This window comes from Miscanthus floridulus, chromosome 18 (assembly GCF_019320115.1).
Source record: "Miscanthus floridulus cultivar M001 chromosome 18, ASM1932011v1, whole genome shotgun sequence".
In the NCBI taxonomy this organism is placed as follows: Eukaryota; Viridiplantae; Streptophyta; class Magnoliopsida; order Poales; family Poaceae; genus Miscanthus; species Miscanthus floridulus.
In genome coordinates, this window is record NC_089597.1 from 170,037 (window position 1) to 242,125 (window position 72,089).

The window sequence follows — 72,089 nt, forward strand, 5'->3', positions numbered from 1 at the left end:
ACAGCTTCATGGCATGGAGAGGTCCGGGCTTTCCTTCAAGGGACTCCTTATTCCTCAGCTGCAGCACCTAGTCAAGCCAACTCTAGACCTCATCCTTCACCAACTCCTCTAGTGACGGGTGGTCGAGATCCGTCAGGCCGGAGTACTTCCACATTGGCCGCCTCCTCTCCACCAGCGGGGTGACCTAATGGTAGAAGAAGGTGTGGAACACCCGTAGCCCATCGAGGCCATGCTGCACTAGCTTTTGGAGCTTAGACTCGATGACCTCCAGCTTGTTTTGCCGATTGGAGGGCCCCTATGACCAACTCTCTTGTCTCTCTAGCCTCCTTTCAGTGAATGGTGGGAATGGCGCCTCCGCTGGGTTCCTGATATAGAACCACTCCCCATGCCACCCCTAATTGGAGTCGCAGGGGGAGTATGCGAGGTAGGAGCCTGATGGCCTTGACTTCTTCTATAGGGTGAAATCCCCCACCAGTGCAGTCCTGGGCGGCTTCCCCTTTGACAAAGCTCATCCGATGAAGATCCGTTGAAAGAGGTCCACATGTGGCTCCATCTCGAGGAAAGTCTTGCAGACAGTGACAAAGTCGGCAATGTGTAGAACCCTAGTAGGATTGAGGTGATGTAGCTCTAGGCCCCACTCATGGAGGAGCCTACATAGGAACTAGTGCGCGGGATATCCTAGCCCGCGTTCATGGAAGGCGAGGAAGGATACAACCTCATCAGCCTGAGGTCATAGAATGGCTTCCCTCGACGCAGGCGGCCAGCATCGCCTCATCCACATTGGATGGCCTCTAGCTTGACATTGTGCTTTGGACTCATGAATGGATCTATGAGTTCTCCTCTTGCTTGCTTTACCCTCTCTCACTTAGGAACCGCCATGGCACATGAACATGCTTGGCGAAAAGGAAGGAGGAGAAGCAACAATTGGAGAATAGGCGAAGGATTGGGACAAAAACCCTCTCCCTTCCCATATTTATGGAGGAGATGGGGCAATTGGAGAAAGGCGAAGGATTGGGGTGAAAAACCCTCTCCCTTCCCCCAATCAATGTGGATGGGATGCGGTGGGACATGTCCTGACTGATGAGACATGCCCTGCTCACCAAAACGATGCCTGGTTAGACGGGACATGGCCTGGGCATGGCACACCACAACCGCATGCCGGGCGTAGGAAATAAGGTGCAACCACACGCAGACAGCCCTCTGCCTCCCCAAGACGGACTTGGAAGGGCCCAACGATGGGATCCCCATCAAGGAGAGACCAACGGGCTTCCTAAGTTGATCGAACGGCTTAGGCAACTGCCGAGAGACAAGTAAGGAGCAGTGGGACGCCCCATGTGAGCCATGCCATCTCCATCATGAATGATGAACATGGAACCCATTCGGACATATCCGATAAAAGCTCCCCAAAACCTGTCACTCGAGTCATTAAGGTAACTTTACCAAACCATCTTACTTTATTTTTTGATGCATGATCATTCATCTATGCAATCATAATCACATTCACACATTCATCCATGCAATCATTCATTCATCCCATACATCCAAAGCATTGCATATGCAATTGATGCATCACAATGCTTCGTGTTGCGTCATGAAACGGTAGTCGCCTTATTCAACATGAGCGACGACCGATCAAGGTTTGAAGGCCGGCCCACAAAGGACTCAAGGCTGCCTCGTGTCAAATAGAGCTAGGGGAGAAAACATAGATGAGCCCTAGTGGCCCTCGGTCGATCTGCCCAAAAGCAGATAGGATCATCTCAAACTTCTCGTTCAATCCTAACCTCGAGCCATGCCCATAGAATCTCCATCGAGGGGAGGCCAACGGGCCACCTGAGTCAATCTCTAGAATGACAAAGGCATCTGCTGAGAGGCAGGTTAAGGAGCAGTGGAATGCCACATGAGGGCTATGCTGACCCCATCACAAATGACAGACCCAGATTCCGCTTGAATGCACCCGTTAGTGAGCTCACCGAGCGCGTCAATTGAGCCATCAAGGCAAGCGACGTCAGCTCAGCCCCTCTAGTTGTGGAAACCATAGATGGGGTAACGCATGGAACTAGACCTACCCCCATCAAACCCAATAGGGCTCAGGGGCTTAGGTCGCCCGACGCTGACTCGGGAAATCAACTGACCATGCAAGTCACAGGCGAGACAAACATGGGCAAACACCCTGAACGGCAAAACACAGGAGTCTATGGCCCTAGGAAAGAGTACCAAGATATTTAGCCTCCAACCGACTCGCCAGTCGGATGCACGCTCGGGGGCTACACCCACCGGGTGCGCTCACGTGCACCCATTGGCAAGTTGAAAACCCCCTAGATGATTCTACCCAAATTGCCTAGGGACTCAGGGGCTACACCCACCGGGTGCGCTCGTGCACACCCGCTGACAAAATGAAGAAATCCCCCAAACAATTCTACCTAAATCGCCCGGGGGCTCGGGGGCTCCTGTCGGGTTCATAAACCTGAGGTCCCTAATGGGTCTGCTTCCCAGCAAAAAGCTTGGCCCAGCAGATGACATTATGGACAATGCCCAACTCCTAGGCCAGCCTAGATACCTAACGATAGGTCATAAGAGTGATCCAGTCTCCACCTAGAATGCTTCCGACTCTGACCCGCCTCTCCGATCGGAAGGCCTAGCCAAGGAGGGGCGATGCTCGCTTCTAACTCTAACCCACCTCTTTGACCAGAAGGCCTAGCCAAGGAGGGGCAATGCTCACTTCCGACTCTGACCTGCTTCTCCGATCAAGAGTACACCGAACCTCTACTTATAGCTCTTCTCTGACCGGCATGGTCGGAGCCAACTGGGAAATGATTGAACAGGGACGCTCGCTCGGTAAGCACCCAAAGAATCAGGCGGAGCAAGTAAGACAGGGCACTCAAGTCAACCGCAATACCAAGGACCATACCCTGCACACCTGTAGGACAGTACCGTCAGGTCATGTTAGAAGGGTACTTTATAACCTTCTAGACATGTTAGAACAATGAACAGTGTTGTGGGTGCCAACATTTGTCCTATAGTATGGTAGGCGCCGACATTTGTCATACCAGAAGAACACGATGGAACCAACCATATGCATCTGGGCATCAACAGTATTGTGGGTGCCGACAAACCATCTTGTACCCAACGGCGTGGGCAACAAGACTAGATAGCACACACACACTCTCTCTCTCTCACTTGTAAGGTCGTCCCCTTCATCTATAAAAGGGGATGCACTCTCTCCTAAAAGGGGACAATTCGATCGATTCTAATGATGGAGAAATGAACAACAAATAGATTATTCTGACTCACTCTCTGCTACCTTTAGACATTCTAAAGCTACATAGAGCGCATGGTTGAATACCTAGCACATGTAGGAGCTCCCGTCACTCTCAGCCCTTTAATCTAGAGTTTGACAGGACCGTTTACACCCCCCACCTTACTCCCACTCGTTTGTAACCCCACAGCAAACTTCGAGCACCTGGGCTCAGGAATAAAGTCACCGATCGACTCAAACTAAACATAGGGCACATTGCCTAAACCAATATAAACCCTGTGTCATTGAGTGCTAGGCCACATCAGATCACAACGTACAGCAAAACAACAAATATTTACTAGTTGGTCACTTTTCACACTGACACTAGGAGACCTCGGACTTAGCCAAGTAAGGCTTGCCAGAAGGATGTAACGGGCTCAAGATGAAATTTGAAAATTCTTCCACTTAGGAGAAGTGTAGCCACTTAGACTCCATCAGTAAGGAGGGTAAATAAAGAAATAAGCACTACATTCACCGCCAGGTGAAGTATAGCCACTTAGTCCCTGAGCCTGCTGGAAGATGAAGAATGAATCTTATAGCAGGGTCAAAGAAAAGAAGTTTGAAAGCTTGCCGACGTCATCTGACATGCGCGTATCAAGACCCCAAATGTGCTGCCCAAGATTAGCACCCTAATCCGAACAACATGGAGTAGCTTGATAGCAAACCGATGGGACGTAGCAAGATCCGACCATCAAGGGAGTCCCCAGCTTAGCTGATGACGCTTGCATAAAGAATCCAAAAACTAAGGAGTCCTCGGCTTAGAGCATAGCTGATGATGAAGCCCATACAATGAGCAGTCCAACCAAATAGTCGGTGGCAAAGTGAATGCCTAGTAGGAGTGAGTGCCGAGCAGTCCAACTAGTTGGTTGGTGGTGAAGTCAAACGTCAAGCAGGAGTGAGCACCGAGTAGTTTGACCAGTTGATTGGCGGTGAAGTCGAACGCCGAGCAAGAGTGAGCACCGAGCAGTTCGACCAGTTGGTTGGCGGTGAAATTCATCTGATAGGTGGTTTGACCACCCGGACGATGATCATCTTGCCCAGTCCCTGAGTGTAAGCTCGTTGACCGAACCATGCCCCTAAGAAACAAATGCATAGAATGCGTAGAATGCCCATGAGAAGAATCAACAATGGTGATGAAATAGCGTATGCAGCTAGGCGATCAGTTGGTGTGAACACTAAGTGTTCTTTTGGAGATGTGTTTATATTTAATACAAACCATCCGACCAGTTAGTTTATAGCTGAGTCTCCAGCCCTAGCTAGCCCATTAACCATGACGCGGAGCGCGGAGCCCATGTGCATGTAGGAAGAACAAAGCGTTGCTAAGGAGCTGCTACCGATCACCCATAACGCAGAGGGCAGACACTCGTGCACATGTAGGGAGGAGCCAGAGATAGGGCCATCTCTGGGGACATCCGAGCATCAACATGATTGTTTGGAGATTTGCCTTTGGCTTAGCTGTATGTCATCTTTAAGATGGTATACATAAAATAAAATCATTTGGTGAACAAACATGGAGAAAACAGCTCAGAGAAACATCATAGCGATATATGAAGATTGGAGAATATTTAGAAGAATATTAAAGCATCACTTAGCTATAGACAGAAAGTCTGGCCAGTGTCGTATGGCGTTATCTGGTCAGCATGGTAGACAGTGAGGGCCAAGCGCAATGACCTGAGTGGAGACAAACTGTATGTAACATCTAGAGAGGAGAGTTAGATGCGTGAGGGCATCAACAAACATTTATGTATTTGTATAAACGTTGTATGTAGACATCGTGTGCATGTTTATGCAGTTTGCTAGCACTTTCGGTGAAAAAAGAAACTTGTTGTTAACCCTAACGCGCTTATACGTGGTATAAGTAGCGTCCGAGCAGTTAGTTCAGTACTAAGCTCTTGGCCTTGGCTAGCCCATATTCCATAACGTCGAGTGCTGGAACCTGTGCACGTGTAGGAGGAACAGACGTGACCAAGGAACCATAGCCGGCCACCCATAACGCAGAGTGCAGAGCCCATAGCACGTGTAGGGATAGATCAGAGACTGGGTTTTCTCCAAAGGACACAGAGCGGAACGTATGCTGCTCGATGGTTGGTGAAATATCTTAGAGATATTTTAGTATGGAGAAACATGGCAGAGCATTTATGGAGATCATGTATAATTGTCAGAGTTTGTTAAGGAGTAGCTTAGAGCTAGCGACCGCAAATGGAGATTAAACCAGAGTGGAGAAATAATGGAGACAAATTATGGTGACAAAAACTTTATTCATCATGGAGTGGAGAGTACATATCTAGAGCGTTTCAAGGATAGAAACGTATAAGGTGCTCGATGTGACACAAATTGGGGATATCGGTTCTATCCATGTCACTTAGCCAGTAAGACCCTAGTCGGGTAACTTCTTTAACCAAGTAAGTGTGGTAGAACCGCCTAATCTAATGCCTCCTAGGAGTGCTTGTCTTCCATTAGACACTAAGCACTCAGGGGAGAACACTAAATTACTCGGTTCCGTCGGGCACACCCCAGGAGAGAACCCAAAAATCCATATTTTTGCCATCAGGATCACAAATGAGAGAATAAAGCTTACATCATTCATAACCATTTCTTACATCACTTTTAATACATCATCAGTTGGTGTGAACACTAAGTGTTCTTTTGGAGATGTGTTTATATTTAATACAAACCATCCGACCAGTTAGTTTATAGCTGAGTCTCCAGCCCTAGCTAGCCCATTAACCATGACGCAGAGCGTGGAGCCCATGTGCGTGTAGGAAGAACAAAGCGTTGCTAAGGAGCCACTACTGATCACCCATAACGCAGAGGGCAGACGCTCGTGCACATGTAGGGAGGAGCTAGAGATAGGGCCATCTCTGGGGACATCCGAGCATCAACATGATTGTTTGGAGATTTGCCTTTGGCTTAGCTGTATGTCATCTTTAAGATGGTATACATAAAATAAAATCATTTGGTGAACAAACATGGAGAAAATAGCTCAAAGAAACATCATAGCGATATATGAAGATTGGAGAATATTTAGAAGAATATTAAAGCGTCACTTAGCTATAGACAGAAAGTCTAGCCGGTGTCGTATGGCGTTATCTGGTCAGCATGGTAGACAGTGAGGGCCAAGCGCAATGACCTGAGTGGAGACAAACTGTACGTAACATCTAGAGAGGAGAGTTAGATGTGTGAGGGCATCAACAAACATTTATGTATTTGTATAAACGTTGTATGTAGACATCGTGTGCATGTTTATATAGTTTGCTAGCACTTTCGGTGAAAAAAGAAACTTGTTGTTAACCCTAACGTGTTTATACGTGGTATAAGTAGCGTCCAAGTAGTTAGTTCAGTACTAAGCTCTTGGCCTTGGCTAGCCCGTATTCCATAACGTCGAGCGCTGGAACCCGTGCACATGTAGGAGGAACATACGTGACCAAGGAACCATAGCCGGCCACCCATAACGCAGAGCGCAGAGCCCGAAGCACGTGTAGGGACAGATCAGAGACTGGGTTTTCTCCAAAGGACACAGAGCGGAACATATGCTGCTCAATGGTTGGTGAAATATCTTAGAGATATTTTAGTATGGAGAAACATGGCGGAGCATTTATGGAGATCACGTATAATTGTCAGAGTTTGTTAAGGAGTAGCTTAGAGCTGGCGACCGTAAATGGAGATTAAACCAGAGTGGAGAAATAATGGAGACAAATTATGGTGAGAAAAACTTTATTCATCATGGAGAGGAGAGTACATATCTAGAGCGTTTCAAGGATAGAAACGTATAAGGTGCTTGATGTGCCACAAATTGGGGATATCGGTTCTATCCATGTCACTTAGCCGATAAGACTCTGGTCGGGTGACTTCTTTAACCAAGTAAGTGTGGTAGAACCGCCTAATCTAATGCCTCTTAGGAGTGCTTGTCTTCCATTAGACACTAAGCACTCAGGGGAGAACACTAAATTACTCGGTTTCGTCGGGCACACCCTAGGAGAGAACCCAAAAATCCACATTTTTGCCATCAGGATCACAAATGAGAGAATAAAGCTTACATCATTCATAACCATTTCTTACATCACTTTTAATACATCATCAGAGTATAACATTTATTAATATAATAGTGGAATGTAATCATATTATCAAAGTTATGAATAATTTAATTGAACAGCGGAATATAAACATGTGAATAGAGTTACAGCGAAAATAAACATCTATTAATGACATGATGAAGTATTGATATATAAACTACGACAACAGATTATGAAACTTTCATTTATAAAAGCATTTGGTGAGAGTTATAAATAACAACTACGATCGCAGCATAAAGGAATCCTCTCTGAGCCGAGTGTTCCTGTAGTACTAGTAAGACTCATAGGATAAAGATATATATGCAAGTGGGTTTCATTCAACTCCTTAAACTTAATGCACAAATATAATTTAAACTGCAGAAAAGTAGGGGTTATGCACCGGGGCTTGCCTGGGTAAGATATATATTAAAAAGTTAGTATCTGCATCCTCAGATCATCCACCATCAACTGAATAGAAAACCCATTGCATCATCTCCTAGAGAGAATACCCTTACACCATCTTCGGATTCCCAATCACCCTTCAATCGATCCGTTGATTCATCATCGTACCTATATGATATGCATGTGATGCGATGCAATGCAAAGATGCAATTAATCAACTGCAATCGTGACTCGTAAAATACGACGTACGTCTCTCGAGTTAATGGGCTAGTTCTAACAATGACCGTACTTAGGCTATATATCCATGTTGTCGAATAAGGCGTTATTTCCCAACAATTATTTTAGTTATATAAACCTAAGATGTTTCTTTATTGCATTCTATCGATTTAACCTTTATTCAAAATAGGGCATCATTATCTATTTAGCATGCTAATTATTTTGAAGGTACAAAAATTACAGTGAGTACCCAATATTGCTAGGAACCTACTGTAAAAATTTCAGATCCAACACTATTACCAATTAATCACAACAATTCCTACATGTTTTTATTTTTACAATATTAAGTACCTTAAATTAATTATATAGCTTCCAAAAATATTATCAAACTATGTGAACAAAATATACTAACAGGTAGATCCTGGTTTTAGAGACTCAACAAAACTAGTTTCATAATTTTTGGTCTCCTAAATTATTTTATATCTAAATAATAAAATCCGCTCAGAATTTATATTATAAACCTACTCTTATTTACTGGAAAATAGGAAGGAGCACCATGGCCCACGACCGGTGAACCGGCCTGGCCCAAAGGCGCACGCGTGGCCCAAGCGTGTGGAACCAGTCGGCCCAGGCATGGCACAGCGGCCTAGCAGCCCCAACCGGGCGCACGACCTAGGCGGTAGGCGGACGGCCCACAGGCGCGACGTTGGCAGGCCGGCCCAGCTGGGAAAAGCCTAGGGCGGGATGTTTATTTAGCAAAAGAGACCTCGTCATCATTCTAATTCGCATTACGACTGTTGATGCTATTTACTTTAGTCACATGTTTTGCACTAAGGGCCCTGAAGTTACTCGTCTTCGCATTTACAACATCCTTGACTGCTCCTAGAACAAAGCACGGCATAGAGCTGGCCAACCGACGGCCAAACCCGGCCGGGAGAGGCTCCATGGCGACAGGACGCTAGCCACGAGCGATGCAGAGCTAGCACGGGGTCCGCGTGGCCATGCAAGACTACAATGGCCCATGGTTAGGGCAGCGGCGTGCAGGGACATGTCTACCCACGTGTAGACGCGAATGGTGACCAAGGCGCACGTCTTCTGGTGATATGGCTATGAAACTAGGAGAGCAGAGGGGTAGTGAAGGTACCAGGCCTCACCTAGGTCTAGCTGCAATGGTTGGTTGGTACAGTGAAGCCACGAAGGGTGTTGGCCACGTGCGGGGTGAAGGGGCGGCGGTGCACCGAACTGGTACCTATGCGCCACTCCAACTCTGGTGACGTCTCCCACCAAACTATGACGAGCATCGACATCGGCAGTTCAAGGGCAGTCCAAGAGTGCGAGCAATGGAACTAATACCGATCATGGAGACTTACCCCCAAACGTGCTCTATAACGGCGGCGAGCTGACCGGCAGCGACAGAAATGCCAAATTGGCTGGCAACCGTGCACCTATGGTCCTCTATGCGGGTTGGGCATTTAGATAACTTAGTGGCCTAGCTACTGACGTGAAGAATCGACTCGAGCTGAACCACGCATTGCGAATTTGAACGGCGCCTACCGAAAGCAGCATGAGGGCGTGGTAGGGCACAGTGGGCAACAGTGCATAACACAGGGCATGCTTGACTTGCTGTGGCGTGCGAGTGACAAGGCAACTGTGCTAACGGACAGCGGAGATGGGCGGCTACTCGACGGGACCCCCTGGCCTTGTCCGGGTGTGAGCGGCCAAAACAAAACAGCGAGCGCGCGGGAAAGGCAATGACAATCCAACAAGGCGGTAGCTCGACGAGACGGCCACAGCGCAGGCACAGCGACATAGCATGTAGCAGTCGCACATAATGCGCGATGTCGTGACGTACGTAAATGCAGCAGGTTTGCGTGGCGCTAGCCGAGCATGGCACGATGGGATGCGACAAGACATGAGCACAGCGGCCCAGCACGACTGCCTATGTGCGCCCAGCAACACAGCAGCAAGGTAACAACGGCGTGAGAGCAACACTCGGCCGGCAATAGCTTGCGCGTAGCAAGGAGTAGCTGCGACCATGCCGAACTCGGTGTGCCATCGATGGCCACAAGGCTGACCAGCGAGGGCAAGGCACGGAAGGAGGGCGACCATGCATTCTGTGATGGCAGCGCGGTGTCGGTGGCTAGGCTCGACCAGATGCTCAGTCAGTAGGCCAGGCCACAGCACGGCCAGACATGGTAGACGCGATGAGACGCGTGGTGACCGCGGCCATAGACTGAGCAGCAAAAACTAGTGCCGTGCATGCTATTTAAAGCTGACCAAAAACCACTTAACAACCTGACTAAAGCTTAACCAATTTCACAAACCTAGAGTCCACACCACCAGCTATCCAGCGAAGTAATACGCACAATAAACGGGCCACCTGAGAGGAAGATATAAGCGCGCCAACTTGGGTTCGTCACTCGGGCACTGTGGGGGTATTAACCCCTATACCCTTACGGCTAGGCTTGGGCTAGCCTGGATCAGGGGGTCCGATCCACTGGAAGACGATGCGTGGCCTGGCCAACCTGTTCGGAGTCCCGCACAAGGAGTCAAGACAGATTTGGAGATCAAGCAAGATCCTGGTCTGTTAGAATAGGAATCCTTATCCAGCCACCTATGGCAATTATAACTGACTAGGATTAGTTTCTAGATCTGAAACCCTGCCCCTGGACTATATAAGGCGGGCAAGGGACCCCTCTAAAAAACATCTCTCATTGACATACAACAATATAATCAGACACAGGACGTAGGTATTACGCCTTCTTAGCGGCCGAACCTGGATAAAACCTCGTGTCTATCTTGCGTCACCGTCTTGTTTGTGGCTTGCGCATCTGTCTGCCAACAATCTACTACCTTAGGCATACCCCTAGGTAGACTACTGACCATATTTCATCGACAGTGGCACGCCAGGTAGGGGGTATGCGTACTGCTCTCTAAGCAAACAAGATGGTCATCATCTCCGGCTCCGTGGCTACGCCGAACGGCCTCACGTTCACCGTCGGCTAGATCACCTGGACCATCAGCTCTGATGACTTCATCGCCATGACCATGGAGGAGGTGCGGATTCAATATGCATCGACCACTGCTTCACCTACATCGGCTATGGCTCCGACCACGGTGGATACGGCTCCGACCACGGTGGATATGGCTCCAACCACGGTGGATACGGCTCCGACCATAGTGGACACGGCTCCGACCATGGTGGATACGGCTCTGACCATGGTACATCTGGCTCCGACCATGCCTGCATCATCTTCAGCCACACCGACAACCCATCGTCCGCTTCCCCGCTACAAAGGGAAGCAGATCGATAATACTGACCTGCTCGACTCCATCGATCAGGTTGGCACCAAACTCGCTGAAACCCTAGCTCTGGTAAGTGCAATTCAAAGTCAACCTAATGAGCAGGTAACCACTCCCCACAACAGATCTACCTAACCAGCTCGGGCCAGTCGTCCTACATGACTTGGTACAGATCTCGTAGTCATATCTACTCCCAAAGGGCGCTCCGCTCGTTGCTGGCCAGCCTCCGCAACGGGTCTCTGGCTCTCCAAGTATGAAGCCTCGATAGAGAACTACCAGGCCCAGCCCTATGGCCTATGAAACGCTGCCTCCAACTACGCGTATAATATACAATGCTGCTCGGATCCGTGTTTTATACATTGACCTCAGCCGAAGCCACGCAACTTCATCAACATGATTTGGATTGAGGATTATAAAGAAGGATCCGTCCACATAGTCCAAGAGGGTGACTCCAGCTCCTCGTCCGGCATCACATCTAATGCCTCCATCCACACCGAGCTCCAGCATCACGATGATGAAGGCGTTGAATATGATCTGGATATCCTAGACCACGCTCTGGGGTTTCCACAATTCCCGTCTTTCCCACCAAGGCAAGGGGATTTGATCAATGTTGTCAGTAATGACGAACCACCAGCAGTTGGCGAATCAGAACAAGAAAGGATTGCATGCGAAGCATGCAATATTGATCAGTTTAATCGCCGACAAATCGAAGCCGAAGCAGAAGAGGAGGCACGACGCATAAGGGTCCAGCCATGCGACCTCAACAATGCTTTCGATAGGGTGGGGGACAAACAGGTCTTTAGGACTCCAAGCGCCAATGTAGCCATCGCCATGGCGACAATGCAATGGCTACCCAACACCCCGGAAACCTAGGCAGTTCATGATGATATACAAGCTTATCTGACGGCTGCTATGGCCCAAACCGTAGAGATTGTAAATCAAGCCCGGGCTCCATCCGTCTTGGTTGAATCAAGCCACAGCCGCTAGTACTTAAGTCGCTCATAGCCACCCAACCAACATGGCTTGCGCAACAATGACCCATCAGATAACTATCAAGGCAGAAACGGTGGCCATGATGGTGGTCGGGACGACAACCGCCATCAGGAGGACAACCGCCGTGATGTTCAGGACGACAACCGCTGAGATAACCACGATAATCACCACGATAACCACGGTCACAGGGTTAATCAAGATGGCAATCGAGATCGTCGTGATGGCAATAACGATCTCTGCCATTACCTTGGAGGATGTGATCTACGTGATTGCATCAACCAAAGAGCCAACGATCGAGCATCCCACGAAAGCTATCGCCACATGGAATATGACACTGCCCACGGCCCACCAGGTTTGAAGTAGTTTACACCGCACCTTCGCCAAGTCATATGGCCCAAGAACTTCAAGCTTGAAAAACTTTAGAAGTACGACGGCAAGGAGAACCTCGAATTATGGGTCATGCTCTACGAAACCACATGCAGATCAGCCATGGCTGACGAGCGCGTCATGTCTAACTACTTCCCAGTCGCTGTTGGCCATGCAGGTCACCAATGGCTGGTCAGCTTGTTGGCGAACTACTTTGATTCTTGGTAGGAGCTCAAGCAAGCCTTCATCGACAACTTCATTGCTACTTGCAAGCAACCCGGCAACAAATATGATCTGCAACGGATTCAAGATCAGAAAGATGAGCCACTGCGCGAGTACGTTCAGCGTTTCTCAGAGATGCGCATCAAGGTCCCGTCAATCTCCGACAACAAGGCAATCGAGGCTTTCATCACTGGCCTCTCCTTCCATGATGCCCTAAGGGACAAGCTCCTACACAAGAGACCTAAATCAGTCATGGCGCTCCTGGCCACTGCTAAGAAATATGCGGACACCGACGACGCTAAAAAGATAATTATCAAAGAAGTAGCAAGGGTTCCATGCTCTGACCACCCCCACACCACCACAACTACCGTGGCAACCATGGTCGGAATGACAATTTTGACCACCGCAACTAGCGCAACGACTCTCGCGACCACCATGACCAATGTAATCAGCGGCGTAACCACCGTGACGATTACAGGGGCAAGCGTGCTCGGGAAGACAACGGTGAGGTCAACACCATCAAAAAAGGTGGCGGACATCATAACTATGAAGAAGACTATGCCAAAGCATTGAAAGGGCACTGCCAGCTCCATCCCAAGTTGAACCATACCATGGAGAACTGCTATGTTCTCAAGTCTATCTACACGCATCAACAGGCTCCGGATACGTCCGACAAGCCTAACGACACAAGCGAATAGCGCAACGAGGACAACGACGAGGAGGACGCAGATCCACGTCACAAGTATGTCAAGCCAACCGATCACGTGCACACCATCATTGGAGGCAAAGTGTCCATCGAGACCAAACGAGAACGCAAGCTACTCACCTGTGCTTGCTTGAACATGGCCAACACCGACAACCTCATCACCGATCTGCGGCTCCCTCCTTGGTCTCACCATGAGATTTCCTTTAGCAAAAAGGACCAATGGGCCACAATACCCGAGCCAGGATGTTTTCCTCTAGTCCTCGATCCTTGTATCAACAAGGTTCAGTTCAATAGGGTGCTGATTGACGGCGGTAACTCCATTGATATACTATTCAAGAACAGTCTACCAGCCCTAAAGATAACCCAGGTGGATCTCAAGCCATACGAGGCACAGTTCTAGGGTGTTCTCCTCGGACAGAGCTCTACACCTCTCGGGCAGATCACGCTACCCGTGCAATTTGGGACCCCAGACCACTTTCGCACCGACTACGTCAACTTCGTGGTCGCTAACTTTGACAGCACCTACCATGCTATCTTGGGTCGACCATCGCTCACCAAGTTCATGGCCATACCTCATTACAGGTATTTGGTGCTGAAGATGCCCACCAAGAAAGGAGTTCTAACCCTCAGGGGCAACATATACGCAGCTTATACCTGCGAGGACGACAACTTCAAAATAGCAGAGGCCCACGACCTCTCTATTCCCATGGCCGAGACCATGCTCGACGCTAAGAAGACCTCGACTGACCACCTAGAGATCCCAGAGCTTGAGGCTCCACGCAAGAACATCAAATCCAAGGAGCACAAGGTGATCCAGCTAGTCGACGGTGATCCCAGCAAAATGGCCCTTATCGGGGCCAACCTAGATCCCAAATAGGAAGACGCGCTCGTCAGGTTCTTGAGGAGTAACGTGGATGTGTTCGCATGGAAACCTGCTGACATGCCCGGTGTACCTTGGAACTTGATCGAGCACTCCTTGAATGTCAATGGCAAGGCCAAACCTATCAAGCAGAAGCTACGACGGTTCGCTCATGACAAGAAGGAGACGATTAGGGTAGAAGTTACACGGCTTTTGGCAGCCGGATTTATCAAAGAAGTGTATCATCTGGAGTGGTTAGCCAACCCAGTTCTTGTATGCAAAAAGAATAATGAATGGAGAATGGGCATTGATTACACTGATCTCAACAAACACTGCCCTAAGGACCCCTTCGGCTTACCTCGCATAGACGAGGTCATAGATTCAACCGCCGGTTGCGAGCTGCTTTCCTTTCTCGATTGCTACTCTGGTTATCACCAGATCACTCTCAAAAAGGATGACCAGATCAAGACATCTTTTATCATGCCTTTTGGCGCCTACTGCTACATGACCATGTCGTTCGGGCTCAAGAATGCCGGGGCTACCTACCAACGCGCTATACAGGCATGCCTCAAAGAAGAGATAAAAGACGACCTCATCAAGGCTTATGTTGAGGATATAGTTGTCAAAACCAAGGAAGCACATACCCTTGTTGACAACCTGGAACGCACCTTTGCAGCCCTTAACACATTCCAGTGGAAATTAAACCCAAAAAAGTGCATCTTTGGTGTTCCTTCTGGCATACTACTTGGCAACATCGTCAGTCACGATGGCATACGCCCAAACCTAGAGAAAGTCAAAGCTGTCTTGGACATGAAGCCGCCTAAAAAGGTGAAGGATGTTCAGAAGCTTACCGGATGCATGGCCGCCCTCAGCCGTTTCATATCAAGATTAGGCGAAAAAGGGTTACCGTTCTTTAAACTGCTCAAAGCATCCGAGAAGTTTGAGTGGTTGGAGGAAGCAGACGCTGCCTTCACACAGCTAAAGCAATACCTTACGTCACATCTGGTCCTCACTACTCCTAGAGAAGACGAAATACTCTAGCTTTACATTGTGGCGACTAATAGAGTGGTCTCCACGGCCATGGTGGTCGAGCACGACGAGCCCGGCCACGTCTACAAGGTACAGCGACCAATCTATTTCATCAGTGAGGTACTCAATGAATCTAAGACCAGGTACCCATAGATTTAGAAGTTGATCTACGCCATACTGATTACATCCCAAAAGTTGAAACATTACTTCGATAGATATCATGTGGTGGTCATGACTGAGTACCCTCTACGAGACATCATTAGCAACAAGGATGCAAACGGGCGCATCGTCAAATGGGCAATGGAGCTATGCCCCTTCTCCTTGGAATTTGTAAGCCGTACTATAATCAAGTCTTAGGCACTCATCGATTTCATCGTCGAGTGGACAGACTTAAGCACGCCTGCCTCTCAGGGGCCCGATGAGTATTGGAAGATGTACTTCGATGGCTCTCTCAACATCGATGACATAGGAGCAGGAGTCCTTTTCATGTCACCATCCAAGGAGCAGCTCTAGTACGTCCTTAGGATTTATTTCCCAGCATCTAATAATGCCGCCGAGTACGAAGCATGCCTACATGGTTTGCGCATTGCGGTTGAGCTCGGTGTTAAATGTCTCTATGTCTATGGAGACTCAGCTCTAGTCATCAACCAACTCAACAAGGACTAGGACACGACCAGCGAAAAGATGGATGCATACTGCAAATCGATCAGAAAGCTGGAAGGCAGGTTCTATGGCATTGAGTACACACACGTGGTCCGGGACAAAAATCAAGCAGCGGATGCGCTATCAAAGTTAGGATCATCCTGAGCTAAAATCACACATGGCATATTCATCCAAGACCTGCTCACGCCTTCCATCAAAGAGGAAGATTCCACGGTCGATAAGCCTCCAGACAAGCAATTGGTGGCTACGGTTCCGGCGTCGAGCACCACCGAGTCACCTCCGACCACTCATGAGCCTGACTGGAGAGTACCTTTCATCAAGTACCTAACAGATGGTAGCGGTTATACTGATCGAACAGAAAATGAGTGCCTGATGCATCGCAGTAAGCAGTATCTGCTTGTCGATGGCAAGTTATGGCACAAGAACACAAAGGACAAAATCTTGATGAAGTGTATAACCCAGGAGGATGGCGAACATCTCCTAGACCAAATCCACTCCGGCTCCTGTGGCAACCACATAGCCTCGAGAACACTGGTCGGCAAGGCTTTCCAAGCAGGGTTCTATTGGCCATCAGCGGTAGCCGATGCAGAGAAGCTAGTCCGCCACTATGAGGGTTGTCAGTTCTTCACCAAGAGAATCCACGTACCAGCACATGAGATCCAGACAATACCAGCCTCTTGGCCCTTCGCATGCTGGGGACTAGATATGATCGGGCCCTTCAAACCGGCTCCTAGGAAATTTACATGTGTCTTTGTGCTAATCGACAAATTTTCTAAGTGGATAGAATACATGCCTCTGGTACAGGCATCCTCAGAAAAGGCTGTCATGTTCCTCGACCAGGTCATCCATCATTTCGGCATACCCAACAGCATCATTACTGATCTAGGTACTCAGTTCACCAGGAACACTTTTTGGAACTTCTGCGATGAAAAGAGCATAGTAGTAAAATACGTCTCGGTGGCGCACCCTAGAGCTAATGGACAGGTCGAGCGGGCAAACGGCATGATTTTGGACGCATTAAAGAAGAGGATGTACAGAGAAAATGACAAAGCTCCCGGAAGATGGCTCAAAGAGTTACCAGCCATGGTCTGGGGCCTCAGAACTCAGCCCAGTCGTAACACTGGTGTCTCACCATACTTTATGGTTTACGGCGCTGAGGCAGTCCTCCTAGCAGATATAGCTTTCAGATCAACACGGGTCAAGAACTTCGACGAAGGCAGGGTCAACGAAGTGCAGGAGCTAGAAGTGAATAGTGTAGAAGAGAAGTGGCTCGATTCTTGTGTACGTATAGCCAAATACCATGTTGTTCTATGTAGGTACTACAACAAGAACGTTAAAGAGTGGTTCTTCATGGTCGGGGACCTGGTCCTAAAGTGGAAGATGAATCAGGCTGGTGTCCATAAACTCACAACTCCATGGGAAGGGCCCTTCATGATCAAGGAAGTCACATGACCAACGTCTTACAGGTTAGCTCACCTAGACGGTACGGACATACCCAATTCATGGCACATCAACAAGCTTAGGCATTTCTATGCTTAACTACTAAGATATGTACTCCTCTTGTACTTTCGATTTCATTCAATAAAGCTATTATGATTTCTCCAACCACTCTGATGTGTCACTCCGAATTTTATGGTTATTCTAACTTAGCCAGACAAAGCCGACCACCATTCCTTCCCGGGTTTCGGAGCAGGTCCTATCTCCGGTTCCTCCCAACGCGTGCATGGGATCCACTCTCTACGCTACGGGTGATCAGCAGGTCCCCCCTAGTTTGACTTGTCCGTGTCTACATGTGCACAGGTCATACACCTCACACTCCGACCACATGGCAAATCAGGGCCATACAAACTTTTCAGGATGACATGTCGAGTAAACTGGTACAACTAAATAGAACACTAACATGTTCTCACTTAGTTATGCCAACACGAGTTGCAAGCTTAAATACGTTTTATACAAAACAAACAAGCTTATGATGATATACAATTATGTTATTACAAGCTTGCTTGAAGAGGCCCAAGTTTACAATAACACAACTACGTCCTTCTTCTACAGCTCTAGCCTATCCTATTGGTTGGTCAGGGCACGCGGCACCCGCTGCTCGCTGCTTCCGACATCCTGCTCGAGTCTTGGGGACTCTTGTACTGGTTGAGCTGAAGAGGATGGCCCTGCCGATGCCTGGCTGGTCGAGACCACAGGCTTCGCTGGTTGACTTGCAATTGATGGCCTTTCCAGCTAACTTGTTGATGGCGTACCATGTATAGGTGATGTCCCACCTCCACATAGGTTAATGTCACCAATTATCTTTGAAGACAGGTCCAGCTGGGTCTTCTGAAGCTCCTCGGCCTTGTCTGGATTTACCTCCTTTGGGTACCTAGCCTCCAGGCGCTTGAGATCGATCAGGGGGTAGTGGGCACGCACCATGCTTAGCACATGTGCGCCTGTGTACTCACCCGCCTCCATCACGAACTCTTGGAACCATCCCCATTCCTTTCAGCATCTCTCGACCAGTCCAAGCTGTGGTGTCCTTAGCACTTCCTCTGTAAGCACTGGGTCGATAAGGTCGAGGACGGGCAAGATGCCAGTTGCCACCTCCTGGCACCGGTTCTTCCATGTGTCCCGATCCTCGGTGATCTCTAGGCATCGCGCCTTCCAGCCATCACGATCTTTCATCACAGCTTCCAGATGCTTCTTGGCATTGACTTTTAAAACTGCAAACCGCACAAGACATTAAAATGTCATGCCACGACAAGATAAGGCAGGCAACAGAGTGAGCAAGGTGGTCTGGAACACTTACTTTTTAGTTCCTCCTTCATCTTGGTTGTGTGGTCCCGGAGTTGCGACTGGTCATGCGCTAGTTTCTTGTTGTCTTCCTTTAGGCAACCACACTTTATGGCCACACGGCTATTCTCCTCTTGGAGACGGACTACTTCAGCTTCTAAGCCTACGCTATAGCTGTTACTACCAACAATGCAACAACACAAGTCATGCACTTGTTGTGATAAAGTGACAACTTACTTGTTTTTTCCTGCTCTTTGTTGCTGAGCTGGACGACTAGGTTCTGGTTCTATGCCTCTTGCTCTGTCCTCTCTTGGTTGCTGGCTTCAAGTTGGTGGCGCAAGCGTTCCACCTCGATTGCCAGTTCTTTATTGCTTGCTGTGATCCCCTCAATCTAGTTGAAGCACTTCTTTCGGTACCTAGCGGTCTTCATTAAGTCCTACATGTAAAAAAAGTTAAGTCAGATAGTCTGACTAGGTAGCCGGATCAAGTGGTCAAGCAAAACATACCTGGACTTCCATCACCAGACGTTTTGCCGCTCGCTCAACTTTCACGGTCTCTTCGACCTATAGGATTTCCTCATGCATAACCCATTGGTTGTTCCGCTAGCGCAACACATATACATGTTGTCGCTTGTCCTGGGGATGGCCCAGGACCTCCTCTACTTCATCCTCTTTGGCCTCTTGTTTGGGTAGCGGTGCTGGTCCAGAGTTTGCAGCCTCTGCGATCACTATGGCCTTCCCACAGGCTGTAGCATCGGCAAACGTACTCTGTGCCACCTCTGGCTGCTGCTCCTCAATATGGTCTATTACCCTTGGCACTGACATGTCCCCCTCAGTAGGGTTAGTGCTCGGAGGACCTGTACTTGGCTCGATTCTCCCCTCGACCACCTGCTCAGGGACTGTTGTCTGGCCGCTCGTTTGCTGAGGCTCTGGCGGACTTTCTGCCATAGGTTCCTCCATAGCCGGCTGCTGGGCAGTTCTCTCTGACATTGCTGGTGGAGCCATGCCACACTCGGCTAGTTGGTCAGGATTTTTAGTGGATGCTAACCTAATATATCCGAGATAAGTTCAGACAACAACAGTTTTCAATATAAATTGTAAGCTTACATCAAGGTTACAAATACTTACAGCTTGGAAGCACGGAATGATGTGGCGAAGGCGCGTCTCCTTGGCCGCACCAGCTCCACATGCCCTGCGGGTGTCACCTGGTCTCCCTCTATGACCAGCACTGGTGTCAGGGCTTGATGCTCGACCCCTTTGTCGCTTATCCCCTGCACTATAGTGTCGGCAATGCGGGTTTATTTGGCACAACTGAGCCGCCTTGCTCCATTGACTCCAGTTGCCTCCTCCTCTTTCGAGGGACGAGTCGAAAGATGTCTGCATCCTCTATTTCATCGTCCGTCAATGTAAAGATCGCTTGACAGCGCTTGCTGGCCGCCGGCCATTTCCTAGCAGCTCTAGTCGCTGTCTCCTCCCCAACTTTGAGCACAGCCCAGTCAACGCCTTCGATCCCGGCGCTGGTCTGGGCGGTTGGGCCAGCAACTTGTGGCCAATCCACACCAGGGGGTGGAGACACAAACACTGCTGCTCTATCACGACCATTAATCTGGGAAACATAAAGGCAATAACACAGTAAGTTTCTGTTACAACATTACACTATGGGTATAAGGCAGCATAATTTACCTTTGGGGGAGGTCGGGCCAGCTTGAAAGCGTGCTCGATGTCGCTCAACCTAACATAATTTGGATCAGCTAAGTTGAATAGCTCTCCAATCCTAGCTTTGACTTCTATCTTGTCTAGCGCCTCTTGCCTGGTTCTCGTTGGGTCTGCGCTACCTTGGTACTCGTAGCCAGGATGTACCCTCCTCTGGCAGGGCTAGATCCTTCGGCTGATGAAGTTCCCGACCACGCTTGGACCATCCAATTTCTCCCATGGGATCATCCCAAGCAGTTCTACGATCTGTTCCAAGTGCTCGGGCATCTTCGACCAGCTATTCTTATTCTTCGGATTAAACCCCACATCGCACAGTGTGATCGTGTTCAGCTCTTCGTGGATGTAGAACCACTTCTTGTACCAGTCGTCCAGCGATGTGTTCCAAGGGCAGTGCAAGTACTGGGCCTTCATCCCGTCACGTAGATTGAGGTACACACCTCCGGCTATCTTTGAGCCGCCGCTTCCTTTCTTCCGCAGATAGAAAAGATGGCGAAAGAAGTCGAAATGGGGCTGGAAGCCACCATATGCTTCACAAAGATGGATGAAGGTGGAGACAAGAAGAATCAAGTTGGGATGCAGATTGCAAATCCCAATCTCGTAATACAAATAGAGCCCCTGAAGGAAAGGGAGCACTGGAACCCCAAAACCCCGCTTGAAGAAATCTTCGAAAACCACAATCTCACCTGGTTGTGGATCAGGGTACCCTTCTCCTTCCGGCGTGCGCCATCCTATGAGTGCCTTGTTGTGGAGTACTCCCATGGTGATGAGGTCTTCGATGGTCTGCTCGTTGCTTCTTGACCTCCACCACTCCTTCGCCATGACTCTGGCTTTCTTCTAGGCGTCACTCTTCGCCATGAATCCACCCTTGCTGATGGAGGTGGATATGGTGGAGGGGTGATTGGTGATGATCTCAGAGGTATTAGGTTTGGCAAGAGGAAGAAGAAGGCTGCGGCGGCGAATGGTAATGGGGATCGGTAAAAAGTAACTTACCAGTTCTATATTATAAATAACCAAGAGTTCCGCTGTTTCATCTGCCCGAGATTCTTGGGGGACATGCGCATGCGCCGTGGATGGTTGTTTTCACAACCTCGAGATCTATGCCAATATATGCACCCCTTCATTATTAGTGTATGCGCCTATTCGTTGCTAGTGTGAGAGGGTCCACACTGATGCACCTCCTTACAGGTGCCAAGCGACTGTTTGTTTGAAAGGACAAGAAGGCAGTATGACATACTATACCCGTCTGCTTTTTTGACCAGACGTGTCAGATTGGACTTGATAGAGTAAGAAGATAAATAAATACACCAAAAAATAGTACAAGTGGCATTCGTTTCTTCGCTGCATGTCTTGTGCTCAGGGATGGTCCAGACCACTACCATGCTCGGGGACTGCCCGGACCACTACCGTGCTCGGGGACTGCCCAAACCACTACTGTGCTCGATGACTACATAGGCCACTAATGTGCTCGGGGACTATTCCGACCACTACCGTGCTCGAGGACTGCTCCGACCACTACCATGCTTGGGGACTGTTCAGAAGAATGCTCGGCGACTGCTGTCCTCGGCTACATGTGAAGTGTACTCACATATAGTCAAGAGGCATTTATTTGGACCTTGCTACAAGGCTTATACTTCTCCTTCCAGCAAGCTCAGGGACTATATCGGTACGATGCACTTGCTGGTGCATCTCGTATTGATTGTACGATGACTGGATTTTTAACTTTAGTGGAAATTCTTTTTAGACCCTGGCACCACATTCCTACGTCACCTACTTCCAGGCTCGGGGACTAAGTGGGCACACTTCACCTTGCGGTGAATGTGCTTATTTTGTCGACCCCTACGCTTTGACTGATTGTCAAGATTACTACTGTCCAAGGGTCACTTACATTTCTTATTAGAAATACAAGTGGGCACACTTGATAAGGAAAGAAATCTTTTTTTCTTTTTTCTTTAAAGAGCACCATGCATTCTTTGGACAACCGAAATCTTCAGCTATAATCATGGTCTACTGCTCTCAGTTTCGATCAGAATCCTGGCGCATTTGATTGGTCAATGTTTCAATCAGTTGAAGATGACATGAAGACGGATCGCATTAGTTGAAGGAGATCCAATGGCATGTCGCAGCATAATACATGGTGCTTAGGGACTAGCTATGGGGGTATTAACCCCTATACCCTTATGGCTAGGCTTCGGCCGGCTCGGGTCAGGGGGTCCGGTCCATTGGAAGACGACGCGTGGACTGGCCAACCTGTTCAGAGTCCCACGCAAGGAGTCAAGACAGATTTGGAGATCAAGCAAGATCCTGGTCGGTTAGAATAGGAATCCTTATTCAGCCACCTATGGCAATTGTAACTGGCTAGGATTAGTTTCTAGATCTGTAACCCTGCCCCTCGGACTATATAAGGCGGGCAGGGGACCCCTCTAAAAAACATCTCTCATTGACATATAGCAATACAATCAGACGTAGGACGTAGGTATTACGCCTTCTTAGCGGCCGAACCTAGATAAAACCTCATGTCTATCTTGCATCACCATCTTGTTTATGGCTTTCACATCTGTCTGCCAATAATCTACTACTTTGGGCATACCCCTAGGTAGACTACTGACCATATTTCGTCGACAGGCACAATTTTGCGAACTGAGCTACAACGCGTTACGAAAGAACTTTGGGATATTTTTGGGGTAACATCGCAGCGTCAAACCAACCTACAAACTACACCAAGCCAAGGTACTCGCCATGAATTGTTAACTTATACCAAAAACATGAATATATTGTTTTATCATTTTATGTGAGTTTTTTTTAAAAAAAATATTAAAACACGAGAGCTTGGTTAATTAATTTCTTTAAGGCCTTAATTAAGGTGCTAAGCGAGCACATAACACCAAAGGTGTTACAACCAACCCTCCTTAAAAAGAATCTTGTCCTAAGATTCGAAGCAAGAACCAGAAGAGGGAAAAATGCGATCACATTCCATAGAGGAGAGGTTACACGAAATATTACACGACTTCGAATACTAAACCATACGGGGATCTAGAGATACATGGTTAAGGGTAACCTAGTACAACCGAAACCTACTCTAGAAGTTGAGATAGACAAGGACAACGGAGAAACAATAGGATAATGAGTATCCAAAACATGGTGTAGGTCCAGCAGATCCAGAAATAGTCGACTGAGAAGTAAAACATCTTGAACCCTAAGATTGACCAACCCAAAGGGAACTTGAACTTCTTCGATGAACTGGATCCTTTCTTCTCCTTAGATTATACCATCACATTAGACTAGTGAACCTAACTTCCCAATGTCGACTGGATTTCATAACTCTGCTCCGAATGCGAGGGGAATGGGGATGGAGAAGAAGAGCAAGTGCCAAGGGTATTTTATAGTGGCGAACGGAGGTGGGGAACAACACACAAGAAGTGGAGATAGCATGGATGAGGTACAAAGATAGGTCATGCTATGGAGATAAACACGGCCATGGTGTGCTCCCTGCACAAGCAAGCAGATGGGAAATAAAGGAGAGGAGATAGGATGGTGCGCTCGATGAGGGAGGCGTGTGGGTGGTCATGTCACCAAAAGAAGAAGGAAGAGAGGGGAAGGGGTCCTATATGGGGGACAAGGCACAAGAGTCGAGAGCCAATCGAATGTTGGGAAATGGAGAAACGCACCATGCACAAAGACGGTGAGCACGGCATGATGCCACGGCCACGTGAAAACAGGGCGATAAAGGTCCCGACATAGACGGTGTCCGTAGAACACGCAATGTAATAACCCAACATACGTAGCATGGTCAACTAAACATAAGGCTTGAGACATGACATCCACTCAGGCTTTTATAATCACTCTCTACTACTGGGGCTAACTTTTTCCCTTATGTTCTTCTTTCCTTCCCTTCCTTGTCCACAATATGTACCAACCTCTATATGAACTGACAGCACGACATACCCACTTCCTCCAAAACCACCTCCTGTTTACTTTGAGAGAACACTATTTCATTGGCCCATTGTGGATTTCCCATTTGAACACCTGAACATTTCTAAGGAAATTATTTGTAGCAAAAGCGGTATAGCGGTGTAACTTAGTAAAGGTACTTGGTCAACAACCTCGATACCAGCGTGTGTCGAACAGCGTCACATGTGGTTGTTGTTCCACATAGAGCCCTCAGTTTCGTCGTGACACCATAAGCTATTAACCAGGCAACTATTACCAATTTACACGCCAAGAAGGCGGTGGGGTCATAGACCACAGAATAAGGGGAGTATTGCAAGGGAAGATTTAAACAACAAGGGACAAGGAATTCAAATCCAATAGCGGATTTGGTTTAAAGATATTCAAGTGTTCTGTTGGGACATCCACAATTAGTCGATACAGTGCCCTATATTGTTCAATCACGGCTGGTCTACTGGCATCTGAACAGTAACTGCTCTTGTAATCCTCTTAACATCGTCCTTGAAAATTTTAAGCACGTCTAACAGGACTTAAAGTAGATGGACGCAATAAACATAGCAAAATAACAAAATGCATATTCCAACGGTCTTATACGGGTACATCATACAGGCATCTAGGCTCCCATTCATGATACAGCATTCGCCTATGGTCGAATGATCTCAACACTATGGATGACAACAATAGCAAGAGTACAATATGGAGGACAGCGATGGAAAGCACTACTACTACGGGTACAGCATCCCAAGGCAACTAATCTACCTTGGAACCACGCATCTTCATTCCCAGGCTCAGTGGATTCTTCTACTGCCCAGGCTATGGATCTACATCTTCTCTTGGCGCTGGTTGCGTGAGAGGAATCAAGAGTTCTGCTCCTAACACTTTCAAAGGTGAAGGTGTTGGCGGTTCTACATCACTGGTTCTCCTTCTTTCAGGCGGGTGGATAGGGATCCCTTCCAAGATTAGGGCATCCTGCCTTTCATCAACCAGCGTCCTCCGCTTGGCCCTAGTGAACAAATAGGCCTCACCCAGCTGATGGACATGCCAATCTTTAGCCTCCTTTAGAGCTTCCGACATGGCAATCTCCCGACTTTCAGCAGCTGCAGCACTGGCATGCGCTTCGGCAAGTTGCACTTGGAGCATTTGGGTGAAGATCTCAGCTTCCTCGGCTCGATGGAGACACTTCCTCATCTCCAAGGCTTGCTGGTCATACTGCACATCCAAAGCAAGCAGGCACGTGGTCAAGTGCACCACTGTAGGACTGTCCTCTTACGCATCTCGCCCTTGCAAAGCCTCCATGCGAGCCCTCCATGCCCACCGATTCTTGTCCAATGGTGGAAAGAACCTCATGGGGGTACGGGCAATGGGCTCTTCATAGTGGCAGAGGTACCATAAGGCGTTACGGGCCACAACCTAGTAGGTGTCGACGAAGCGAGACCCGGTTGCGGTCACACTCCAGGCTTTAGTGAGGTCGAGGAACTCTTCACTCTTCCCGATGAAGATGGTAACCTCACACCGCTCGGTGCCATGTTCCTCATACTCTCGACGCTCATACTCAGGACGTTCTCTGACTCCAAGCTTTTGTAGGGTGGCATGTAGGATTCTAGGAAAACCCTCAACGTTCAGGCAGTAACTACTAACCCAGGCTCCTGCCATCTCTGGCAGTGGTTGTGAGGAAGGCTGAGCGAAAAGCTTGCTAAAAGGAAAAGCTAAGCGAGGTAAAGTACGCTGAGTGGTGGTACCAATGGCTAAGCCAGGCTCTACTTATAAAGGCGGAGCATTCAGTGGTCCTGGCGCGGTCCACCAGGGTTCCCGCACGGGATCACTATGATGAATCAACCAATTTCCATGCGTTTGAGGCGAGCGATGTGCGATGTCATTGCTGACTAGTATGACTACAGGGCAAGGGTCCAACAAGAGCGCAGAAAAGGGTATGGGGAAATCGTGGGTCACGATAGGCATGAACAATGGGTGAATGCGGAGCACGAAGTCACAGTGTAGACCTAACTCTAGAACAGGAACGAGTCAGTCATGCACCATACGACACATGAGACACCTATGATGGGCGTATCTACAAGCAATATGAGCGCTACAATGCACAAATAGGATATGCATGAATGCACGTCCTATACGTCCTTTCACAGTTGCTAACATATAGGGCAACCGTTCTTAGATTTTTGGCACAACGTTCTCTCCCTGTAACTAGTCAATACTATCGAACTATGCTCGAGTCAGTGTACCTACAGAAAAAAATTGATTAAGCCTATCTAAGTCAGCAGAGTGCCATCTATCCTAGATATATAACCATAGTAATAGGGCTACTTATATAACTTCGTAGTTGAACGCCCTAACTTTTTGCAAAAATAGGTTGTCAAATTTTAGCTTAGAAAAGTTTTTTGAAGCTTTATTTCCTCATTTATGCTCTGATACCACCTGTGGTAGAACCGCCTAATATAATGCCTCATCAGGAGTGTTTGTCTTCCATTAGACACTAAGCACTCAGGGGAGAACACTAAATTACTCGGTTCCGTCGGGCACACCCCAGGAGAGAACCCAAAAATCCACATTTTTGCCATCAGGATCACAAATGAGAGAATAAAGCTTACATCATTCATAACCATTTCTTACATCACTTTTAATACATCATCAGAGTATAACATTTATTATTATAATAGCGGAATATAATCATATTATCAGAGTTATGAATAATTTAATTAAACGGTGGAATATAAACATGTGAACAGAGTTACAGCGGAAATAAACATTTATTAATGACATGATGAAGTATTGATATATAAACTACGACAACAGATTATGAAACTTTTATTTATAAAAACATTTGGTGAGAGTTATAAATAACAACTGCAATCGCAGCGTAAAGGAATCCTCTCTAAGCCCACCAGGAGGAATTCACACACAAGAGTCAGCTCTAGCATCGACCTGCCACCTGCAACAGGGGGAATAAAACCCTAAGTCCTCAACTATACTTAGCAAGACTTACCCGACAGGAGAAAAGAAAAGACTCCAAGGATATGCAAGGCTATCTGGCTTGTGGATTTATTGCATTTGCAGGAAGCATTACTAAGCGTGCGTCCTTATATTCGATTTTTATTAATAGCCACATTGGTTCATTAACTAACCATTCTACCTGTGCTACTTTCAAGCAGGTGGTAAGCAATCAGATTTCCTTTTCCTTCCATCTTTCATCTTTCAGTTCTTACTACGGTGCTAGACCGTAGACAAGCCGTACCGGATTTCCTGGTGATTCGCAAATCAATGCCCCCAGCTGGTGAAGGGTCGAGATGGCAGACTAGAGGGGGGGTGAATAGTCTTTTCTAAAATTAATCACGTTGGCTAACCGATACAAATGCGGAATTAAAACTATCGGTCTAGCCAAGACTATACCCCACTATATATGTTCACTAGCACCTTGCAAAGATAACATTTTATGCAACAAAGGTGCCGGGCTAGTTAGAGCTCTCCTAAACAATTCTAGGAGCAAGGTTACACAAACCTATGCCACTAGTACTTGAAGCAACAAGGGAGCTCCTACACATGCTAGTAAGCAAAAGCACAAAGCTAACTAAGCTCACTAGCAATGCTCAATAACAAGGCAACCAATGCCTAATTAGAGAGCGCAAATACTTAGCTACACAAACTAAGCAATGTGACTAACAAGGTTACTAAAACCAAATTAGCCACGCAAGGGAGCTACTTCTATGCTACACAAGCAAGAATAGCAAGCTACGTAAGCTAACTAATTATTAAAGCAACAACACAAGCTCAATGTATATAAAAGTAATTGCAAGCTTGTGTAACGGGAATGCAAACCAACGGGAAGAACAAGATTGACACGATGATTTTTCTCCCGAGGTTCACGTGTTTGCCAACACGCTAGTCTCCGTTGTGTCGACCGCTCACTTGGTGGTTCGGCGGCTAATTAGCATCACCCGCTAAGCCCGCACATCGGGCGCCGCAAGAACCTACCCCGGAAGTGAGGGTAGCTCAATGACATGCTTTACTAGAGTTGCTCTTCGCGGCTCCCGCGGGGCGAGCACAATGCCCCTCACAAGCACTTCTTCGGAGCGCCACACAAGCTTCTTGCGCGCTTTGATGGAGACCACCACCAAGCCATCTAGGAGGTGGCAACCTCCAAGAGTAACAAGCACCACCGGCTTGCAACTCGATCACCTAGTGCCACTCGATGCAACCTCACAATGCAATCGCACTAGAATCGCTCACTCACACAATTGAATGATCACTATCAAGTATGTGTGAGATGGAGGGCTCCTAAGCACTCTCAAGCATGGACACAAAGTCCCCCAAGGTGCTCCACATCAGCCATGGCTGAAGGCCACTTCTATTTATAGCCCCAAGGGCTAAACTAGCTGTTACCCCTTCACTGGGCAACGGTTGGGCCGACCGGATGCTCCGGTCATGTTGACCGGACGCTGGACCTCAGCGTCCAGTCGCCCACAGACGGCCACATGTCCTGGCTCCAACAGTCACTTGACTTGACCGGACGCAGTAGCTTTCAACTGACCGGACGCTAAACCCCCAGCGTCTGATCGTTTCTAGTAAGGTACCGACCTCGACCGGACACGTCTGGTCACACTCCAGCTTCTGCGTCATCGTACGTCAGCCTGATCGGACGCAGCCTGCCAATGTCCAGTGCATTCAGACCCAGCATCTGGTCAGTTGACCAACGCCAGCATCTTCGTGATCAACTCGTTCTCACTTCTAACTTCTTCACCCTTGCTCCAATGTGCCATCCACAAGAATTTGCATCCGGCGCAATAGAAAATAGGCATTCCATTTACCCGAAAGCGCCGAATCTCAACCCTACAAACACCACCTCCTTTGTAAATGTGCCAACACCACCAAGTGTACACCACCATGTGTATGTGTGTTAGCATTTTCACAATCATTTCCCAAAGGATGTTAGCCACTCAATTTGCCACGCCACTCGATCCTAGCGACGATGCAAAGTTAGATCACTCGAGTGGCACTAGATGACCAATATGCAAACAAGTTTGCTCCTCTTGATAGTACGGCCATCTATCCTAAACCCGGTCATAAACTTCTCTACACACCTATGACCGGTGAAATGAAATGCCCTAGGTTATACCTTTGCCTTGCGCATTCCATTCCATCTCCTCCAATGTCGATGCAACACATGCACCAACACGATCAACAATGATATGATCCACTTCATATCATCACGTGATCATATTGGTTCATTGATCTTGACTTTACTTGCTCTTCACCGTTGCTATCGTCCATCGGCGCCAAGTCTTGCTCAAGCTTCACCGCCACGCGGTCCATCACTCCAAAGCCTTTGACTTGCCCTTCACGCTTGCAACCGGTCCATCAAGCCAAGTCCTATCTTGATCTTCTCCACCTTGATCACATGACTCAATGTCATGTCTCATGTGCAATAAGCTCCTTCATCATCACATGTGTGAGCTTTGCAACATATCTAAGCCATTTTCACCTCCATGGCATATGTTGCTCACACATATGTACTTGTGGACTAATCACCTGTGTATCTCACATAAACACAATTAGTCCACCTAGGTTGTCACTCAATTACCAAAACCAAACAAGGACCTTTCAGCTGGGTACCCCAAAAACACACGCCTTGCTTGTACCCAAGGCACAAGCAGGACCAACCCATCACCCTCCTATCCTAGGGTCCTAGATCCCCGTCCAAACTAGGAGTCCAAGCCCCCGCCCCTAAGTCATGGACTCAGTGCGGTGTAAGGACCTCCTCCACCAAAAAGAAACCCTAACAGTCGATCCAAAAAGAGCCGGAACCCATGACAAGAGAGCAATAAGTCTTCCAAGCGCCCATACCCAAGTATGTGCTCAGGATAATAAGTCTGTGACTTGCCTAGAGTCTTATGCAACGGCCGGTTCTTAATCGACATAGATAGGGAAAGCAGTGTAACCAAGCCATGCCCCGCATCCATGGCGACACAACCTCTTACACCCACCAATACCCAAACCATATCCCTACCCGGTCACCATTTTCCTTTCCACCATTTATATTTTTCCAAGTGATGATAATATAGTAATATATTTCCTATCTCTCGTGAGTGACAGGCAATCACTCGACTTCTACCGGAGTCCTATAGCATAGCACTCTACACGATCCTATAGTACTAGTAAGACTCATAGGATAAAGATATATATGCAAGTGGGTTTCATTCAACTCCTTAAACTTAATGCACAAATATAATTTAAACTACAGAAAAGTAGGGGTTATGCACCGGGGCTTGCCTGGGTAAGATATATATTAAAAAGTTAGTATCTACATTCTAGATCATCCACCATCAACTGAATAGAAAACCCATTGCATCATCTCCTGGAGAGAATACCCTTACACCATCTTCGGATTCCCAATCACCCTTCAATCAATCCGTTGATTCATCATCGTACCTATATGATATGCATGCGATGCAATGCAAAGATGTAATTAATCAACTGCAATCATGACTCGTAAAATACGACGTACACCTCTCAAGTTAATGGGCTAGTTCTAACGATGACCGTACTTAGGCTACATATTCATGTTGTCGAATAAGACGTTATTTCTCAACAATTATTTTAGTTATATAAACCCAAGATGTTTCTTTATTGCATTCTATCAACTTAACCTTTATTCAGAATAGGGTATCATTATCTATTTAGCAAGCTAATTATTTTGGAGCTACAAAAATTATAGTAAGTACCTAATATTGCTAGGAGCCTATTGTAAAAATTTCAAATCCAACACTATTACCAATTAATCACAACAATTCCTACAAGTTTATATTTTTACAATATTAAGTACCTTAAATTAATTATATAGCTTCCAAAAATATTATCAAACAATGTGAACAAAATATACTAACAGGTAGATCCTAGTTTTAGAGACTCAACAAAACTAGTTTCATAATTTTTGGTCTCCTAAATGATTTTATATCTAAATAATAAAATCCGCTCATAATTTATATTATAAACCTACTCTTATTTACTGGAAAATAGGAAGGAGCACCACGGCCCATGACCGGCGAACCGGCCTGGCCCGAAGGCGCACACGCGGCCCAGGCATGTGGCACCAGTCAGCCCAGGCATGGCGCAATGGCCTAGCAGCCCCAAGCGGGCGTGTGGCCCAGGTGGCAGGCGGACGGCCCACAGGCGTGACGTTGGCAGGCCAGCCCAGTTGGGAAAAGCCTAGGGCGGGACATTTATTTAGCAAAAGAGACCTCATTGTCATTCTAATTCGCATTACGACTGTTGACGCTATTTACTTCAGTCATAGGTTTTGCATTAAGGGCCCTGAAGTTACTCGTCTTTGCATTTACAACATCCCTGACTACTCCTAGAATAGAGCACGGCACAGAGTTGGCCGACCAGTGGCCAAACTCAGCCAGGAGAGGCTCCATGGCGATGGGACACCAGCTACGAGCGATGCAGAGCTAGCACGGGGTCCGCACGGCCACGCAAGCCCGCAACGGCCCATGGTTAGGGCAGCGGCGTGCAGGGGCATGTCTGCCCACATGTAGACGTGAATGGCGACCAAGGCGCACGCGTTCCGGCGATATGGCTACGAAACCGAGAGAGCAGATGGGCAGCGAAGGTACCAGGCCTCACCTAGGTCCAGCTGCAATGGTTGGTTGGTGCGGTGAAGCCATGGAGGGGGTTGGCCACGTGCGTGGTGAAGGGGCAACGGTGCACCGAACTGGTACCTGTGCGCCACTCCAACTCCGGTGACGTCTCCTGCCAAACTATGACAAGCATCGACACCGGCAGGTCAAGGGCAGTCCAAGAGTGTGAGCAATCGAACTAATACCGATCGTGGAGACTTACCCCAAACGTGCTCTGTAACGGCGGTGAGCTGACTGGTGGCGACGGAAATGCCAAATTGGCCGGCAACCGTGCACCTATGGTCCTCTATATGGGTTGGGCATTTAGCTAACTTAGTGGCCTAGCTACTGACGTGAAGAATTGACTCAAGCCGGACCACGCGTTGTGAATTTGAACAGCGCTTGCTGATAGCAGCAAGAGGGCACGGCAGGGCACAGTAGGCAGCAGTGTATGACATAGGGTGTGCTTGACTTGCTGTGGCGTGCGAGTGATAAGGCGACTGCGCTAACGGACAACGGAGATGGGCGGCTACTCGATGGGACCCCCTAGCCTTGTCCGAGTGCGGGTGGCCGAAACAAAACGGCGAGCGCGCAGGAAAGGCAATGATAATCTGACATGGCGGTAGCTCGACGTGACGACCACAGCGTAGGCGCAGCAACACAGCGTGCAGCAGCCGCACGTAACACGCGATGTCGTGACGTACGTAAATGCGGCAGGTTTGCGTGGCGCTGGCTGAGCATGGCGCGACAGGACGCGACAAGACACGGGCAGAGCGACCCAGCATGACTGCCCATGCGCACCCAGCAACGCAGCAGCGAGGTAACAACGGCGTGAGAGGAACACTCGGCTGGCAATAGCTTGCGCACAGCAAGGAGCAGCTACGACCATGCCAAACCCAGCGTGCCGCCGATGGCCATAAGGCTGACCAGTGTGGCAAGGCACGGAAGGAGGGCGACCATGCATTCTGTGATGGCAGCGCAGTGTCGGTGGCTAGGCTCGGCCAGGCGCTCAGTCGGTAGGCCGGGCCACGGCATGGCCAGACACGGCAGACGTGATGAGACGTGTGGTGACCGCGGCCACAGACTGAGCAGCCGAAACTAGTGTCGTGCACGCTATTTAAAGCAGACCAAAAACCACTTAACAACCCGACTAAAGCTAAACCAATTTCACAAACCTATAGTCCACACCACTGGCTATCCAACAAAGTAATACACACAACAAACGGGCCACCTGAGAGGAACATACAAGCGCGCCAACTTGGGTTCGTCACTCGGGCACCATTTCGTGAACTGAGCTACAGTGCGTTACGAAAGAACTTTAGGATATTTTTGGGGTAACGTCGCAGCGTCAAACCAACCTACAAACTACACCAAGCCAAGGTACTCGTCATGAATTATTAACTTATACCAAAAACATGAATATATTGTTTTATCATTTTATGTGAGTTTTTTTAAAAAAAAATATTAAAACACGAGAGCTTGGTGAATTAATTTCTTTAAGGCCTTAATTAAGGTGCTAAGCGAGCACGTAACACCAGAGGTGTTACAGTAAGGCCCTTCTCAGGGGGAGCAGAGCTTGTGCATCCCTTCAGTTTTCTGCTTTCTACGGAGAACGAGGTCGCCGACCGCAAATGAACGACCTTTGATATTGCGGTTGTAATATCTTCGCAAGCCTTCTAGGTAATTGGCTGTGTGGATGCAAGTGATCAGGCATTCTTCTTTGGCTCTGTCAACATCCTCTGTCCAAACAGCTATGGCTTGCTCTTCATTATAATGCTCTACTCTGGGTGCTCGGAAGGCAATGTCCACAGAGAGTACGGCCTCTGAGCCGTAGACAAAAAAATATGGAGACACCGGTGTTGCGACTAGCTTGAGTGCACAGTCCCCAAACCACAGTTGGGAGCTTTTTGCGCCATCTGCCCGGATGCTTTTCCTCTTTCTAGTATAATCTCTTTTTGAGAGCATCAAGGATCATGCCGTTCGCCCGTTTCACCTAGCCATTGGCTCTAGGATGGACAACAGAGACGTATTTGACGGAGATGCATCGGTCTTCACAAAAGTCCCAAAAATGATGACCAGTGAATATAGTTCTGAGGTCGGTGATAATGCTGTTCGGGAGGCCGAATCTATGGATGATGTCTTCGAAGAGCTCGACTGCTTTCTTTGTAGTAGCCGAAACAAGCGGCTTGTACTCAATCCACTTGGAGAACTTGTCGATGGCGACATACACGTACCAAAAACCACCTGGCATGGGCTTGAAAGGCCCGATCATATCGATTCCCCAGCATGCGAAAGGCCAAGAAGCTAGGATGGTCTGCAACTCCTGCACCGGCACGTGTATTTGCTTGGCAAAAAATTGGCATCCTTCACAACACCAGACGAGGTCTTATGCGTCGATGATGGCCATGGGCCAGTAAAAACTAGCTCAGAAAGCTTTGCCGACCAGGTTTCTCAAGGCCACGTGATTGCCGTAGGAACCAGAGTGCATCTCAAGAATTACATGAGAGCGGGCGATGAATTGTTAGTGAAGACGACCTCAGAGACGGTTCCGAGATCAGATCTGCTGTTGCAGGTGCTAGAGTGGTCGGTGCAGAATCGATCTGCACCGGATCGATGATCTCCCCATCTCCATCAGCATTGATGACCTAGGAGATCGATCCGACTGTAAAGATCTAGCCAGGCTTTGGGGAGGACGAAGAGCCTGCAAAATGTACCATCTTGTTCATCATGGAAATAGCACGCACACCCCTACTAGGCACACCAATTGTCCACAAAAGATGCTCGGTAGTCCCCCGAGGGGTATCCCATGAAGGTAGATTGATCGGTAGAGGTGCGCCTAATCGAGAACAAGAAGGCAACATAGACATAAGAGTTAGATAGGTTCAGGCTATCAGCACGATGTAACACTCTACTCCTGTGGTCTGTTGGTTTGTATTGGCGATCGTATGATCTTGCGTGTGTTTTGAGGGGATCCCTGCTCGTCTTATATAGTCTGGGGGTAGGGTTACAAATCGGTTAGATCTAGATCTATTCGGCTATATGGTAAGTATTTACAAGGAATAAGATATGTATCATATCCGAACAGATCCTTCTCTATCTTCAAGATTCTTCTTATTGCCTTGTGGTGCACGCCGACTAGAGCCAAGCACCGTAGGCCATGATCTTATGGGTTGGGCCACCTCTGATGGTGCGGCCCATGTCTTGTCTTATGGATTCCAAGGGGCATACCCCCATAGTTATGATCACTGGGTGTCTCAAGGCATTGATTAGTCAGTAGGTCGAGCGGCCAACGATACATCAGCTAGCAAAAGCCCAAACGAACGAGGCCGAGCTAAGCCAAGCGGACCTGGCTAGACGACAAGACCAGGGTCAGCCACGACGCCTCCCTTCTACCTTAGCCGCACGATGCATAAGAAGACTCATGACCTCTCCGCCGTCCTGACCCTTGGGAGGAACGGGACAAAGTCAAGCCTAGCCAAGCGTGCCCACTCTGACAAGAGCAGACACGCCACACTGACTGATGAGGACATGGCACCTTCGGATATGAACAATGATTATAAGGTGTGCTCGTTCCTACATTTGCATAGTGGCTTTGGTTATAACTCACTTGGTTCCATATGTACATGTCACTATTTGATTGTAGGTCCAAATGTATTTCATAATAGAAGTTCATCAAAGTTGAACTTTCGGTTCGTCGGCAGCCCGACAGTGCCTCATTGGGAAGGCCATAACTCATCCATCCGGAGTGCGATCGAGGTCAATGAGCACTTGATGGAAAGCTTGTTTGATAAGCTTTCAAATAGATCTGGTTCCATCTCAATATCACATTGGCAAGGCCTCCAAATCACTAATATATTCTGTCACTATTTCTGACGGAAGCTACACTGTCGGCATGGGCTTGTTAGACATCCTTGGGACCTAGGCCCAAGTTGGAGCACGCCCCAAGAAGATGGAGAATGCCTAAGAGATGGCCTTTGACGTCCTCCTCCTTGGCCACCACCTTAGGAGGCCAGCAAGAATGTCCAAGCCAAGCCAGAGGCCCAGTCCAATCCGAGTTCGAGTCTACCTCGGCCGTCAGGATCAGTCTGCAATAAAATGGACACCCAGGACGCATCCGGACTCCGTTTTCGATGATCCATATATGGATGGAAAGATAATTTGATAAGGAAGTCAATCCAAGTGGTTTCACATCAAAAGCTCTTCGGAATCAATGGGAATCGTCAAAACAAGTCAGCATCCAGAATCTATCAGGGTGCTGCGACACCTTCTTTTGGGCCGTTGGGCCTTGTAACGTGTTGGGACACCTTTAGGACGTGAAGAGGGATCCTTGAACATCCCTTAGGCTATATAATCAGTAGCCACCACTTACATTAGGTTTTGGGTTTTGTTTTAGATCAATCTGTCATTGAACAGTCGCCGTTATCGGTTTGCAAGACCCCAACTTCGAGTGCTTAATCATTCATCTGCAATTGTCACTTTAATTGAGTTTCTTTTTATCTTGTTCTTGCTTGTGTTCTTCGATTCGCAGCAGGGATTAGCCTTCTTGGTGAGGTCAACTGGATTGTGACACGGTTGATAACCAAAGGAGATGTGGTGCTAGGTTGCAGGGTTTGGGTCTTTGTGATCTGAAGCCAGATCGGTGTGTCGCTCTCCGAACAAATCGTTGTTTATCTTGAACCTGACGGAAGATCGGGACCCTCGTCTCCAAAACTGACCCCACAAGGACCGAAGGGACAGCGGTCACCTCGATCCGGTCAGACGACATCCCTACGCCACGCAGCATAGACAAGACAACAGCGCCCGGCGGTGACTGATAGTACGTCGACCCGCCATCCAAATACGGTCCAACAAGACCCATGTATGATTCTACTCACTACGAGATGGGATCCATGACGGAGGCCTTGACTTAGAGGCTGTCCAAACCAGCGGGAGCCATGACCCCAAAGCTCGGGATCGTAGCCACTAGCTCCATGAGCTAACCAGGCGACCGACGACCGATGACCTAAGGGCGGCCACCAACTCCTATACGACGCCCCCAGGAGATCAGGAGGCAATGACGAAGGCCATGGCGGAGACCACATCATGCAGGACGGCTGGCGAACCACCACCGTGCCAATAGTGCCACCACGGCTGGCACAGTAGCACCACGCCATACCTTACCATGACGTGGGCACAAGACCATGATGACAACCACGCCTGAACGTGCACCACAAGACGGCGTAGCTTACAAGCCAAGTTAGATAGGCCCCTCTCTCAGGCTCATGACTCCTTGGTCAGGAGAACCTCTTCTTTGTACCTGCCCTGGCCCTGAACTCTATATAAGGGCAGTCAGGGCACCATCTCCATTCATTCTCCCATTCTACGCAACCTCCGGACTCCTGAAGCTTCTCTTCAGGCAGTTCATCCTCTAGCTTTAGCTCTCCTACCTCTACCACCATTCTTGCACACCCCATTGTAAGAACTTCAGAGCATTCAAGCGAGGAATACACACTAGATCATCTCTGAGACTGGACATAGGGCACCGGCCTAAACTAGTATAAATCCTCGTGTCTTCTAGATGCTACCATCGTCTTCCTAGAGCAGCGCAGCAATTGTATAAGTTTACTAGTCCCGTTTACAAAACACCGACAATATATGTTACTCCTTTCGTTCCAAATTATACGTCGTTCTCATTTTCCTTCTAGATACATAGTGAAGCTATGTATCTAGACATAGTGTATATCTGAATATATAACAAAAGCTTACCAGAAATGTCTGAACAACTTATAACTTGGTGTTGAAGGTGTACATTTTAACTAAAATGTTATCTGTATTGGTAGTATAACCATTACTGCATATATATCTTTTTGATAAATAAATTTAAACGCATAGTGGTAGTGCGAACCATATGTGCCTATACTTCCTTATCTTTGGGATTATTTTAGAGTGAACAATCATTATATGACTTAAATATTAAATACTCTCTCTAGCTTAGCACCATTATAGAAATCACTTCAAGCTCTATCATCGATTTTGAGTGATGTGGTGTATGTTTTAAATGATTGTTTATGTTATTGTAATATTTAAGAGTGCAATTTATGACCTCAAATATTTAGTTTAAAAGTACAAAATGAGAGTTAATAAAGATACAATAAGAATTTTAGCTTGAGAATAAAAAACCTTTAGTAATTAACAAGATCATTTGAAAAGGTTTATGGCATCAAAAGATATGGGCTACAATAAGAGGCACCATAGTTTAAGCTTTTCTTTGTAAGCTAATGTTTCAACTAAATTCATATTCAAGTTACACAGCGATGTTATGCAAAGAGAAGGAACTACGGGTATGGATGGAAAAACATATAGATTAGTATTTGATACATTGATCACAACTAGATAAAGAGAACATTGTATCCATTGTGTTGGAAAATGAACAAAATGAAAAACGTGCAATTTAATATTAGTAATTTATTTTAGATTCATGACATCAGAAGATATGTGCAACAACAAGGCCCAACATAGTTTATGCTAATGTTTAGTAATTGATACATTTATCACAATTTGATAGACATCATAATATCTATTGCGTTAGAAAGTTAACAAAGTGAAAAACATACAATTTAGTTTTAGTATTTTATTAGTTAAAGGTATATTAAATTGTAACTAATACTTATGTGCTCTAAATTTTCTAACCCGGAGAGCACGAGTTGATGAACTAGTTTTACTAAACACCTTGGGTGCTACAAATTAAAGAGATGCAAAGTAGCATTTGAACAGAGTTGTATCTATGAAACTTTTATCTAGGAATAGCCCCACGAAGATCATGCACATGGTATGTAACTCCTGTAGATACAAGACGTGAAAAGAGTCAAAATTGGGGGCAGGGGCGGATCCAGCAATCCCACACACTCACTCATGGAGTCCCCCTCAACCCCTAAGAATTCTCATCCTGGATGCACTGTGAGAAAAAGGCGAACCTGTCGCGAGGTTGAAGACGAAGACGAGGTGTACTTCCACAAATTTGGACCGGCAGCAGGCTAGGTTTCTCTGGGTTTCAACGAAGTGAAAAAGTCCCACTCGCTAACCCAATAACCCACCTTTGGCCTTCTTTGTGCCCCACTAGGCTACTACCCCTTAGCACAGTCCCAATGAAAAAAATAGTAGTTTCTATAACATAGGATACCGCACAAAAAAAATACTGTTTTTCAACCCATGGTTTCTATGAATAATAATTATTTTCTCTTTCTCTCTCCCAACTCTATCTTCTTCCTCCAATGGGAGTGCGACACGAGCTCTCTAGAAACTGGTGGTTTCTCTCCAATGATGATTTCATGGTTTCTTGGTGCATTGGGTCCAGACTAGACCTGATTTCTTCATGAAGAAACCATTTCTATGATTTTTGCTCTCTTTCTTCATTAATTATGTTGCCATGTCAGCGTTTTACCTACGTGGTAAGTTATTTAATAAGGATAGAAACCATCATCAATGCACCATTGGGACTGCCCTTATTCCCTTGATCCCTCACATGTCCTACCATAAATGGCGCACCTGATGGTAGGCAGTAGCCGGTAGGTACGGCAAAGGCAGAGTGCAAGCAGACGTGCAGACACACAACGAAAGGGAAGCGCAAGGGGCAGGCGCGGTCGAACTCCTGAGTGACTGAACGGGCTGATCATGCACTAGCGCACGGCATGGCTGCAGTGCAGCACGAAGACAGGGAGCCTTTTCCAAGTAATACCAAGTACTCCGATCCCTCCATTACAATTTATAGGTCATCTAAGTTTTATTTTTGACACACAGCTTTTATCATGTACTGTATAGACAGAGGCTATATACCTAGAAAAATCAAAACGATCTATAATTTGGAACAGAGAGTGGTAGTTACTGATAGATGGAGAGTACTAGACTACATCAACACAAGTAACCAGAGTTCTTGGAGCAGGACCAAGAAGTAATAAAAAAGAACAATATGCTATGATACATCCTTCACTTGCTAGGAGGCGGTAATACCTCAAACAAATCTAGACTGTTGATGTTTTTATTTTTGAATTAATCTATTATATTAATTAACCAAGAAAAAGAAAAAAATATTTCCCCAATTCACGGAGACAGACGTCTTGTTCGACTGGCTGGAAAAACGGCGGATGCCGATACTAATTTGTTGTCAGAGAAAAACATTGTTATTTTACTAAAACGGTGCGGTTGATAAGTTCAAACGAACAGGACAAGAGCTAAGGCGTGGCCTCATTCTTTTCTGAGCCGCATGACCTCTTTCCTTCTTGTGGAGATATTTTTTTTTAACTCTGATTGGAATAAGGATCGAAAAGAAACGGAACATGTAATTTCAGCTGCGGCCGCCGACGGACGCCGCCCACAGCCAGCCCCCGCGCGCCGGTCGCCGGAATTGCATAGGAATTTCATACGAATCAGTTTAATTTCACATAAAAATGTAGGAATGAAAAAAATTCTGCTTTACAAACAGCCCTAACATGCCACACAAGCTAACATGCCCCGTGTCGGTACAATATGCAAATCACGCTAACATGTGACCAAAAGTTGCAAACGATGACAATACGTTGAGCATTGCATGCACACGTGTTATTCACTCTTATCACGTCATTACTCACTGACCTCACACGCTTGCACACAGGAATCAGTAAAATCACATATCACATGCAAATCAAGTACTGCCACGTTGGGGCACATGCAAATCATATTCATGCAAATTCAAGTGTATTAAGTCACATGCAAAATTGCAGAATCAAAATATATCAAATCCAAAATTGCAAAATAAAAAGGGTTTTACCATATCCACAGATCACACATGCATCAATCAAATCTAGAAAAAAGATGTTTTATCTTAAAACTTTCCTTATTTATCCTATTTTACAAATATATATATATATATATATATATATATATATATATATATATATTTATATTTATATATTTCACCTAATACTTCCTGAGAGGTAATTGGTGATAATAACCGTCCGATCGAAATAAATGAACAGCTCAGAGTTATTTGGGTGTACCATAGCAAAGTCCATGGAAAAAATCAATGCACATGCTGATATACAGTACTTGCTTCGTGGCTCATGCTCATGATCTCCTTCAAACGTTATGCTCTAAGGCCTTCCCCAATGCTCCAAGTTGGCGTACTGCCTCAGTCGCCATATCAACACTGTGTGCTTTTTGCCTGGGTGGTCTTTGGGGGTTGACTGAACCAGAACCTGTCTGCTATTCATATGTCAATGAATAACAACGAACTCAAATTTCTAAATTGGAATGTGAGGGGGCTCAACTGTGCTGCAAGAAGAGAGGCAGTCAAGCTACTAATCCAGCAAGCAAGGCCACACATTGTCTGCCTCCAGGAGAGTAAATTAAGCAACATAAACTCTTTTTTGCAAGCTGAATTCCTGGGACAGCATGGATGGGGTTGGAATACATCGAGGCTGATGAAACAAGGGAGGTATTATTGTTGCTTGGAATGATGACTTCATTGTGGCAACCCAGCCGGTCAAGAAACCTCAAAGCCTGACTTTGAGATTGACTATGAAATTAACCAACACCTCTTTTATATTGACATCTGTATATGGTCCGACTGAACACAACGCAAAGAATGGCTTCCTATCAGAACTGATTAGCTGTCAGCCTGCGCAAAGTACTCCATGGATCTACCTTGGGGATTTCAATTTGATCTGTGATGCTAGTGACAAGAATAATGGTAATATAAATCGTACTCACATGAGAAAGTTCAGGAGGGCGCTAGACGCAAGCGAGTTGTTTGAGCTTAGATTGTTGAATCGACGATACACCTGGAGTAATGGGAGAGCCTCACCAATGCTGGTTCACCTGGACCGAGTATTTTGCAACCATGACTGGTCCAACCTTTTCCTGGAGATTGGCCTACAAGCTCTCTCGAGTTCCCTCTCCGATCACTGTCTGCTATTCTTATGTAGCCAAAAACAACAACCGAGGAAAGCTACTTTTAGATTTGAACATTTCTGGATAAGGATCCAAGATTTTAATGAAGTGGTCTCGCAAGCCTGGGGCAAACCTGTTGCTGGCACCAACCCAATGATGAGACTACACAATCGCCTGAGGATAACCGCTTTTGATCTGAAAGCTTGGAGCAAATCTCTTTTCAGCAATGCACGATTGCAACTCAACTTGGCAAACGAATCAATTCTTCGCCTGGAAATCGCTCAGGAAACCAGAAAGCTCTCAGCGACAGAACTGAATCTTTTGAAGGACCTAAAACACCAAGTGCTGGGGTGGGCGGCGATTGAAAGGTCAAGACGACGACAGTGTTCGTGGCTGACCCAAATAAGAGAGGGAGATGCGTGCACAAAATTTTTCCATCAACGTGCTAACGGAAGGCGAAAGCGAAACCTGATTGCTTACCTCAAAAACCAGGAAAATGTAATCGCCTGGAGCCATGAGGAAAAGGAAGAGATCTTGTACCGTTTCTACAATGACCTTTTGGGTACTAGGGTTCAGCGCACGCAAAGCATAGATTGGAACAACCTACAGCTATGCAGGATTGAGGACAATGATTTAGACACGCCTTTCACTGAGGAAGAAGTGGAACATACCATCAAGATGCTCCCTGCAGAAAAGGCTCCGGAACCCGATGGTTTCACTGGAATTTTTTACAAAAAAATGCTGGCAGACGATCAAGGATGACATAATGACAGCAATGAGCTCCTTTTACAATCTACGGGCAGGACCTCTGGAACATCTCAATGGAGCCAATATTGTCCTCATCCCTAAAACTGAAACACTTGAGTATGCGAAGGACTTTAGGCCCATTAGCCTAGTGCACTCCTTTGGAAAGCTGATAACAAAGACTCAGGCCATCAGGCTATCAAGGCACATGGACCATTTGATCTCATCTTCACAGAGTGCTTTCATCAAAGGACGCTGCATACATGACAACTACATGTACGTGAGGAACCTGGCGCGAGCATATCACAGAACTAAGATGCTGGCGTTGCTTTTCAAGCTAGACACCTCAAAAGCATTCGACACGGTCTCTTGGGATTATTTGATAGAGATGATGGAACATCGTGGTTTCAGCTCGAGATGGAGGGATTGGATATCCTTGTTGTTGTGCTCTTCACGCTCGTCCATCCTGGTTAATGGCACTGAAGGGGAAGAAATTAAACATGCTAGGGGTCTGAGGCAGGGTGACCCCCTATCCCCATACCTATTCATCCTAGCAATTGATGCGCTTCAAAAGGTCCTGGAGCTAGCGACAAATGATGGTGTCCTCTCCCCCCTGCGTGGAAGATGTGCTAAAATTAGACTTTCTCTATATGCGGATGACGCAGTCATCTTCCTGAACCCAAACAGAGAAGAAGTCGCATCCTTACTGAATATCCTCACTCATTTTGGGGCGACGACTGGGCTGAGATTAAACTGGACAAAATGCTCAGTATCTCCCATAAGATGTGCCTGTATCAATCTGGATCAAGTTTTAGAACCATTTGCAGGCCTGAAGGTGCATTTTCCAATCACTTACCTGGGACTACCATTGACCTTGGGTAGACTAAAGATTGTTCATCTCCAAGGAATTTTAGACAAGGCAAGAAAGAAGCTAGCTGGCTGGTAAGGACGCTTACTGAATCCGGCAGGGAGAAGAGAGCTTGTGCGCTCAGTCCTAAGTGCGATTCCAATTTATATGCTAACCTCTCTCAACGCACCAAAACAACTACTGAAAGATCTCGACAAGCTAAGAAGACCATTCCTGTGGGCTGGAGATGGAGAAATCACAGGTGGGAAATGCAAGGTGGCTTGGCCTTTGGTTGCAAGACCTATCCGCCATGGAGGCCTCGGAATCTTAGATATGGAGAGGTTCAGTAGAGCATTAAGACTGCGCTGGTTATGGCTAATGTGGAGCAGTACAGATAGACCGTGGGCTGGGATGCAGCTACCTGTGGATGCGAAGGACATCGCCCTTTTCTCGGCGGCAACCAAAGTAATCATAGGCAATGGCAGGAGAGCGCCTTTCTGGACCTCGTGCTGGATCAGGGGGTGGTCACCGGCCTCCCTTTTCCCGAGCCTGTACACGCATGTAAAGCGGAAGAAAAGGACAGTGCGCGAGGCCGTTTTTTACGGTAAGCTTATTCAGGACATTGCACACAATCTGAATGCAGAGATATTGAGAGACTTTGTCGAGCTGTGGAAACTTATACACACCTTGCATCTGGACCAATCATGTGAGCAAGAGGACACTATTGTTTGGACTCTTGAGAGCTCAGGCGAGTACAGTGCCAAGTCGGCCTATGAAATTCAGTTCTGCGGTCAGACTTTCTCCAATTTTCCAAAACTGATCTGGAAGGCATGGGCGACACCCCGCATCAAATTTTTCTTATGGTTGCTCCTGCAAGATCGAGTCTGGACAGCAGCCAGGCTACAGTTGAGGGGATGGGAAAACAACTATTTTTGTGCTCTGTGTGAAAGGAATTTGGAGACTGCCGTCCATCTATTCACGGAATGCCCGTTTGCGAGAGAAGTCTGAACGATGGTAGCAACATGGAGCAGTTGCCTTAACCTTCAGCCGGAGGGTTGGAACGACTACAGCGACATGGAAGAGTGGTTCTTTGCAATCACAAGTATCGGAACAAAAGTAGCGCACTCACTAGCAATGCTGACTACCTGGCATATTTGGAAGGAAAGAAATGCTATTGTTTTCCAACAAAACCATAGCACCGTACATGCACTGTTCGCCAAGATCAAGGATGAGTACTCCAATTGGGCGTCAGCAAGGGGAGGACCTTCCACTTCCTCAAGATTGAGATCAATTCAATGAGTAATTAGCATAGAACCTTAACATCCCAGGTGGCGGTCTGCCACTTGGGAGGGCGCAGCTCGCGCATGTATGTTGAACTCTATCTTCTACTTATTAATACAAGCCGGTTGAACCGGATCTTTCAAAAAAAAAACACTGGATGTCCAGGCGTATGTCCGGTCTGACAAAAGTTGAAGCAGCTGTAAAGTCCGCATTGTGGAGAAGAGAGCCACCAATGCTTGCTTGGGACCACAACAAGTTCATAATAAAGAAAGTTGTGATGGGAAAAGACTATGAAAAAATTCTCCACTCACCTGCATGCCCGCATTGGGAGACCAGTGTCTCATACTCACCCTCGTCTACATGTACCAGAATTTTTGGTTGAGGCTAACAAGGCTGTTAGCCTGTGTTGCTGGTGCCCTAAATCTTCCCTCTGTTTTTTTTTCTTAAAGTCACTCTCAAGTCTCAACTTTCCAAGTCAGAGTTTAAAATTGCCCTTGGGGGAAAAAAAGGTCTGTCTAAAGTAGGATGATCTCAGAACTTTTAACAACACCAGAACTTTTGGTGCCAGGGAGATGGCGCATATCTATCTCTGATTTCAAATCAAAAGGAAACAAAAGGCATGTTTGTCATCATCAGTCCATCAAGGCCACGCCACCGTAAGTTTGCTGCATCTTGTAAACAGAAGTGCATATGGACACATATGGTCCAGTTTGAACCATTATGACCTCGAGTACACATGACACACCAATATTGGAGTGCCTGGCTACTCTGTCTCAAATAGTGTTTTCGTGACGACATCGACACTTGATCGCCACCTAAAGGCTACCCCAAATTCTCATAAGAGTATAGGACCATCGACTATTGTGCAGTGATAAGCATATTGTGCGTGTGCATCAGGTAGTTATGTTGCCTAATCATGCAATTCATGAAAACATGCATGATTGGCAACATTGAACTGCTCCAGGATCAGTTCGTAGCAAGGTAAGCAGTTCAATGTACTTGGGACAGCTCACAATCCCAAGGTTGGTAGATCATCTTAACATCAACTAGCCACAATCTAGTGGCTATAAGAAAACCTACAAAGCCACAATCGGATAGCAATTGAGCTACCCAGCAGATGACACCTTACACGCCTAACAGGTAAATCATGGTCTTACTGTAGTTAAGTTTAGAGGCAAAACTTACAGTATCATGTCTTATTTCCAGGCTGTGATAGGATCACAACTCAAAATGGAGTTGAAGGAATATGATGCCTTGACTGCTATCTGCACATGAAGAAAATGAGAAATAAATATCAGAGAAACTTTCAGCAAGCAACCAACATTTTAAGAGGAAAGGTGATTCAACAAACTTTGTTGAGTATTAATCCAATTATGAGTATATCAGGGTAATCAACAAAATTAAGAGAGAATTGTATAGAAAAATCTACAATTTCTGGCTATCACTAATCTCATAAAAAACATATGATCAGCAACTCGGCAAGAACTAGCCATATCTAGTTGTTTTGGCAGAATATAGCCATATCTAGTTATTTTGGCAGAATACAGCCATAACGAGTATATTATTGAAATACATCCACAATGTTTTATAGCACACAAAGATGTGCTGCAAATGTGATGTGACTAGTAAATACTACAAAGTCCCAAAAGAAGCCTAGTGGTCAATTGGTTGCCCACATATCTAGTTATTTTGGCAGAATACAGCCATAACTAGTATATTATTGAAATATATCCACAATGTTTTATATCACGCAAAGATGTGCTGCAAATGTGATGTGACTAATAAATACTACAAAGTCCCAAAAGAAGCCTAGTGGTCAATTGGTTGCCCATGGTCTTACTCTGTGTAGTTAGGTTTAGAGGCAAAACTTATAGAGCATGTTGAAAAACAAATAATGCAGTTGAACATGTTTACATGGTCATAATGCAGTTGAACTGTTGAAGAAATATATTTTTCCTTGATACCTGTGCACAGCAAAAATGAAAAAAAATAATCAGAGAATTTTCAGCAGCAACAAAAACATTTTAGAGAAAGAGGATTTGTTTTACGTACCCCTGTTTTGAATAATGAATATTAGCCAAAGTCTTACAAAAGTATACAAAAGGAAACAAAAACTAATAGGAACCCAACAACTTATTTAGGTAGTGCCTATGTCACCAGGGCCATTAATAATCAAATAAAGAAATGATCATATATAAATTTGCAATTATGTGGCTATTACTAATCTCACAAAGTAGCATGACCAAACAGAACTAGCTATTGTGCGCCAAAAAAAAAGAAAGAAGAAGAACTAGCCACAAGCATTGCAATGGAGCTACACAAGCATCGACCACAAATGCGACATAGCATATTTCAATATTTGCTTCAAAGCTGCAGGCTGCCACACTTAGGCACGCCTAAATTAAAGTTAACCTTAAGAAGTCTGAAATGATGCCTGAGTCTAAAAAGACCCCTTGAGAAGCCGGACAGACGCCTAAGTTTAAAAGGCAAAACTTACAGGATCATGTTGTATTTCTGGGCTGTGATATGATCATGATGAAGTGGAAGGAACATGTTTAGGCCTCAATCACTATCTGCACAGAGCAGCAAAAGTAATCATATTATCACAACTAATTCAAGTATTTTGAGATCAAACAAGAAATAATACTAACCCACATCTTGAACCAGAAGCCAGGAAAATGGTCTTACAAGTCATAACAAAAAGGAAATAAAACGGTTATAACAGTAACACAACAAATTACTGGAACCCCCTACAAGTCCCTAAAGTCCAGAGCCAACTGAAACAACAACAGGAAAAGGAACTGAAGCCTTCGAATATAGAGCCATAACCTGCATAACCTTGTAGCTTTCTCATGACGCTCTTAAAATTCTGCTGGAAGTTCCTAGTTTATTTAGACCTGTAAATGGGAAGGTCCAATCCAGAAGGTAAAAATACATATTTTGATACTTGCATGCATATACCAGAACACAAATATAAGCATCTAACTATCAAAGATTAGTAAAATCAGCAATGATCAGGTACATGCACATGACTGAAGATAAATGGTGGCAGAAGCACCGATAAGTTTCAATCATTAATAGCCAATCACAAGTTTGAAGTATCAGCCCTGACTCGACAATCACAGATAACCAGCACAACCGTATTCAGTACAACATCCATCTGAATATTATTATTACAAATATTCATTATTTCATTGTGTAGTAAAATCTCCTAGATGGCAATGCCATGATATTCCCACGAATCTTGACGGTAGCCACCCAGCACTTCTTCCAGATTTTTCATCAACGCCATTAACTGAGAATTGCAAAGGGGAATAATTAACTGTAAAGATGATTTTATAAGTAACATGTAATACTAAAGAACACTTGCGATTATCTAGCTAGCAATAATCAGGGCACGCGAGCAACTGAAAATTCTAGGGGAAACGAAAAGATTTAAGCAGTGGAATAGCATAACGGCAGTGAATGATCAATGCCAGCAAGCGGCACGTGTTCATTTCCGGTTCCGGATGCACTCCAACGGATAATTGACTCCTCCCAGACACAGCACCCGCTTAAAACAAGATCAATGGCCTGGGGCCCTGAGCTCCCGGCCTCCAGGACAAGGAATTCCTAGTCCAAGTCTCCGAGATGCCGCATGCCACGCCGGGCGGCCTCTGATAGTGAGGCGAGAACACGAGAACGGTGTGTGTGTCTGGCTGTCTCTGCCGCTGCTGAAGGAGTACGAATTGATCGGAGATGTCAACATGGCGTTGCATCCGTCGGCTTACACGTACACGGCGACGCTCAGCTCTCCATGGACAAGGAGATAAGGAGAGCACCTGTCCGAGTGGGCGCACAGCGCACTGTGGTGAAGGAGGAGGCCGACGGGGGCATGGTTGGGGAAGGAAAACTTACTTGTAGGCGCCGTAGAAGGCTATGGCCATCAGGCAGACCAGTCCTGCCGCAGCGGCCAAAGCCATCCTGCTGAGGAACCGGAGCCCCACGGGAGCCTGCATCGGCTCCTCTCCGGCGACTGCGACGGCGCCGCCGCCACCTTCGCCGCCTGCGCGGATGTGCGCGGCGACAATCAGCATGGTGCCCAGAAAGGTCACCGTGGCCGCAGCGGGCAAGACACGGAGAGCAGCCAGACCAAGTGCGCGGGCTTGCTCGCCGTGATCCACGTCCGCACCACCTGGAGCCCGCACGAACAGGAAGAACTGGAGAACACCAGCGCACACGCATGACATGAAGGACACGATCTCCGGCAGGCGCCGGTTGCCGGCATCTTGGTGAAGGACGTGGCGGTAAATGAAGGTCACAGAGACAGAAAACCCCGCCGCCGAAGCCAGGAGCAGCAGGTCCCGGACCCCGCTGTGGAGTGGCGGGGCTTGAGCGGCTACCGTGGTGCTCGCACCCGGCAGCGGGCCCAGCAAGTTGGCGAGCTCGACAGCGCTCATCGCGGCACATAGGGCCGGGACGGCGGCGGTGGAAATTGCGTTCCCCATATAGTTGGGTTTTCGGCCGAGGAGGACGAGGATCTGGAGGGGAGGAGCGAGGGGCGCCTGGCGCTTCGAGGATCCGGAACAGCGACGGTGTTTTAGGGTTTAAGAACGCCGGCGGTGTGAGGGGGGAGACGCAGCGCGAGGTTGCTTGCTAGTGGAGGGGGGCGTGGGGAGGCGGATGGCTGAGGGCGGCGGCCGGTGATGCTGCGACCTGGGCTCGTGAGCTACACAGTTGGTGGACAACCTACTCATAGTATATGGTGGTCAGTTAGTCAGAGGCAATACGTGTCTTCTCCTCTTCTTCTTCTCCTTTTCTTTATTATTATCCACTTTTTATATTGAGGAATAAAACGACTTTCGTGAGCTTATCAATATCTAATCCACTTTAGTTAGCGACAATGTACTTTTTTTCAGAAGTGATACCTGATTATGGAACGAAGCGTCTACTACACTTCGTCACTTTGGCACAACTCTAGTTGCTTTGGATGCGCTTATTTAATCCAACAAAATTAAAAATTCACTGGACATTAACTCAGAAAAATCTAGTGTCTATTGGATTTATGTGGACTAACTATTTGAGAGGTAAATTATTCTTTAATGTCTAGTTTTAAGTTTTATGATACCCATGGGACCCATGTTTATATCTAGGCATACCGATCTACACAAAGTAGTAAGTAATTCTAGACTCATCTCCAATAATTCCAGTTAATTTTGCTAAAATTTTAAGGTGACACGATGTTTTTAAATTTAGAGTCTGACTTTTGATGTGAAGTAGCGGTCAATCATATTAAAGATGGGGCGCAATGATGGCGGCGACGCTCCAACCCGCTCTGCCATGGGCTAGAGGCAACAACAGACGGGTTGGGCTGGGACAGGGTTGTGTTGGCGGTGTGGGTGTTGGTGATTGCACGCGACGAGTTGACGACGAGTGATTGGAGCTCGAAGGAGGTCAGCTAGGAGCGACGGGTGGTCGTCATGTACCTCCATGGAGAATGGAGTGAAGAAGGAAGGAAGGGCGAAAGAAGACGACAACACTTTAGTCATATGAAATAATTGTGTATGTTTAATGGCCTATGCATGGGAGCAACGGTGTCAAGGACGTCATGGGAGATCTCAAGTGGACGGAAAATTGTAATGATATGATCCAATATGATGAATAGTAGTGGCAAACCTTAGAGAAGTAATATTTATAATGGCATAAATCCAAATTAACTCTCTAATCTATCATCAGTTCTACATAGTACTTTTGGAAAAAGAACAATACTCACCCAAAGATTCTAAAACGGAAGAAGCGACGTAACATGCATAGGCTGAGCATGGGCGTCATAGTACCATTGCAGCCTGATGTGCTGAACCGGCCCTGTCAAGTTCCATTTTTACACACCAATACCGACCAAATGTCCTTAGAGAGAAATTCATACCGACCGCAAGGGGCTGCCTGACATGCATCTGCTGAGTCTGGGCCTCCCTCCATAGTCCCGATAGGCCTAAAGCCACCGGCCCACATTCAGGTCCCATTTTTACACATAAAAACATTGATCGAATATCCCCTTAATTCTGCCAAAAAAAAAACTGACCAAGGTGACAACGAAACCAGTTACACCAAGAGGCCGAACCCTGCTGCAGAAAGTAGAAGAGCTGATCGACCCCGGCCACCGAGCAGTGGGACGTGCAACTCCTTAATCAGTGCTTCTGGGAGGATGATGTGAGATTAATTAGACAGCTACCGGTGCATAAGGACATGGACGATACCTTGGCTTGGCATTATGACATTAAGGGAATTTTTTCGGTCCGGTCAGCATATAAGGTCCACACTGAACAGAAACAGTGTCAGCAAAGAACGAGGCCAGGGGGCTCGGAAAGCAGCAAGGAAAAAGGAGAGTTCTGGAGGAAACTATGGAAAGTTGACTGTCCTCCGAAGGTGAAGTATTTCCTTTGGAGACTAAGAAATAACTATTTGGCGTTCCGGATGGTTCTACAGCGACGGGGTATGAAACTTGACACCAGATGTTGCATGTGTGGGAGATTAGATGAAGACGGCGACCACCTGCTGTTTAAGTGCAAATATGTGAAGGAGGTTTGGCACGCTCTGAATCTAGAAGACATACGATGTAAACATGCTCAAGCTGCGTCTGCAAGTGAGGTGATGGAGGAAATCTTGCAGATGGAACCGAAAGTTCAGGCCACTGTTGTAATGCTCCTTTATATCTGGTGGCGTGAAAGAAATACATGGAGAGAGGAAGGGCGAAGAAGATCAGAGGTGGCAATAGCTTATACTGCTGCTGCCCAGGCTGATAAAGCTACTGCTCATGCTGAAAACCTGAAGGAGACTGAAACACCATTGCCGTTGCCGGATTTCTGTCAGAAAAAAAGGCTGGGAGAAGCCGGAGCAGGGGGTCCTCAAGATCAACTCTGATGGAGCTTTCTTCGAGCAGTCGGGCGACGGTGGATGGGGTTATGTTATCAGGCATAAAGACGGCAGGGTGTGGAAGGCTGGCGGCGGCAGGGAAGATTTCTTACAGAGTGCTTTCCATGCTGAACTGCTGGGATGCTTTGAAGGACTGAAAATGGCGGCTCAGATGGGGATGACACAGGTGATACTTGAAACGGATGCGACTACCCTGAAGACTGCTCTGCAAGGCGATGAGTACAGACTGTCACCGATGGGCAGGATGATTATAGAGATCAAACATTTCATGGCTGCAGAGTTCTCCATGTGTAGGGTCAATGTCTGTCCTCGTGTCTGTAATAATTTAGCTCATGAGCTTGCCTCAATAGGCTGTAAGATGCCCAGTGGCGATCGAGCCACTTTGGATTGTGTACCTCCGTTCCTGGAGGGTTTGGTGTCCAGCGATTCAGCTGTGACAGAGGTGTAATGAAAAGCCTCGTTTCAAAAAAAAAACAATTATACTCCTGGGACTCTGGGAGTATATCGCAAGAGGCGACTTACATGCATCTCAGCCTAGGTTGAGCCTGCGGTTCACGGCACATGTACTGATGTGTCTAAAGCCTGCCGTGCTGAACTGGCCCGGCTAAGTCTCATTTTTACACATCATACTGACCAAAACAATTATGTATAGAAAACAAAAGGAGCGACATGACAATTTTTTTTTGTTTTTTGTTTTTTTGAGAAGGTGGAGCGCGACATGACATGCATCTAGTCCTCTTGGCGGCACAATCCTAAATCCTAATGGGCCTGAATTCCCCTTTGCCAAACCAGCCCGGGCCAGTCCCAAGTTTACTAAGTGCCGTATTTGCATCCACTATTACCCGCAGCAAGTTACTGTAGCAGCGAGAGCTACAGCAGCAGTACCGATAGCTGTAGCATGCTGCATTGAGGGCGCACACTATCACTATCATAGCGAGCCCTACTAAAATTTAGTCTGTATCACATTAGATGTTTTGACACTAATTTGGAGTATTAAACGTAGATTAATTATAAAACTAATTGCACAGATTGAGACTAATTTACGAGATAAATCTATTAAACCTAATTAGGCTCATGTTTAGTCTTTCTAATTAGTATCTAAATACCCGTTGTGACATCTACCCAACTTTAGTCCCTAGATCCAAACACCCATCGAGTAATCCCATGGCCTCCCTTGGGTTTGGGACAGTAGCAGCCATGTTTAGCGAGACAAAAGGCCAATTTATCACGAGAAGAAGGACGATGACGACTGACGTGAGACGTCTTCAGAAGATTATCCATCCCCTTTTCTTTAAGTGTACTACGTAACATCTTTTCTAGCGAGCAGTCAGAAATGTCAGATCTGTAGTTTTCCATTTCAGAGGACCTGCTTGTGCGTTTTTTGAATGAAGACCTGCTTGTGCTTGATGGCTCTCTGAAAGGAATTGTTGTTGTCTTGCTGGAACAATCTGAGTTGCTCTGCTCGGAAGAAACCAGACGCAACTAGATTTGCCCCCAAAAATAAGAAAATAAAAAAGGCACAACTAGCATTCTCACAGAGAAACGAACGCTGAAGATAGGGAGACCAGACAAACCTGCCAGTGCCACGGCCGGCACGAGTGGAAGGCTAGAAGCAGCATAGCTCAGCTGAGGCCAGGCCACGCCATGGTGAGCGGTCGCCTTGCCCAGCTGCAGCAGCTCGGCGAGCATGGCGAATTGGCGAAGAAGAGGAGGAGCTACCCAGATGGGGAAGCTCCGCTCATTTGAGTCGGAGCATGCACGTTGACTTGCAACTTCGCAAATTTCAAGTCTCCCCCTCCACCTCGCGTCCTCGCCTCCTAAATAACAAGTGAACAATGCACCACCACTCCTGACCACAGACATCACTGTGGGTGCTGGTGCTGCACTACAGGCCCACCTATCAGGGATTCAGGGCTAAGAAAACAACAGCACCTGTGTCCCAACACCATAGAAAACAATAATCCAGCTCCTTTTGGCTTCTGCGAGGGAATCTGTGGTTTCATGATTGATCAGTACTAGTAGGTGCCAAACAACGTCATCTAGTAGGTCCGTGATCAAGTAGGTCGGGTTTCTTTGACCGGGAAAGGTGCAAATCCAGCAGCATGTTCGTTTGGCTGTGGCTTGTCGTAAACGATCGTAAATTTTCAGTCGAAATAGTATTTTTCTCTCACACAAACCAGCCAGTAGTACTTTTTCACGAACCAGCAACGATACGAACCAGCCAACCGAACAGGCTGCAGAACGTCCATGCCCAGAACAAACGTGACTTCTTGTGGTAATTAACAGGATTTGCTCTCCATCGTCTCATGTGTAAGGGTAAACATGGATTCGTTTTGCGAACTAGGACCGTCAAAATTCGAATGTGTCAAAGCCAAACCATGGAGTGGATAGTTGAGTGCTATGTTCAGAGTCCACGTTGTTAAGTACTGCTCCGTACTTGCATATGCGTACTGCATGAACCAATATTATCCAGCCAGCGCCTTGGGCGCTTGCTGTTCAAAAAGGGAACTTCTTTTGTCTTCTCGATCCATCAGATCAGAAAAGGAACCAAAACGGAAAAAAGGAAAAACAAAAGTTCACTCTCTCGGAGAGTTCAGTTCAGGCTCCAAACTCTCGAATTCATTGTCACGCTTTCCAATCAGCTGATCATCAGCTCTGCCCCATACACCGATCCCATCATGGCAGCAGGTGCTCATCAATCTTTTCCTGGCGGCAACCTCTCTGCCTATCCCTATGTACTACCCAAAAGGAAAGGATGACGCGGTCGGTCGACGGGAAACAACCTCTTGCAGCTTGAACCAAAGGTCATTCAATCTGATCGAATACCTCGTGCTCCCATTTACTGACCAATGTGCACACAAGCCGCGATAAGAAATAAAAAAAAAAAGGTGCTCACAAGCCCAGTTATATATACTAGCAAATACTAGCACACCACAAGTCCACAACTTGGAGTTATTTTTCCTAGTATATAAGTATTGAACAACTGGTTTGGTTTTCTGAGTTCAACACGTTCTGGCACAGTTATAGGACCGTAGAAATGCGGAGGTAAAAGTGCATAATGCTCAACTCCGAATACTATGGCCTTGACGTGAGAACATGGTTAGCAACGTAGCATATATGTTCTTTTCAAAAAAAAAAAAAACGTAGCATATATGTGCATGAGCACCAGGCACTTTCAAGAGTACTGTATGTTAGCAAATCATACAATCTCCATGACAAACTTGCATGATATATACTGACAGTCATAACCCAGGATAATGAAACGGTAGCAATGTAGGGAGTTCAATGTGCTTGGGTCAATCACACAAAACACACAATCCCATGGTGGATAGATCATCAAGACATCAACAGGATGAGAATGAAGATAAATGTGCATGAATAAAATAGCATATCAGCAAAGAACTCACCAAGATTGCAATACAGCTAGAAAAGCTTGGATAGCAAGCGAAGTTGATACCAGGATGCGACTAACTCATTAGAAGCTTTTCCCAAAAAGAAGCCTATGGGGTCAATCTTGGTCTTAGTGTACTTGGGTTCTAAGGCAAACCTACAGAATCATGTCTTTATCTCCAAGTAGTGATATGATCAAGACGGAGTTAAAGGAATATGCTTACACTTGAATGTTTAAGGATTTTTCAGCCTGTCACAGATTTTTGGAGGTAAAAGGGAATTTGTATTAATCCCCAGGTTCAGTAGAAGCGAGGAATAAGGTTTTACAAAAGCAAAGTAAAAATAAAGAACAGGAACCCAACAAATTTTCTCGTCGATCAATCATGCATGATTAGATAGATATGGTCATTAACCAAATACAGAGAAGAGAGTATAGAATCTCAAAAAATAGCATAATCAACAGGAACTAGTCACAATCAAACTGCAATATATATAGTTAGATGCACAAGGTCAATGGTTACCAAGTCTGAACCTGCAAATGGAAAGATATGGATCAATTCCATCAGAGAGAAGGTGACCCATTTTGACACTTACATATACCATAAAACCAATACAAGTACCTCACATTACATCAAGCAACCGTTATGCTCAAACTCAGAGTAACTTTCCACCAAGCAACTGGAATTCTGGAACCAGAACAAGAGAAAATAAAGCAATCGTGGTATAGAGTACCTACTGTATAGCGAAACTTGGAAGATGATAACTTCGTATCCTTCAAATCGTTGTGGTCTAAATCTTGCAGATATTTTGTTAGTACAGTCACTCTCAGATTTCCAAGTCCGAGTCTAAAGTTGCTAGTAGAAACATAAATTTTTTGTTTAAATAAAGTAGGATGATCTTAGAACTTTTAGCTGTTCCAACAACACTAGGTAATATGATCGGTTTGAGGAATGTCTTAAGATTTAGCCATTTAGGAAATTGCAGCTGATATAACTAGTAAGCAAGTTTTGTTTTCCTCCTCAGCATGTCAGCATAATTTAACTTTTGTTTTTAATGAAAACAAAAGCCATCTTTGTCCGCATCAACCCATATATATAGGATGAGCTACCGTTTTTTTTTTTTTTTTGCTGCATTTCACATAGTTTTAATTTAACAGTTCACGTAGGTAGGAGCATCAAACTATAGTACATATTGTCCCGAGTATCATATTTGTCATTCTTCGATGCTTTTGTCTCAAACGTCTTCTTCATGAGTGGAAAATCTCTACTTAGTAGCTATTTGAAAACCATATACGCCAGGCGCTGTTGTGCAATGCATGTGCATCGGATACTTTCAAGAGTTATGTTGTCAAATCATGCAATTTATGGCAAAAAAAAAATGGCAAACAAGATTTATAAACTTATTTACCGCCCTGGGATCCAATCGTTAGCGATGTAAGCAGTTCAATGTACATTGACACAACTTCATAATCTGATGACTGTAGCATAATCAGATAGCATGATTTTATTCTAGATGAACAAAATGCCATAGTCAATGACAAAAAAAAAGACTGTACTAGACACAGTCAGATTGCAATATAATAGAGATACACGAGGTTTGATACCAAGCAAAGATAAACACAAATAATGCTATGCACTCCTTAGATGTTCCAAAGAAGCCCAAGTGGTCTATGGTCTTAATTACTATGGTTAGATGCAGAGGCAAACTTACAACATCATGTATATCTCTGGGCTGTGTATGATCAAAATGGGTTGAAGGAATGTACCCACACCTTGATGTTGATGGGATAAGTCTATGTGTTGGCTGGTCTTTGTGGGGCTACAGCATATGGTCCTTGTGGCTGCATAGTGGTCTTGCTGCCCATCAAGGAATGCATCCTTGACTGGCTAGGACAGCATCTAGGACAGCATATTAGCATCTAGCATCTTGGCATATGCTTAGCATATGCTTGGCTGGCTACCAGCCTATAAATATGTATTTCCAACCCCTCAGGTTGGCATGACATTTGTGTGAGAAATAAACCAGAACAGAAAATTGCCCCAACTCCTAGTGTCATCCTCTCTCGATGAGAGTAAGAATTCTGCTACTACCAAGAGTAAGAATTCAGCGACTAACAAGTGGTATCAGAGCCGTACTATCCTGTAGCCTGAGCATCTCCTGCTCATCTCCCTTCCCAGCCTTGCAACAGCCCCAACTAGAAGCAGCAGCAGCTCCGGCCGCTCTTGCTCACTCCTCTCCCTCTGCGCAGACGAGCAGCTCGTCTGAAGCAGTCCTCTCCCCACACAGCAGCCCCCCGATAGCATGTCATGTCCACAGGACAGTCTCAGCGCTCGGTCGCCTCGAGCACGCGGCGTCGGCAGGAGGCCGAACTTGCCGCGGCAGAGGAACGCGAGCGAGCGGCGGCAGAGACCGTTGCGGCGACGGCAAGGGCGTCGAAGCTGGCAACGGCGGAGCTGGCAGCAGCCAGAGCGGAGGCGGAAGCGGCGGCGGTGGCGGATGCAGCACGTGCGGCGGCAGCAGAGGTTGAGGTTTTGCGCGGGGACTTGTGTAGCCCAGTGACACCGGCCACACCGGGAGGACAACGCTACTTCCTACTGATCGTCGACGATCTCTCCCGCGACATGTGGGTGATGGTCCTCGGCAGCAAGGGAGAGGCTGCGGACGCCATCAGGCGTGCACAGGCTACTGCGGAGGTGGAGTGTGGCCGCAAGCTGCGCGTGCTGCGCACCGACAACGGCAGCGAATTCACGACGGCTGAATTCGCATCGTACTGCGCTGATAAGGGCATACAGCACCACTACTCTGCGCCGTACAGCCCGTAGCAAAACGGCATCATCGAGCGGCGTAACCAGACGGTTGTGGGGATGGCTCGGACCCTTCTCAAGCAGAGGGGGATGCCGGCTGTCTTCTAGGGAGAGGCGGTGGTGTCGGCCGTCTACATCTTCAACCGCTCGCCTACCAAGGCGCTCGACAGTAGAACGCCGTACGAGGCTTGGCATGGGCGCAAGCCGACGGTCTCCCACTTGTGGGTCTTCGGCTGCCTCGCGTTCGCTAAGGAGCTTGGCCACATCAGCAATCTCGACGACAAGAGCACTCCGGGAGTGTTCATCGGCTACGTGGAGGGCTCGAAGGCCTACCGTATCCTCGATCCAAAGACACAACACGTGCGCACGGCGCGCGACGTTGTGTTCAACGAAGGGCGAGGATGGGCGTGGGACAAGGCGGTGGACGACGGCTCGGCTCCGACGTACGACGACTTCACTGTCGAGTACATTCACTTCGAGGGAGCTGGGGGAGTAGGCATCTCTTCTTCGACAAGCTGAAAGGTCCTAATATGGCTAGAGGGGGGTGAAGAGCCTATTTAAAAATCTACAAATCAACTAGAGCAATTTGATTAGTATGACAAATAGCGTAATGTAAACTTGCTCTAGCTCTACAAGGGTTGCAAGCCACCTATCCAACAATTCTAGTTGCAATGATTACTTAGGCACCCAAACTTGCTATGCAACTACTCACTTAAGAGCTTTCAAACTTTCTACTCTAAAGAGCTCTACTAAGCAGACTTAAATAGCAAAGCAAGCTCTCAAATCTAATTACACTAAAGAGCTTGCTACAACTAGTTTGCAAGAATATAAATGAGTGAGTAGGATGGTTATACCGCCGTATAGTGGAATGAACCAATCACAAGATGAAGATTAAGCCAATCACCGGGAGAATGCAAATGACAAGAGACAACCGATTTTTCTCCCAAGGTTCAAGTGCTTGCCAACACGCTAGTCTCCGTTGTGTCGACCAACACTTGGTGGTTCGGCGGCTAAGAGGTGTTTCACAAACCTCGTCCACACGATAGGACACCACAAGAACCGACCCACAAGTGAGGTAACTCAATGACACGAGCAATTTACTAGAGTTACCTTTCGGCACTCCACTGGGGAAGGTACAACTCCCCTTATAATCACCGGAGATGGCCACGAACAATCACCAACTCATGTCAATCCTCCACCGCTGCTCTAACCATCTAGGTGGTGGCAACCACCAAGAGAAACAAGCGAAATCCGCAGCGCAACACGAATACTAAGTGCCTCTAGATGCAATCACTCAAGCAATGCACTTGGATTCTCTTCCAATCTCACAAAGATGATAGATCAATGATGGAGATGAGTGGGAGGGCTTTGGCTAAGCTCACAAGGTTGCTATGTCAATGAAAATGTGCAAGAGTTGTGAGCTTCAACCGGCCACGGGGCTTAAATAGAAGCCCCCAAGAAATAGAGCCGTTATACCCCTTCACTGGGCACACTGCGGGCTGACCGGATGCTCCGGTCAGTCTGACCGGACTCTAGACCCAGCGTCCGGTCAACCGATGTAAGCCACGTGTCATTGTCCATTCAACAGGAACCACCCGATCACAACGGCTAAGTAGCGACCGGACGCTCCAGCACAAGTGACCGGACGTTGGACCCCCAGTGTCTGGTCGTTTCCAGTAAGCTCCCAAAACCGTCTTTTGACATCCGGACACGTCCGATCAAGATTGACCGGACACAGACCAGCATCTGGTGCTTAACCCTAGTCACTGTGCCATTCGACAACACGACCGGACGTATCCCTTTAGCGTCCGGTCGGTTGACCGACGCCAGCATCTTTGCGACCAACTCCATTTCACTTCTAACTTCTCCACCCTTACTCAAATGTGCCAACCACCAAGTGTATCACCTTGTGCACATGTGTTAGCATATTTTCACACACATTTACAAGGGTGTTAGTACTCCACTAGATCCTAAATGCATATGCAATGAATTAGAGCATCTAGTGGCACTTTGATAACTGCATTTCGATACGAGTTTCACTCATCTTAATAGTACGGCTATCTATCCTAAATGTGATCACACTCGCTAAGTGTCTTGATCACCGAAACAAAATGGCTCCTACAATTTTACCTTTGCCTTGAGCCTTTTGTTTTTCTCTTTCTTCTTTTCCAAGTTTAAGCATTTGATCATCACCATGCCATCACCATTGTCATGATCTTCGTCATTACTTCATCACTTGGAGTAGTGCTACCTATTTCATAATCACTTTGATAAACTAGGTTAGCACTTAGGGTTTCATCAATTAACCAAAACCAAACTAGAGCTTTTAATCTCCCCCTTTTTGGTAATTGATGACAATCCTTTCACAAAGATATGAATTGAGATTTAATTGAATTTATGTTGCTTGCCCAAGCATATCTACCATATGTAAAAGAGTATGGACAAGTTTCATGAACTCCAAATGGTAGTAATTACTCCCCCTACATATATGCTAAGAGTTTGGATTGTAGCTTGCACATATGCTTAGATAGGAAATATAGGAGTCAATTTCTACCAAATGATGCTAAGGTATAAGAGATGGACCTTTGAAGCGTGATACCAATCGGAGTGCACCAATTTACCATCCTTAGCATCATTAGTAACTAGACATACATAAAAACTAGAATACCCCATGAGATCAACATTACATGCAAGGGTCTAGTTTCCATAGAACAAACATAAGTCTAGTTACTTTATCCTATGCATGCTAGTTTTTCATTACATCATTCAAACCTATAACTAGCATACAGCACACAAGCATGGATGTTGAAATTTAAAACTTGTGCTATGCAAGCAAACATGTGAAATGCACATCAAAATGCAACATACAAGTTTATAAGCTTGCTCCCCCTACTTGTGTGCTCAAAATTTTAATTGATCCCTTTCCTTTATCATATTTCTCCCCCTATGTCAAATACTCCCCTATCACTCATATCTTAGTTTCTCTCCCCCTTTGTCAACAATTAGCACAAAAGGTGAGCTCAAATTATAGATAGGTTGGGGTGAAACCATGTAAAATGAGGATCATTTTCCCAATTTGGTTCAATCTAGATTACTTGCAAAAGATATTTAACTTAGTTTGATCCAAGGACAAGCTTCTTCACACCTCCAAATAAGGGTTATCTTGTACCATGTTGAGTTAAACATTTATAGCTCATTTTCTAAATTAAACACTAGGTTTACAATCCCACAAATATGTCATATGCTACCACTAGATCATTTCAAACATACAAGCAATAGTGGTACCATACAAGCATCAAATCTATTTGATTTTCATGAATGAGCCTAGGACATGATAGGAATGACTAGATGCACTAAACAAGTCCTCAGCAATAGATGGATGACATGTCAATCAACTTTACCTTGCTTTGCACGAAGGAGAGGCATGTCATATAGTGGGGGTGCATCAACACATATTGGAGAAGTCAAGTATGTTCAATTCATTCCTTAGCTTGCAAAACCTCTTCTCATCAAGTGGCTTGGTGAATATGTCGGCAAGTTGATCTTCGGTGCCCACACTCTCTATGCAAATGTCCCCTTTTTGTTGGTGATCTCTTATGAAGTGATGACGGACATCTATATGCTTTGTTCTTAAGTGTTGAACCAAGTTGTTGGTGAGCTTCATGGCACTTTCATTGTCACATAGCAATGGCACTTGCTTGAACTTGATTCCAAAGTCACTCAAGGTAGCCTTCATCCAAAGTAATTGAGCACAACAACTACTAGCCGAAATGTACTCCGCTTCGGCGGTTGAAAGTGCTACACTATTTTGCTTCTTTGATGACCAAGATACAAGTGATCTTCCCAATAGTTGACATATGCCCGATGTGCTCTTTCTCTCAACTTTGCATCCCGCATAATCGGAATCCGAATATCCAATCAACTCAAATCTTGCTCCTTTGGGATACCACAATCCAATATTTTGTGTATGCTTCAAGTACCTCAATATTCTTTTTGTTGCTTTCAAGTGACTTTCTCTTAGTGAGGCTTGAAATCTAGCACACATGCATACAGTAAACATCACATCCAGTCTTGATGCGGTCACATAGAGTAGGCTTCCAATCATAGACCGATATATCTTTTGATCCACCATGTTGCCACTAGCGTCACTATCTAAGCTTCCACTTGTCCCTATTGGTGTACTAATAGCTTTACTCTTATCCATTTCAAACTTCTTGAGCATGTCCTTGATATACTTGCCTTGACTCACAAATGTGCCATTCTTTATTTGCTTGATTTGAAGACCAAGGAAGTAACTAAGTTCTCCAATCATAGACATCTCAAACTCACTTGCCATCATCTTGCCAAACTCCTCACAAAATTCTTGATTTGTTGATCCAAAGATGATATCATCAATATAGATTTGCATTACAAACAAGTCATTTCCAAGCTTCTTGGTGAAGAGAGTGGTGTCAACCTTTCCCATCTTGAATCCCTTAGAAAGTAGGAAATCCCTCAATCTCTCATACCATGCTCTAGGTGCTTGTTTCAATCCATACAAAGCCTTTCTCAACTTGAACACATGGTTGGGTTTCTTTTCATCTTCAAAACCGGGAGGTTGCTCAACATACACAAGCTCATTGATGTACCCATTGAGAAATGCACTTTTCACATCTATTTGGTACAACTTGATGTTGTGGGCACAAGCATAAGCTAGCAAGATCCTAATAGCTTCCAATCTTGCAACCGGGGCATATGTTTCTCCAAAGTCAAGACCTTCAACTTGAGTGTAACCTTGAGCCACTAATCTTGCTTTATTCCTTATTACTATCCCATCTTGATCTTGCTTGTTCCGAAAGACCCACTTAGTTCCAATCACATTATGATCCTTAGGCCTCTCAACTAAATCCCATACTTGGTTTCTTGTGAAGTTGTTTAGCTCTTCATGCATAGCATTGATCCAATCAACATCCCTCAAAGCTTCATCTATCTTCTTAGGTTCAATGGATGACACAAATGAGAAATGCTCACAAAATAAGGCTAATCTTGATCTTGTTTGCACTCCTCTTGAAATATCACCAATGATAGTGTCCAATGGATGATCTCTTGCAACATTGGTTGGTTGAAGCACTTGCACTTGATTGCTAGCATTTGATTGATCACTTGGTAGAGATGATGAACTAGCCATTTGTTGATCTTGCACATTACCATCATTAGTGCTTGCTTGGATTTGATCATGAGAACCACTAGCTTGCACATTTAAGTTAGAGAGCACTTGGTTCTTATCATCTTCAATATCAATCACCTCTCTAGGCCTTAACTCACCAATGTCCATGTTCTTCATTGCATTGACCAATTGAGTGCCTCTTACATCATCTAGATTCTCATCTTCCTCTTGGGAACTATTTGTTTCATCAAACTCCACATCATGAACCTCCTCAAGAATACCACTAGCCAAATTCCAAACTCTATAAGCCTTGCTAGTAGTGGAGTAACCAAGCAAGAAACCTTCATCACATTTCTTTTCAAACTTGCTCAATCTAGTGCCTTTCTTCAATATGTAGCATTTACAACCAAAAACCCGAAAGTATGCTATGTTGGGCTTTGTTCCATTTAATAGCTCATAAGGTGTCTTGTCCATCATGGGGTGACAATAGAGTCGGTTGCTATAGTAGCAAGCCGTGTTGATTGCTTCGGCCCAAAATGAATGACTCACATTATACTCACTCAATATTGATCTTGCTATATCAATCAAGGTTCTATTCTTTCTTTCAACTAGCCCATTTGATTGAGGAGTATACTTGGCCAAGAATTAATGTCTAATTCCAAATTCATCACACAATTCATCAATTCTAGTGTTCTTGAATTCACTACCATTGTCACTTCTAACTTTCTTGATGGTTGTTTCAAACTCATTGTGAATGCCCTTGATAAATGATTTGAATGTTGCAAACACATCACTCTTGTCAATAAGAAAGAACACCCATGTGTATCTAGTGAAATCATCCACAATCACAAATCCATATTTGTTTCCACCAATGCTAGTGTATGTGGTTGGTCCAAACAAGTCCATGTGCATCAACTCAAATGCCTTGGATGTACTCATCATGCTCTTCTTAGGATGTGTATTACCAACTTGCTTTCTGGCTTGACATGCACTACATAGCTTATCCTTCTTAAATGTGACATCTTTCAAGCCTCTAACTAAGTCATGCTTAATCAATTTGTTCAATTATTTCATTCCAACATGACCAAGCCTTCTATGCCATAACCAACCCATGCTAGACTTAGTGATCAAACATGTTGACAATTGAACTTCTCTAGCATTGAAATCAACCAAATATAGATTCTCATATCTAAATCCTTTGAATATCAAGTTAGAGCCATCTACACTTATGATCTCTACATCATCCACACCAAATATGCACTTGAAACCAAGATCACACAATTGAGCTACCGATAATAAGTTGAAGTTCAAGCTCTCTACTAGTAGCACATTGGAAATGCTCAAGTCATTGGATATTGCAATCTTACCAAGCCCTTTGACCTTGCCTTTGCCATTATCACCAAATGTGATACTATCAATCACATTGCTCTTGCTTTCATTGACTGAATTAAACATTCTTGAATCACCGGTCATGTGTTGTGTGCACCCACTATCAAGCACCCAATGCCTTCCTCTGACTTTATAATTTACCTACAAAAGAAGATCAATTCTTTTTAGGTACCCAAACTTGCTTGGGTCCTTGTAGGTTAGTCACCAAGGACTTTGGTACCCAAATGGCCTTCTTCTTTAGGCCCACAATTGATGTACCAATGAACTTAGCCTTCACACCATTGGCACCCTTATAAAGCATGTAACAAGAATCAAATTTGATTGAGGATACATTAGGTAGCTTGTTCTTGTTAGTCTTGCAATTTTGGTCTATATGCCCAACTTGCTTGCATCTATTGTAAAACCGACCATTGCCCTTCACAAAGCTAGCTTTGGGAGTGACAAAGGCCACCTTGCCTTTCTTGGAGGTATAGCCTAATCCCTCTTTGTTGAGAGAAAATCTTTGGCTACCCAAGCACTTTAGCAAGTGGGCTTCTCCACCATAGGCATTGCCTAAGGCACGAGTGAGCTCATTCACCTCCTTCTTGAGGGTTTCATTTTCCACCATTAGTGATGTATCATTTATAGGTGGAGTGGTAATGGTTGTGCTACAAGAAGTGTTAGTGGGAGCAACAATAATGGGTTCATGAAAAGATTCATCAATAAGATCACATGTTAGTCCCACATCACATGTTACTATCACTTGCTCCTTCTTGGCTTCCTCCTTCTTGACTTGCTCGATGAGAGAGGAGTGAGCCTTTTCAAGCTTAGAGTGAGCTTTGCCAAGCTTCTCATGGGCATCCTTTAGCCCCTCATGAGTGGCATTGAGCTCATCAAAGGATTGCTCAAGAAATTTTACTTTCTTGCGTAATTCTTTGCACTCCTTTCTCTTCATCTCATTGCAAGTCTGCACTTTCTCACACATGTCCAAGAGCTCCTCCTTGGAGTACTCATCATCATCATCATCATCATCATCATTATCATTCCTACAAGAGTCACTTTCACATTCATCATCATCACTCTCATCATATTTTACCTTGGTAGGCTTTGCCATGAGACATGTCGATGGAGTGTCGAAGATGGAGAGCTTCTTGTTGATGGCGATGCTTACTAGTGCTCTCTTGATAGATTTCTTATCATCATCACTAGAGCTATCACTATCCAAAGAGCCATCACTATCCCATGTGACCACATAACCTCCACCCTTCTTCTTTTGGAAGGTCATTCTCTTCTCTTTCTTTTCCTTCTTTTCATTCTTATCTTTCTTGTGCTTCTTCTTCTCATCTTCATCATTATCATTATTGTAGGGACAATTTGCTACAACATGATCAGGGCTCTTGCAATTGTAGCATCTTCTCACATATTCTTTGCTCTTGGTGTGATCTCTTCTCTTTCTTGCACCATAGCCCTTCTTCTTCATGAATTTGCCCATCTTGCGCACAAATAGGGCCATGGCTTCATCATCAATGTCACTAAGATCATCATCGTCACTTGATTCTTTCTTGGACTTACCCTTGTTCTTGGATGATGATGAGCTAGCCTTGAATGCTATACTCTTCTTCTTCTTCTTGTCCTCTTCTTCCTTCTTGTCATCCTTGTCATCCCCCTCCCTTTCCACACGGTATGTCTCTTGTGTCATGACATCACCTAGTACTTGGTTGGGGGTAATGTCCTTCAATCCTCCTCTTATGATGAGCAATCTTAACATCTCAAATCTTGGAGGTAAGCACATCAAGAATTGATGGGAGACATTATCATCCTTGATCTTCTCTCATAATATCTTAGTCATTGACAATGACTTGCAATCGATGGAACATCTCCGGAATGCTCTCATCATCCTTCATCTTGAAACTTGTCAACTTGTCCTTGAGGATGTACAACTTGGCACTCTTCACCGCCGGTGTGCCCTCATATATTTCCTCCAATCTCTTCCACACCTCATTTGCTCTTTCACAATCCTTGATTTGCTCAAACACCTTAGAATCAATGGCATTGTATATGGTGTTGAAAGCTATTGTATTGCATTGCTTGTTGATCTTATCTTGATTGGTTGGATCATCGGGATCAATGATAGCATAGTCATTCTCGGTCACTTCCCATACTTGATCATTAATTGAACCAAGATACATCCTCATCTTTCTCTTCCAATAACCATAGCATGTGCCATTAAAGAATGGTGGTTTGCCCCCCACATGGTTGAACACAACTTGAGCCATAATTTGACACCGAGGTTGTTAAGCCATCAATCAAACGGTGACCACGGCTCTGATACCAATTGAAAGGTCCTAATATGGCTAGAGGGGGGTGAATAGCCTATTTAAAAATCTACAAATCAACTAGAGCAATTTGAATAGTATGACAAATAGCGTAATGCAAACTTGCTCTAGCTCTACAAGGGTTGCAAGCCACCTATCCAACAATTCTAGTTGCAATGATTACTTAGGCACCCAAACTTGCTATGCAACTACTCACTTAAGAGCTCTCAAACTTTCTACTCTAAAGAGCTCCACTAAGTAGACTTAAATAGCAAAGCAAGCTCTCAAATCTAATTACACTAAAGAGCTTGCTACAACTAGTTTGCAAGAATATAAATGAGTGAGTAGGATGATTATACCACCGTGTAGTGGAATGAACCAATCACAAGATGAAGATTAAGCCAATCACCGGGAGAATGCAAATGACAAGAGACAACCGATTTTTCTCCCGAGGTTCACGTGCTTGCCAACACGCTAGTCCCCATTGTGTTGACCAACACTTGGTGGTTCGGCGGCTAAGAGGTGTTTCACAAACCTCGTCCACACGATAAGACACTGCAAGAACTGACCCACAAGTGAGGTAACTCAATAACACGAGTAATTTACTAGAGTTACCTTTCGGCACTCCACCGAGGAAGGTACAACTCCCCTTACAATCACCGGAGATGGCATGAACAATCACCAACTCGTGCCAACACTCCACCGCTGCTCCAACCGTCTAGGTGATGGCAACCACCAAGAGAAACAAGCGAAATCCACAGCGCAACACGAATACCAAGTGCCTCTAGATGCAATCACTCAAGCAATGCACTTGGATTCTCTCCTAATCTCATAAGGATGATGGATCAATGATGGAGATGAGTGGGAGGGCTTTGGCTAAGCTCACAAGGTTGCTATGTCAATGAAAATGTGCAAGAGTTGTGAGCTTCAACTGGCCATGGGGCTTAAATAGAAGCCCCCAAGAAATAGAACCGTTGTACCCCTTCACTGGGCACACTGTGGGCTGATCAGACGCTCTGGTCAGTCTGACCGGACTCTAGACCCAGCGTCCGGTCAACCGATGTAAGCCACGTGTCATTGTCCATTCAACAGGAACCACCCGATCGCAACGGCTAAGTAGCGACTGGACGCTCCAGCACAAGTGACCGAACGCTGGATCCCCAGTGTCTGGTCGTTTCCAGTAAGCTCCCAAAACCGTCTTTTGCCATCCGGACGCGTCCGGTCAAGCTTGACCGGACATAGACCAGCGTCCGGTGCTTAACCCTAGTCACTGTGCCATTCGACAACACGACTGGACATAGCCCTTCAGCGTCCGGTCGGTTGACCGACGCTAGCATCTTTGCGACCAACTCCATTTCACTTCTAACTTCTCCACCCTTGCTCAAATGTGCCAACCACCAAGTGTATCACCTTGTGCACATATGTTAGCATATTTTCACACACATTTACAAGGGTGTTAGTACTCCACTAGATCCTAAATGCATATGCAATGAATTAGAGCATCTAGTGGCACTTTGATAACTGCATTTCGATACGAGTTTCACTCCTCTTAATAGTATGGCTATCTATCCTAAATGTGATCACACTCGCTTAGTGTCTTGATCACCGAAACAAAATGGCTCCTACAATTTTACCTTTGCCTTGAGCCTTTTGTTTTTCTCTTTCTTCTTTTCCAAGTTTAAGCATTTGATCATCACCATGCCATCACCATTGTCATGATCTTCGTCATTGCTTCATCACTTGGAGTAGTGCTACCTATCTCATAATCACTTTGATAAACTAGGTTAGCACTTAGGGTTTCATCAATTAACCAAAACCAAACTAGAGCTTTCACGAGCGCGTCTACCCTAGTCCCCGAGCCTCCACCGACCCCGGCGCCTGCTACTCCGACAGCACCACGCTCTCCAGCCAGGACCTCGGCTGTGATGAGTTCTTCACCGGCTCCACCACAGCCGGTGTCGCCATGCACTCCAGCACCGACAGGCGCCTCTCCGGGCATGTCCACTCCAACACCAGCTCATGTCAAGCATAGCTCGGTTGAGCTCGCTACTCTGCTCTCTCATGACGAGGAGCGCATCGACGCGTACCACAATGGTGAGCCGTTGCGGTACCATATGATGGAGAACCTTCTCAGTGACTAGCCGGTGCCTCACGACCTAGAGGCGCAGTTGCACCTTGCGTGTGACGACGATGAGCCTCGGTCGTTTGCTGAGGCCGAGAGACACGCGGCATGGCGCGCCGCGATGTAGTTGGAGATGGATGCGATTGAGAAGAACCGCACCTGGGAGCTTGCTGACCTTCCTCGTGGCCACCGCGCGATCACCCTTAAGTGGGTGTACAAGCTAAAGAGGGATGAAGCCGGTGCCATCATCAAGCACAAGGCTCGCTTGGTGGCACGAGGTTTCATGCAGCAGGAGGGGGTCGACTTCGACGATGCCTTTGCTCCCGTGGCACGGATGGAGTCCGTGTGACTCCTCCTTGTGCTAGCTGCCCAGAAGGGCTAGCATGTTCATCACATGGACGTCAAGTCGGCGTTCCTTAACGGCGACTTGAAGGAGGAGGTCTACGTGCACCAGCCACCGGGATTTGCGATCCCTGGCAAGGAGGGCAAGGTGCTCCACCTACGCAAGGCCCTCTATGGCTTGCGGCAGGCACCGAGGGCGTGAAATGCCAAGTTAGATTCCACGCTAAAGGGGATGGGCTTCGAGCAAAGCCCGCATGAGGCGGCCATCTACCGACAGGGCAGTGGAGGAAATGCTCTGCAGGTGGGTGTCTACGTCGACGACTTGGTGATCACCGGCACCAAGGATGCGGAGGTGGCGGCATTCAAGGAAGAGATGAAGGCCACCTTCCAGACGTGTGACCTAGGGCCTCTCTACTTCTACCTGGGAATCGAGGTGCACTAGGATGACTCTGAGATCACGCTTCGATAGACCGCCTACGCCAAGCGCGTCGTTGAGCTAGCTGGGCTCACCGACTACAACCCAGCTCTCACTCTGATGGAGGAGAGGCTAAAGCTGAGCCGCGACAACACGACGGAGGAGGTGGACGCTATGCAGTACCGGTGTCTTGTGGGGAGCCTTCGCTACCTCGCCCACACACGGTCGGACTTGGCATTCTCTGTCGGCTACATTAGTCGGTTCATGCAGCGACCGACGATGGAGCACCAGCAGGCTGTGAAGAGGATCATCAGCTACGTTGCGAGGACTCTCGACCATGGCCTCTACTACCCTAGGTGCCCTAGGGCGGCATACTTCGTTGGGTACAGCGACAGCGACCACACCGGCGACATTGACACCAGCAAGAGCACGAGCGGGATCCTCTTCCTCCTCAGCAAGTGCCTCGTTAGCTGGTAGTCAGTCAAGCAGCAGGTGGTGGCCCTATCCAGCTGCGAGGCCGAGTACATAGCGGCCTCCACCGCTTCGACTCAGGCACTCTGGCTCGCTCGACTGCTTGGTGATCTCCTCGGCAGAGACACTAGAGCGGTGGAGCTCAGAATGGACAACAAGTCCGCTCTGGCCCTAGCAAAGAACCATGTTTTCCATGAACGGAGTAAGCACATCTGGGTGAGGTACCACTTCATCTGAGGCTGTTTGGAGGAAGCGAGCATCAAGGCAAGCTACATCAACACCAAGGATCAGCTTGCGGACCTGCTTACCAAGTCTCTTGGGAGGATCAAGTTCCTTGAGCTCTGCTCCAGGACCGGGATGGTTCAACTTTTCCACAAGACGACGCACAAGACTTAGGAGGAGAATGATGGGATAAGTCTCTGTGTTGGCTGGTCTTTGTGGGGCTGCAGCATATGGTCCTTGTGGCTGCATGGTGGTCTTGCTGCCCATCAAGGACAACATCCTTGACTGGCTAGGACAGCATCTTAGCATCTAGAACAGCATCTGTTTTAGGATATCATATTAGCATCTAGCATCTTGGCATATGATTGGCTGGCTAGCAGCCTATAAATATGTATCCCCAACCCCTCAGGTTGGCATGATATTTGTGTGAGAAATAAACCAGAACAGAAAATTACCCCAACTCCTAGTGTCATCCTCTTTCGATGAGAGTAAGAATTCTGCTACTACCAAAAGTAAAAATTCAGCGACTAACAGATGCTACCTGCACAAGACAAAAATGAAAATGAAATAATCAATGAAATTTCAGCATGCAACTGAAACATTTAGAGAATAAGGCGATTTTTATATAATACATCTGGATTTTAACATTAGCCAAAGTCTTGTACAAGAATGAAAAGGGAAAACAAACTATATGTGGTTGCGAGGTCACAAGAAGTATCACAAAATTATAGTAATTTGGTATCTCCATAGTTGTAATTTTGTAGTACTACTTCTTGGACCACAGAAATCTCAAATTAATATAGAATACAATCAAACTTTACCTCGGTAATCCTACTATGAGTAGATCAATAGGGTCATCAACAAAATATGCAATTCCAGAGTGATCTGATCACTAATCTCAGAAAATAGCATGACCAACAAGAACTATCCAGTAGCCACAAACAGATTTGCAATAGAGCTACACAAGGTCTATATAGAAAGCATGACAAAAAGATGCAATAGAGCGTGTTTTGATAACAGCTACCACACTTTGCCACACTCAACTCTAAGAAGTTATCATTCAATGGTCTCATCATATCTTGTTTCTGGGCTGTGATATGATCAAGGTTAAGATGAAAGGAATGCTTAGACCTCAATCGTTACCTGCACACAACAGAGAAACAAACGAATACAATCACAGTAAGTATGAGCATTTACTTCAATTTTTTAAGAGCAAGGATGTGTCCTAACACACAACCTGGACAGAAACCAGATAAAATATCTAACAAAAGAAAATGGAACATATAACTAACTAAAATTAGATGACCCCAACAAGCCCCCAAACTTCAGCGCCAACTGAAACTCCAAATTGAGAGATGAAGTCGGATATCCAATTGCAGAGAGAGGTAAACGTAACCTGCATGAGCTCCTCCCTTCCCCCATGTTGCTCTTCAAGTTTTATTGGGTGTCAATCGAGATCCAAATCTCAACCTGTAAGTGGGAAGAAATGGATCTCTTCCAGCATAGGAAAAGGCCAAACCATTTTCACATTTGCATATAAACAGATCACCAATACAAATACCTCAGATTAGTCAAATCAGCAAGACAAGGCACATGCACCAGATAGATTGTATCATATTAAACCTCCACATATTTCCA

At 46.2% G+C, this 72,089-nt stretch overlaps 2 protein-coding genes across 7 annotated transcripts; one reads left to right on the forward strand and one right to left on the reverse strand.

Moving 5' to 3' along the window:
• Nucleotides 1-45,116: 45,116 nt before the first annotated feature.
• Nucleotides 45,117-53,657, reverse strand: LOC136521297 (uncharacterized). Of its 6 annotated transcripts, none has more exons than XM_066515009.1 (4): nucleotides 53,431-53,657; nucleotides 50,854-50,915; nucleotides 48,842-50,788; nucleotides 47,978-48,239 (listed from the first exon to the last, which is right to left on the reverse strand). In XM_066515009.1, the coding sequence occupies exons 3-4, from the start codon at nucleotides 49,429-49,431 to the stop codon at nucleotides 48,236-48,238; spliced, it is 594 nt and encodes a 197-aa protein (XP_066371106.1). In that variant the 5' UTR covers nucleotides 49,432-50,788; nucleotides 50,854-50,915; nucleotides 53,431-53,657; the 3' UTR covers nucleotides 47,978-48,235. The 6 variants fall into 6 exon arrangements, 4 of the variants coding, with proteins under 4 accessions (XP_066371106.1, XP_066371107.1, XP_066371104.1 ...); XM_066515010.1 differs by lacking the exon at nucleotides 53,431-53,657 and adding an exon at nucleotides 51,006-53,423; XR_010775523.1 differs by lacking the exons at nucleotides 48,842-50,788; nucleotides 50,854-50,915 and adding an exon at nucleotides 45,117-46,209 and having other exon boundaries at nucleotides 46,859-48,239.
• Nucleotides 53,658-69,878: 16,221 nt separating this feature from the next.
• Nucleotides 69,879-70,235, forward strand: LOC136521168 (secreted RxLR effector protein 161-like). Its single transcript, XM_066514868.1, has one exon. The coding sequence runs from the start codon at nucleotides 69,879-69,881 to the stop codon at nucleotides 70,233-70,235; it is 357 nt and encodes a 118-aa protein (XP_066370965.1).
• Nucleotides 70,236-72,089: the final 1,854 nt, after the last annotated feature.

Excerpts from the sequence above, each read along its gene's own strand:
- LOC136521297 (XM_066515009.1), bottom strand. The coding sequence starts at position 49,431 with ATGGGGAACGCAATTTCCACCGCCGCCGTCCCGGCCCTATGTGCCGCG.
- LOC136521168 (XM_066514868.1), top strand. The coding sequence starts at position 69,879 with ATGGAGGAGAGGCTAAAGCTGAGCCGCGACAACACGACGGAGGAGGTG.